The following is a 72,089-nucleotide window of genomic DNA, read 5'->3' on the forward strand; positions in this document are numbered from 1 at the left end:
AACTGCAATATTTCGCATTGCTATGCGCATAAAATGGCAACCGAAACGTAGTTATCGAGACTTATTTTTCCCTACCCGTATTTTCAACCTTGAGAGCCCGTCCAATTTAAATCTGATATCTAAATAGTTATACGGAATACTAACATTATTTTTGACTTCATTACCAAACGGTTGATGACTTACCTAGCCTCATACAAATGTGCTTATGTAGTTTTACGTAAAAAAATAAATTACAATTTTCGCCCATAAGATATTATAAAAACATATTATTTTTACGTCGTTATGAACGTACTGTTTTGCGGTATTGATGGTTTTCCTCTTTTTTTATTTCATCCAAAATTACGTAAGTACTATCTATAAAAAATAATTGAAAATGATCGTTTACCTTTAATTTAATTATATATAATGTAATACATACTTAGTTAAGCTCAACTTGATATCCGCAATGGTCGAGTAGTTAAAATATCCGCTTCTGATTCCAATTCGAATTCACATAATGTATTTTAGATATGTGTTTGGATCTAGTAGCAGGTTGGTCAAATGAGTAACAACCTCAGAGTAATAATATAAAGAGAGTGGCTATTGTTCAGCAAAATGAAGCCGTGTTTCTTGCGTATAATATACAATAGAACCTCTATTTTATTATTATCAACTTGACTATGAAACCTTATGCCATCATGTTGCTTCTTAGTACGCTACCCAATTTAAACACAACATAGTTAACCATATCCTCTACTAAAATAACTAAAAATAATTACCACTAACTTTATACGAGATTTAACACAAAAACAACACGTGCTCGCAGTTTTTAAATTAATGTAGTCATTTAAATCAATATTTACCGGCGACGTTAGCCGTAGAAATTCTATCTTACAACTCCAACGCATATTGCGCAGATAATCATGCCGAATGCTTTCTCACTTTCACTTCCTTGGTAACAACCATTTCTCATAAAAAATCTCTACAGAGAATTGTTTGAAGGAACCAATTAAAATGTTGTTTATAATTAGGTAAGCAAAAGTATAATTTTAGACTATATTTTTTATTCGATTCATTATATTATTGTCAAAAAACTAACATTCTTGAAAATATGTTTTAATATTTTAGGTATTTTGTGAGGTTACCTTGTTTTAAAAAAAATAAATAAATCTATGTCGTATACATATTTTCCATCGCTAACATGCCTGTGTACATGTATAAAAAATCATCAAAGAAGAATACTTAAATTATTTACCTCAAATTCAAAGTGCTTTGGGATTTTAATGGTTGTGTTTTCTTTCTGAATTAAAAGCAAAATGTTATACAGAAAACGCCGAGTCAATAAAAACACACGAATAGACATCATGCAAATTTTTTTATCTTAAAAAGGCATGCCATATAGAGTACATAAATGTTTAAATAAACATTTGTTAGAGTCGTAAAACCCTTAAATAAAACGCCGCGTAGCAAAGTATAAAACCACACCCACGGACCTTAACTTTTTTTATGTCTTTTCCCGAAAAAAAAACGAGAAATCGCAATCACCCTGTTTGTACGTACATACCGCTCCGTATGTACCTACATACATATTCAGTCAAGACATTTTATCTTGCGAGGAAACCAGTGATTTTCAAATCAGTTCGTATTATTTTTCTTTGCTTCCTTTATTTATAAATATTTTATCTTTATTTATATCTACAAAATGTACAATATTATTCCATCTATTAAATTCCCAAAAACTACATGCTCTTATAAAAAAATATTCAGGTAGTGTTTATTTTTATTGACTGACTAGGGTGATTTTTTAAACTTGTATTAATTAAAATAAAACACAAAATAGTCGTCAAACTGTTAAATTCTCTGATGTGTAAATTATATCAAAAAGTTTTTTTCTGTATGATTTATAATTAAATCAGTTAATTCCACAACTATATTATATAACTATAATTAATGAAATAAGTACTCCCTATAGATATAGACATTTTTCAGCGATGCATTATGTATTCTGTCTTTTAAATTCTATTTTATTGTTTATTTCGTATTTTTTTTAATTATTTTGTTTTTCTATCTTATTTCTTTTCTATAAAATTTTTTTTTGCTTTATTTTTTCTCTCTACCTTGTTTTTTCTCTAGTTGTTTTGTATTCTAAATTTCATGTTGTGAACGTCTTGAATTAATAATTTGCTATGTACTCAACGTGTCTCTTTTTAAATAAGTAAATAAATCAATAATAAATAAATAATAACAACTGTTTAACGCATTCGCTGCTAACTATATGAGATTTTAATTGCCCCCTTTAAAATGCACGTTAATTACATCGATCGGCCGCCTGGCAATTACGCGCATGCGCGTTTTCAGCGTCCAAAGTATTAATCTGCAAACCGGCTAACTCCATTTGGGCAAATTGTTCAGGGAGAAGAAAAACTTAAATAATTTAACTATCGAGCAGAATTTAACAATTTCAAAAATACACTTTTTAAAAATAAGCTGCACTATAAATTAATATACAATTTTAGCTTCCCTTTTATATATAAAGAAAATTTATATAAAGACCGGAGTAGTTCCATATACGATATTGGAAATTTTTCACCTTCAATTGGCTGTTTTGTGTGAAGAACGATAACGCATTTATTTAAAGGTTTAAGAGTTTGAAATTTTGTGTGAACATAGAAAACATACTTTATATTAAAATGTCATCAAAATCTCATTGTTGGTCAAAAAGGCAGTTAGCTGGTTTGAAGATTAAGCAGTCGATAAGGTGTTTTAATGTGTCTCATTATAATAAAACCGTAATACTAAATATTTACGTATTACCGAGTCACATCTGACTTATAACCAACACTCGATGGGGACAAAATATATTACGACCTGTTATTTACATAAATTATGTTACTGACTGACAAAACTACCTTATAGCATTGATTATGTGTCTTCTGTAAAACTGTAATTTGTCACATCGGAGGTTTTGACACCTCAACGACGATATTTTGTTATTTTTTTTTTATAAATTCAGCATTTAGTTAATGAAAATTCATAATAATTTACTTTATCACTGAATTATTAATATACATTCAAATGACTGATTGAAAGTTTCTAGTATGTAGACATTGCACAACTTTATCCGATTTATAAAGCTATTTAGGGTAATTTTGTACTAACTGATTCTTCTCTATCTGTCTAGATTCTAGATAATAAATGAAATTCATCAATTAGAAAAATAATTCAATTTTTTTCGTGGATTACCAATCATTTAGAATGTTGGGCCCCTTTTTAATGACATGACATAATACTTTGGTAAACTTTTATACAGATTAAATTTAAGTCCAAGCAAACAAGGATTCGGTATTCCACCGAAGCTCTCAATAATAATTAGAAGCTTAATGACAACCCCATCTAAATAGCGCCCTCTTGTAAAAAGTTTTGTCAACCGCGACGTAGAGCATTTCCGGTGCCCTCAGCTTTTATATCCGCTGATTACTGAGATGCCGACGCCAGCGACGCTAACGTACCGGGGCGGCGGTTTTCCAAAGTTCGTTCCAACACCGAAACGATAGTCTGTAGTTATAATACGAAATGCTCTGCATATTAATATTGTTTATACATTTTTGATATGCCAAAATGTAAGTTCATGGCAACCATATAGACACAGTTTTGAATATCATATTGGAGGAATTGTTACTAGGAGGCAAAAATAACAAAGAATAAAAAATGGTCAAAAACCCCTCTAAAAGGTCTATAATATATGACTTCAAATGACTCATTGGGCAGAAAATTTGGGCCGAATGAGTTAAAAAATAAGGGAACATAGTTTTCAAAAAACCAATCAGAAATTAATCTCGAATTCTTTTGATAAAACATTTTTAATTCGTGAATTCTCGAATCTCGAGAAACGAAAAATTCGACAAATCAAAAGCTCTGCTTATTGTCATAATATTCTCGACCAAGTATTTTCTATCCAGAATTATACAACATTGTTTATATACTGATATCGCATATATTTGGAAATTGATAATATAAATGTACTCAAAACCAATAAATCACACTTATACATATCCCTAAGAAATTAAAACTAGGGTAACGGTTTACAAAATGGTTATACACATATTTCACTTTTAATTTAACAATTTTCATTATACTTTTTATACTTCCGGTGAATGCAATAAATTAATGCGTAAGTTAATAAAATTCGCCTCGTTTGTTATCTCATTACTGAGGATAGTGATTTTTATGACCAGCTCATATTCTTCTCATGATTATGATTAAGTTATTCATGGACTCAGCTGAATGAATTACTGACACCCTTGAAGGTGTGACTCACTCATGATTTGATTAGTTTAACTTGTGGGTGTACTTTTTATTTTATTATGTACGCTTACATAATGACCAATCTCTTAAAGCTCACCCTCTGTATGAGTAATATGAAGAAAGTTTTTAAAGATCCACCGTAAACAAGTATGTGACTTAAATGAGTTGTTACCATTAGCTTTTCAACGATGGATATGTTGAAAACTTAGGTAGACTTTAATGTGTTCAAAAGTAAGTGCTTTATTCCTAACGGAGGACTTCCTGATGTAGTCAATAAAAAGTGGATTATTTATTACGAGTGGGCAAGTGCAGAAAAGTAAATACTATGTATACACAAAAAGGCATGACGCTGCATAGAATTGTCAGCGTCGGTAAGGGTCGTCTCCGAATATCGAGATAGATTGTATTTTACCAATATTGAGCTTTCCAAACATGACGACGTATTATATTTATAAACTCCGTCGCCGGAGTATGACGCTCCAAAAGAATAATATTATATATTTTTAAAAATGTTTTTTACTACACAAAAATATTTTACTGCATTACTTTTATTTACTTTATCAAGCTAAAGGCATGAATTTAACATACAAAAAACTTCGAAATAAATAATCAATATAAAATAAAAATGTGTCTGCTTTAATAGTCATAATGAAAGTGGACTTATTTCTATACTTACCATATATTTTTAATAAGTAATCAATAAATAAACAATTTTGTAAAATTTGATACATTCAGTCAATCAAATATTTTAGATAAATATAACACCTCTTTGGTAAATAAATATTATTACTAATTTATTGATGCACGTAACGTCCGTTAACTATATATTACTATTATGGAATTAATTAATCTGTAATAAATGATAAAATAAAACTTCTCTACCAATCTACATAAATCAAATTGCAAATAATGTATATTCAGATTATACACAAATAGATCGAGAACTGAAAAATCTTTGAATAGAGTACAAAGCAAACTATTCAGTTATCCATGAATATTTTATCAAAATTATGGCACATTTTTTGAATATTTTCCTTAATGTCGTGAACAAAATATTCTGAAAAGGCTAGCGGTTTTGGTTATCCTTTGGGGGAGGCGAACCATAAAAAACTGAGTGACCAAGTGGAGGACTTTACTAGAGGTAGTCTTTAATTAGAAACAGAAAACTGTGAGCGGTAGAAAGTTTTAGTCTCTCAAAATACTCGTATCACTACATTTCAGATAACTAACTATCATGATCTATAAAAGAACGCATGAGAAAAGAGATCCATATATATTAAGACATTTATATATCGTATATACAAGATAATAATATAACAATCGTAATGTTATTTTAGAATAATTGATTGTACGCAACTTTTTTTTCCTGGTTTTTAAATAAATGTTCAATACTTATTCCAAAATACAGTATGAATCCTGGTCACCATCATTTTTTATAAAAAAACTTCTATTATCCAGTCTGATAACTTATTAGCTTCATGCCTTAATTCAAACAAAGATTGACTAATAACATATTTTGAAGGTATAATAATTAACATGTGTTAAACTTGGTAAACTCCGATGGGTGGGTCATGACTGTAGCCATGTACCAAGGATGGATAGTGCTCAATCGTTGAGGGAAATCCTGGATACCATACCAGACGGTCAGAGGTTGGACGGTGTCAACAAAGATGCTAGTTCGGCTATGACTGACACGTAAAGGATACTTGCTTAAAAATCGGGTGAATTGGAGGAAGTTTCTGGAAAAGACTAGAAACCTCACTGGACTATAAGACGATAATAAAGATTATGAATTTACAAGAAACTCGATTTGAACATGTGATGGCTCACGGTTTCAGAAGTGAATATTTTAATTCATATAAGTATCTTCCAGTAAAATATGTATAATAAATACTATATCATCATCATCAGCCGGGGTCAATCCACTGCTAGATGAAGGCCTCCCCAAGCTTCTTCCAACTCTCTCGATCCTGTGTCGTTCACTGCCACGTATTTCCGCCGAACTTTACCAGTTCGTCAATCCGACAGCGGCTTTTAGGGTGACTCTGTGGCCGTTTTGTGCCCCTTGGGTACCACTGAATGACGGCATTTGTCCAGCGGCCGTCCTTTCGGCGAGCAATGTGCCCCGCCCATCTCCATTTCAGCTGTTTGGCAACGTCTATTACATCGCGTACTCCTGTCTGAGTACTATATATATATTAGAAATTGAGTACTATATATGTATAGAAATACTATATATTAATACATTAATGACAATGAATAACTATAAAATATGTTGTGAATAATATATCTTACAAGTGAAAGTGTACCATTATTATTAAGTTTATTTCAATATTATATTAATATTCACCACTATGGGGTTAGGACGCCAACACAAATTTAATGTCTAGCGAGACCACCAGCCGGCTCCGATAATATCTCTTAATCATCGTATAAATAAATGCAAATGATATTAAGTGAATGCAAAAATAGATAGGATCAGACCGTTTCAAGATTTTTCTTAGAATTGAAAAGTACCATTCGTTTTATTTCAAAAATTCTATTTCGAGACGTTTTCTGTGAAGAAAACCTTTTTTACAGAAGACATTAATTACCATGTGGGCGGTCAGTTGAAATTTATGGATCAGATACTTACAAAAACATTGCGCATTTATTTAGCAGTAATAAGTATTCTCTGAAATGCTAGTCTATTTTAAGGCGTTATTTGTTCACATGTTACTGCTGTAACTATATACATACAATAATATCATCATTATCAACTGTTATAAAGTAATTTTTGTAATTGTGATTTCTGATTAAGGAAATTACAATTACAAAAATTACTTTGTAACATCGGGCCACACGTTGGGCGCCAATGTTATAAAAATCCAGTCTTGAATGCTGTGAATTTCGTTATCAGGTACTTTGAAGAATTTACCTACTTATATAATGTTTGAGACTTTCTCGATTGTTCTTTAATGTAATAGATTCTTGGATTTCCACCGAATGTAGGTACCTCTTCTTTATATATCACATCTCTTGATAATGGCCTCTCCAATGAGCCCAAAACATTGAGGAAAGAAGGAAGAAGTATACGCGGTCAAAATCCAAGAATATATTACGTTACCTACTTATTTCATCCATTCAGTGGCCTTAAATTTAATTTTCGGATGATTTTCGGACATTACTGGATAACCACATAATTTTTTTTCAGCGATTTACAACACAAACTCTATGAGAAAGATACGTATATTTTCTATCACATGAGTATGTCCATTTACACACGACAAATGTGTCACGCATGGAAATACTGGCATATGGCTAAAGAGTATTGGCCGACCACGTACAATATGGGTGGATAATATCAAACGTGACCTCATTTCTCTTAGACAAGTAAATTCTTGCAGAGCAGATTCTTTAAAGAGCCACGACTCACACTGGGTTTTAGTACCAGACGAAGAAGAATATGCTGTTGTTGGAAAAATAAATTAACACTAGGTATATATAGAAGTTAGTTGTATTATTCCAAATCAGTGTACAAACTTTTGTGACGTAGATTCATTCATCTGATAGCTTTTCTAAATTCTTCTAAAAATTGTCTTTCTGATACGTAAAGGATGTTTTTCTCGTACACTCTCATATATATATATTATATTACATTACTTTCCAATTTTTAAAAACATTTCTCAGAGAAAATTTCAAGCGTTTCACAGAGATGCGCGTACTACTGTTTTGTAAATAGGTACTGTATCATGTAAATCATTTAACAAAAATACTAACAATTAAATAATTATATTTCACTATTCCAAATAAACATTAAATATCCGTCTTTGCTATTGAATATAATATTATATATATATATATATATATACATAAGTATAGTATGCCACTATTGGTGATGTATGGCTAACGCATATACATAATAATGGAACTAGCAGGAGATTAGTCCAACCACTGGTTGGATTTTAGAATGTCACTGTCAGGGCGTATGAGATCTCAGCATGATGATATATTAACAAAGGGGGACTTACCGTTGTACACGTACAATTCGGCAAACAATTTTCTGATGATTGAGTAACATTGATAAGAGGGTGTAAAAATATGTCTGAGTGAACATTTACATTGCTCGAAAATACACAGCTGGTGGTAATCACATACTGTAGACTGCAATACGTAGCATAATACTGCATGGAAATACAAAATTTCTACAGTTAGCTGTCACAACTAGGGTCCGGTCATACCCGTATATTACCTTACCGTGCCTCATCGCTTCTACGGCGTACCCGGTCTATAACAGCCTTATAATATAACTACATAATATAACTGGTGAGATGGTCAAATAAGATTCTTTCACGCAGTGTATCACTCACAAATACTTATTACATTAAGTAACACGCCTATAGAAATAACTATATTAATACAATACAGTGATTTATAACCAGGGTTCGGTGAGACTTTGCAAAGTTAGTGAAAAAGTAGGCATTTTACTGACACGAAATTAATACTAAAAATAGATAGTCCCACAATCTAACCAGTAAGCCAGACGAGTATAATTGAAAATATTTTCTTTTGTTTTAACCTTGTCAAATTTGATATTTATTAGCCAGGTAGAAGTTCTTGCAAAATGTTGCAAAATATTTGTTTTTTAAATAATTTTGTCTACCTTCGAACAAAAATGGTTGGAAATAACTGTCATAACATAAAAATATAATTAACTAACTAACTAACTAACTATTAATTTTTAAACGCATTTATAAAACTATCAGTATAATTTATATTGACGTTATTATAGTTAAATATTTATGATAAAAGATTATATTGATAATCTCTGTGATCCCAAATTTGACAAGAATTAGGCATTATATTATTCAAAAAATGGGCAAGATTAACACATTTGAAGATAATTCTAAAGATACTCATTATAAGCTATGTCCTTGAAAATTCAAGTGTGATAAACATCCTACGAATAATGATTGCTTTATAATAATTATTGACCTAAGAATAAGGTAGTGTTTTTTTGAAATACACCATTTCTTTTGGCATTCCCCAGTGGTTAAGCTACAACATACGGCCGTAGTCATAAATTGACAAACTATAATTGAAGTAGGGAGTAAAATGATGTTAACGCGCGTGTTTGAACATGTACTGTAGGTTTCCAGACGGTAAAGTTTGAAATAAGGAACATTTTGGTCTCACTCAATATGTAATTTTTTCAAATTAGTGTCTTCTGCCAGAACAGTGACGATATTATGTATTTTGTCCTTATAAATCGTGTATTAATTATGTCACATTGACCGATCACTGTTATTTCAAAATACAGTTGTGATTAATAAATTTATGAATAAATAAAACCAATAGAAACCTTTAGTAGATTTAATGTTGAATTTTATTTTTGTTGTGCCAATAACTTTCTTTCGTATTACTACGTTACATAGGAACGATTTTTATTGTTTTATCAAAAAGCCTTTTATATGGCCTCATTACTCCTGTGAATATTTCAAACTTCATAAAAAAATGTAGTTTCCAGTGAAGTTTTTGTGCCCCTTCTAAGTAGATAGGCAGTTAGTTTCTTCCGTTTTGTCAAGTTTTTTGTTTACGTATACGCAAAAACAAACAGAAAACTCATTTAGCGGAGGTCATTTTGTAAACTTTCGTCCTCCCGTTTGTTTACAGAACTAGCGTTCCAGTACTCTGAATAAATCAATAAATATTTTAAGAGCTTTCCTCTTCTTGTAACTTTTGGCGAACAAAAAAAGCTCGGTTGAAATTGCTGGGTTTATGGTCAACCACGAAAATAATTTACTAGCTGAAGTAAAATAGATTGAGTCGTTATTGTTATTTGTTGTTTTTGCCATCATTGACATTCGTATTTTTTTAGTATAAATCTCTAGTTATCCAATCGTATAATATGTATACTAATAATTTACTACTACCTCCTAGATAAATAAAACCTGATAGTATTTCATTCTACTTTTCTACAATAATAATGGAGTATTCAAACAGTATGTCACTACCAACTTGGTGCCGCGGGCCTCTCTATAAATTAAATATTTCTAGATAAAATTGATTCAATGCGATAATACACGCTAAAAGATCATAATAATATATCCCTAGATTGTCACCCCCAAAGCTCCAATGAAGTTGTTTTCTGTTATTTTTTTAACAACTTTCAAAAAGATAATATGGATGAATTCAAATGGATTGAAGATCTAAGAGAAATTAATTCAATTCAATTCAATTCATTTATTTTTTTAACATATTTTGGACATTACAAATTATAAGTTTAAGACGTTCACAACATGACATTTATAAACAAAGATATATAAATATAACAGTATTACATAAAAAAAGAGATATATCAGTAGATGAATTAGATATGTACAAGGAAGTACACCGGATGAGTTAAGCAGACCCTATTTTAAGATTTTATAAAACAACATCCACCTAAACTCATTCTCACGTAGGTGGAATATATCAACACCCGAAGCAATTTCGTTTAACATAGTTATCACTCTCCCAATTGGCATTACCAGTGGCAGGTTGGTTCTGCACCTTGGGAGAATAAACAACTGGTGGTCTCTATTTCTAAGATAGTTATCAGGGACACACAGGTCAACACTGCCCAGAATGGCAGAGTTCTCATTTATACCTTGTATAAGTCGAAAAAAATACGTAGCTAAATAAATATTTCTTCTAAATTGCAGACTGCAGTATGTAAGCATGCCTAAGAGAAAGTCAGTTGGATAAAGCCACGGATAGTATCCATACAACCTCAAGTAAAGGAGTCTCACGAATTTCTTCTGTACCCTCTCCACCATAAGGCCATACTTCAACTGGTGCGATGCCCAAACAATAGATTAGGATCACTGTGTCTAGTTGTGTCTCGTGTGGGTAAGCAATCCATGCACTGATTAGCGTGGCATATCATGCTATTGATGACAGGTAGAAGCCAACGGCGTGGTCTCGTGTGGCGATGTTTATCACTCAACCGTTACTATGTTAAATCGCAGTTGAAAGTCAATTGATAAGTGAAAACCATATTTCAGAAAAGTTGATCAACTCCTAAGTTGAATTGAACTAAGCCCAGCTTCTTTCTAATTTTGTCGATTCAAGAGTAAAGCATCATTTGTGTCAACTGGTTTACTCAGAGTAACCAATGTGATAACAACTCGCCAATTTATACCATTTTGATTACGACTATCGATTCAACATAAATTTATATGAGGGAGCATTCCCTTTAATTTCTTGTTCAACATTTAACAAACAGTTGAACTTTTGTTGTTTTAATTTAATAAAACGCATTTTTTTTGTAGTACTTATTCCACTTTTAATCAATATATTAGGACCGATTTCGTCCGCCTCAGAGGAACATTTTCATCTTTATTAGTTATATGGGAATAAGTACTACAAAAATTGCGTTTTATAAAATTAAAACAACAATACAATGCAGTTCCACCATGAATTGACAGTTAACAAAATAAAAGAAAAAAACAGTTGAACGACAAAAATCGACACGTAAAAACGCTGCATTATGCAGCAATAGTGGATGGCTGAAGACAGATTTTAATTAATACCCGAGCGTTACAGCGTTATTATAATTAATAGTAGAACAACTTTTAAATTGCGCAGATTACGATTTTTTCTAATGCGCACGAATTACAAAGGGTGAATTTAATTCTTGTAACCATTATATTATTTCCAACTGCTCTTACATAAAGCATATTGCATCGTTTTCTCTCTCTCGGCATCGCTCTAACTTTTATAACTCAGAAATAAGTAGGTTGTGTTTGGTTTTGTATTTTTTTTATTTTAGGAACTAATCACAGTCGTTAGTGTTGAATTTTTTCTGTCATTGATAGATCGAATCAAATCGTGTTTATTATTGCCAATTGAATACCACTTTTAATTGTTTCACTACAAATTAAATTACGGACCGTTTTTCAGAGTTTTTTTAGACGATAAGAAATATGTACATTGTAGGTACTGTATATCTTCCAAAATAAGTTATATAGATAAAAATTACAAAACCGAAATAATTGTATTTTGTGAAAAAATAATTTAGCCATTTTTAATCGTTTTCTACCACATTCTATTTGACGTGGCAAGTTCCGTTGGTTGGTAGGTATATTAAAATTTTAGAATTCTAATAAACTTATCAATGTTAGCCATAGAAAACCGCGAATGAACCATACGTCTGAAGAAACATATTAGTTTTTTTTTAATCAGTGTGAATTTAATCCAATGCAAATAGCTTACAAGTATTATTATATGTATCTAAAAATACGTTCGTTAATACTACACAACTTACTCTCTACTCTGTGGAGACATATAAAATGTTAATTTACTTTAATGTTAGAATTCCGTGAAAGCGAGTTGGGTTGAAACAAAATTGTTTGTCTCTTATGAACATTTTTGTAAAACTAGAATAGACATTTGGAAATGTTGTTGAAGGTCACCATTTTATGGATGTGGTACACACAAGTTTGGATGTTGACGTTGGAGGAGTGAAGAACTGAGGATGATGTAGTTTGATTATTTATTTGCGGTTTGACAGAAGTCCAGTGCTACAATAGTAAAAGATAATAACGAGGTAATTATAATAATATAGTGACGGTTCTCTAGCAAGATACAATGTGGAATGATTTTACTAAGTGAGAAGATTGAGTGAGAATATCGAGTGAGATATTTTTTTGATCGTTCTAGCCTTTTTATTTAACCCAACACAGTTAAAATAAAATCACAAGTCTCTCAGGCTTTTAGTGAGAAAAACATTTAATATGTTGTTATTGAGGTGAAAAGGTCCTCACTTGCAAGATGTAATTTGACTGTGTGAATTTTGTATTCAAAAGATCATGATATATAATGAACAACTTATTTTTTGACTTTCTTATCGAGTCACTGTTATTTAAAACTGCTGACGGCCTGTGAATTGTTAAATAAATAAATAACAATTAAATAAATGATATTAATTTGAAAACTAGGTCACATGGATCCGTTGACAGCCACAGACATATACTAATACAAATGTTATTATTATTACGTATAACTAATTCAGTACTGTACCATTAGATATGTTCGGTTAGGTTAGGTTAGGTTAGGTTAGGTTAGGTTAGGTTTTTTATCTAGTATCCTCAGTTTTAATGTAGATATTAACCAAAAACCTATTTATAAAAGTCTTAAAAACATTCGTAACTCAACGAAAGATTGGCTATTGACCTATTCCAGAAAAACATTGAAAAAATAATATTAAGTAAACAATATTTTTTTGTTATTTTCAATCTCATAGTCTATTGTAATTCTAAAGTAGATTATCTAACATTGTTGATACGTACATAACGATATTGGAACAAAGGGAAAATTTCCATTACGTAATGTTATTTTTCTCTTTCGCATAAATCCTAATCAAACAATGGGACCGTTTCTGTTGATTGATTTATTTTGTGGGACGCAACAAACAGTGAGTCTTATTTGACCAAAAAATGTATCACTTATAAAAAAATGTTCTCGAAACACGTGCGGCAAAATTTTTGCCTCGGCCAATCTGTGTAACACGAATCATTCTAATCAATTTAGAGTTAAATATTTGAATTGACAAGTTGAAACTGCGAAGGGCTGGCTGTAGGTTGGGTGAAATTTATAATAGTTTACAAGTCACGTATTAGACAATTCTCAAATTAGGTATCTGTTACTGTTTCTAGTTTTGGAGTTTGCCATTACACGCTCCCAGGCCTTGTCTCGGTAGAGGTATTGGTAATTGAATTGTTTCACAACTGAACGGCAATACTAGTAGCGAAATTGGAGGCGCCTCAGGGAAAACTGGGTAAATTCTACACGAAGCATGTTTTCATAACTCGTTACTGTTTTTTATGTTTAATAAAGGTCTACCACACATTCCTAGACTTATTATAATATTCATCTCAAAAAATATAACTACAATGAAATTATTATAATAGTTCTAATAACGTACGAACACAAAAAATAACAATAATTAATAAAGAAAACAATTTACATAATATTAACTCGAAAGTTCTATGTAAGTAAATTCAAAATTAATATTCAACTAGTTGGAAATCACATTAATTTCTTTTATTCAACGAATATTTTAAAATGTAACATTCTTTATATTGAACATTGACATAATTTGAAAACATGTCAGATATATACCTACTTGATTTTTTTTTCAAATACAACGCCCAACGGGACTAGAACCTGTTACAACTGGATTCTCGCTAATATGCTTTACCAATAATTAAGCTACGGGCATCCTATCTAATTACGACGAAATTGGCTAATAGTTTTTATATGAAATGCTTATCAAATAGCGTTAAATTTGGCTATTGACATAATATATTATACAATTTTACATGTACCTACTTACTAAAAAATAAAATCTACAATGCTACAATCGAAAATCTATAACTGGATTCGCGCCAATATGCCTTACCAATAATTAAGCCATGGACATCTTATCTAATCACGACGAAATTCGCTAATAGTTTTTATATGAAATGCTTATCAAATTGCGTTAAATTTGGCTATTGACATACTATATTATACAATTTTACATACACTAAAAAATTAAATCTACAATGCACACGTGTCGTGTGTTCAGTTTAATTTTTTAAAACATTATTTTGAATTCGGTGACGGATGAAAAAAATAAATGAATATAACGTTGCTGTCATTCATTCATTACGCACTGAAAAATAGGTATTAATTAAATTATACGTGCATATTATAGGTATTATGTTGTGGTGTAGTTTTAAAAAATTGCTGGACATTTTGCAGAGACAAAACGTTTGTAGCTTTGACAATGGTGTGATAACCGAAATAGCTGTCGAGTAATACACCAATATGTACAATTAATTAATATAATTAATTATATTATAACATTATAAAATATAATTTTGCTCAATAAATGCTCAATTAATGTTAAAATTTATTTTATCCAATATTAGGAAGCAATATATAAGCCACAGATCAAAATAATATAAATTCGAAAATTAGCAACTGGCTTTATCAGTCATGAGCAAATATAAATTTAGCTTACGGTTAGTTTTATATAGAATAACCGGTTAGTGTAATAATTATTTTGGTAGGCTGGCAGAGACTAATTGCTAATTAGATGTCAGTAAAACTCCATGGGTCTATATATTATTATAGCAAACAACACCACTGGGTGCCTATTTACAATTATTTTACCAAAGTTTGTATATATCTGCAGATGACATGTACTTTTTGATATACGATGTAAACTAAATAACAATATATTCGTTCAATTTTCTATGTGTTTACAATACTTACTTATTACTAAACCTCTTCTTTTGGAATAGTACAAAACTCTCATCAATTAGAAATTCTTACTTACTTAGGAACACATTTTATTGATACGTATATAAAATGATTTCGAGATTTTTTTTAAAATTCTTGATTTATAACACACCAGAGGTATATTTTTCCATTGGTATGCGATGTTTTTAAACTTTTTCATCTTGCGGCACCCTTTCTGTCTATTTTTTAAGGCGTCCTAAAAAAATCAATCAGCCTGCTCTTTTCCGTGTAGTTTTTTCAAAACTTGGAATTAAACTAAGACACCTAGTAATACACCTAAACTAAGTGCCGCTACATACTAGATGACAGTCTCAAATTTTACCTCAACTCCTTAGGTAACTACTTCTACACGTAAAGATTTCTATATTCTGACATACACATTTACAGATTGTCAGCGATATTTTTTTTAAATCCATAGAATCTACTGTAAACAAATTGATTATATGCATTCATTCCTTAATTTGTAGCTATACCACAAAACAGATAATAAATAGAATACCGATAGGCTTTATTCAATACGCCGCATGTTGATGTAGTGTTTTGAATGTGTGAGTGTCCTACGAAAAATGAAGCACGCATTATGCACGTGCAATAGTGTGTGTAATATACCAACGTTAAATGAGATTAAATGCATAAACCGAGAGCAGTTTTCAGTATTCGACGTAAAACGTATTCTTGACACATGTGTAAGTTTAATCCGGATTCTTCTTTACTCGAGTCGGTAACCTGCTATCGCCTTACCCGTTATGTATTTCAGTTCTCATTATTTCTGAGTTTTCTGGGCTACACAGATAGTACTTGACCTCCTAGTCACACGAAATTTAACAGCAGCTACCATATAATATCGACTCTAGAAAGGAAAAAAGGCACAACTCTCATTTTCTCAAAATAGGTTTTATTGGATAATAACGTTATACATGACTAAACGCACGTTGTGTCCAAAGGGTGTAAGCTGCAAATCTCGATTTATTATCTATATTTAGCTGACAATTTAAAAAAAAAAAAGGATGTGAAGTGGGGAAAACGACTTGACCATCATTTTTATTAGGTTTTCTTTAATTAACTCAATAAATAATATCATATTAGGTATATCAAAACTAAATTATTAATTATTATGCACTTCAAGGCTATGTATATTTTGTATTTTAACTTTGACCGAAAACCAACACAAAAACGTTTTTGTCCCTCCTGTAAAATTTTATGTCTGTGGATTACTTTTTTCTTTCTACAGCCGATATATTCTTTTTAACACTACAACAGACCATAAGGCCCATTGACAGTAGTATAGTTAGTAATAGAAGTCAAACAATAACAAACACTCAGGTTTTGAGAAAATCACATAAATATATTGTGACCTCATCGGTAATCGAACCCGGAACCCCCGGGTGAAAATACAGCACCTTTCTCACTCGTCTATGAAGGAATTTCTCTCAGATTGTGAATTCATAGGCAAGTCGTATATCTTTGGACGCTTTTACCTTTGGACGTCACTAACTATTACAATACGCAACCTAAAAATCCCACAAAAATACGTATGCATTCTATTTTTATGACCTGTTTATCTACTCGAGTTCAAATATCTACCTATTCTATATTAATAAATATTTTAATCACCTTTTAAAAGTTTACCAATGTATAATAGTTTATAAATACAGTGTGATTTTATATTGTTCATTCGTTTTTTGGCACCTTTCACCTATTTTAATAATTAGCGTGTCCAAAGGTACATGCATGGATTGTACCTATCGACGAAAGCCTCATTTTCAGAAAAAAAAATTATGTTAAACTAAAGAGTAGGATGATGTTTTAATTAATTAAAAATATGAAATTTAGAAACAACTGATTGGGAAACATAGATACAAAAGCATTTTTCTTCTATCATGTTTCGCTGTCGAGAAAAAAAGTCATGAATGATAAAAAAAAATAATGTCCAAAGGTACATGACTTTCCCCTACATAGTTCTAAATATGAGTTTCCTAAAAGTATTTTCGAAATCAGAATAATTTTATATTGTGAGTAGAAGCATTGTAAATAGAAAACTGGTGCAAAAATGGGGTATATTATTAATTGTAATTGTTTATTAGTGGGTTAGCTAGAATTATTCTACTCAGGAATTATTATTCAAATATTCTGCAACGCCCCAGGACATCATGATACACAGTTTTAATACCACTGAAGCTGTGGGTGATTGAAATTCATTTCAGTAATTTCAATAACAACCAAAATTAGGTTATTTTTAATAGAATTATGTATGTCAATTTTTTAAATGCAAGAATTAAAAAAAAATATTGTATTAGAATTCTGATATTATTTAATATCCATAATTTGAAAACATCTCATGCATAATATGCATGAGATGTCGGATGTCGTATTTTTCTCGACAAAATGATTTTTTCTAGTGTGTATATTATACACACTAGAAAAAATCATTTTGTCGAGAAAAATACGACATCCGACGGGACTTGAACCTGTATCTGCTGGATTCGCGCAAGTATGTTTTTCTAGTTAAACTACGGGCATCTTAGTTAATTACGACAATTTTAACTAGTAGTTGTTACATGAAATGCTTATCAAATTGCGTTATAATTTTGGTTATCGGTTTTAGTGTATTGAATTAAATATTTTTTTCTACAAAATGATTTTTTCTAGTGTGTTACAGAATGTTACATTAAATATTATTTAATATCGTCAACAAAATATTGATTACATATTATAATATATGAAAATCGATCGATATAATATGCAAGCTTTTCAGTGTTCTTGTTTCCATATTACATTATGTGCTTACTGATAGTACTTACGGGTTATTTGTGTTCAACTTAAGAATATTTTCCCAATATAACTTTTGTACACTTTTCAGTATTAGAAGAGGTTTTTTTTCTTCTTCGCAATTTCGGACACACCTGCCGGAAAACTCCCGAGAGAAAATTTCGACTAGACAAAGAACCCTGGAGATGAAAACTTTCACAATTTTCACCTAGTATCTACCCAACAGAAAATAGTACTTACATAACATTACATGTACAACAAACGATCACACTAACTCACGTTTAAAATTATTAAAGTTATATTATACAATAATAGCATTATAGCATATAGATTGTTTATTGACGTGTAAATAAATATTACTTATGGATTTATCATTTAATATGTATTTATGTACTTACTAAAAATTGTTTGAAAAAAATCAATGCTATAATATAATAATCTACCTACTGATATGCATTAGATTGAATCCTATTGGAGACTAAACCTGAACCGACTTTTGGTAGACTTATAACTAGGAGTTAGCAGAAATTTAGTTATAACCAATTTTAAACTGTATTTTTCTGGTTTGGTTAATAAATTAGTTGTCAGAATTTTCACAAAGATTACCTACTGAAAATAAGTAAACCAAATTTCGAGACGGCAAGCTTCTACCTCCTTTCATATGCTGCTATCGGCTAATTTGTATTGATGGTGTGGACAACCTAACGAAATGGATGGGCAGTTGATTATATTCTCTACACTGTTTGATTTTTAACTCATTACACTGTACTTTGTAATGTATTTATGCCCGTCCTATTACAATCTATTGAAAAGCGCAGCTACCATTGTTCCCTGTAAGGTGTATGCGTGTGCGCGCGCATACCTACCAAAAGGTGTCCGCACACATGTTTTCATCCCCCGCACAGTCCTCATATAAAAATATTGTAAAAGTTGTAAAGTTACCTTTGCCAGATTTTAGGTTTGCTCGAATGCACGAAACCATCACATGCACAATTCTTCGACTCGCTTCTCGGAAAGCGAAGGTCAAGTCCGACTAACGCGAGCACGCAAGTGAAATTTTACATCAAGCGGGATCACTATATCCGTCCTGTTCTATCGCGTGCCAAAGTATACGAAAAGAAGATACGTATTTTAGTGTTTATCAATGACCACCTATGTGCCGAGTCCTCAACATTTCTTAGTCTTTGACATATTTCAACTTGTAAGAAACATTGTCAGTACATTTTCATAGTAGTCCTTAATGTGAAAACATCACAGTTCTTACAATATTTTTTAAACAGTAAAAAAAATATCGTTGTTAGTGTTATTGTTATATAAAATAACTGAAATTAACAAATACCTTAAAAATATAAGTTTTAATGAAAAATTGTATATGTGTGTTTATGGGGGGGGGGTTAGCGAACCGGGTAACCACCCGTCACTGACGGGTGACACCAACCCTAATTACGCCACTACTCAGATGCGTTGATGATCCACTCACACACAATAAAAAAATAGCGGGAACATTAGCAGCCACTACAGAATATCGGGTCTAGGACGATTTGGCACCGGGACAACTGGACGCCACGGATTTCGAAAATAAATTGACGTTAGGTACTTATAGGTACTTTAAAAAAAATATTTAATATTATTATTTATATTTAAATGATTATATTATGATTTAATAGTTGGTGAGAATATAAATATGCAGACGTAAATAATGATTTAACCGTGCATATGTTTAAGTTCCAACGAAAAAAGAGTTTTTTATTTAATATAAAGCCTTAGGCATGGTAATTCTCAATCCGGAATAAAGAATACATTATGTTAAGAGTCAAATGTATTAAAACTACTAAGTAATAGATAGAAACTGATTAAAATACCTCGTCTACGTTCTGTATACGTGTATACGACAGTGCGGCGTCCAATTGTCCGGAGTCCAGTCGTCCCATTCCCAGAATATCTATCTCAATTTTATTTTCGTGGTTCTATATTATTATGTGTAGCTGTAAAATAACTCAAATGATTAAAATTATAGCAGTGAAAAAAAATAAAGATACTTTTTTACATCCCTAATGTATGTAGTATGTAAGTTGTATTAATGTAAATTATTTTTTTCGGAGCAGACAAAACATATCACAAAAAATTAGTCGGCATCTCGTCAAGTAAATACGACAATTATAAAATTATACACAAGTCATTTATTTAATAAAACTTGCTTTGGATCAATTACTATAGACTCGGCCCTTTTAACTCTAAAGCAATTAAGTAATTGAAGCCATTCTGTGAAGAGCAGACCTCGATCCAAGTCATCTTTCAATTTGACGGATCGCTTGACTTGGAATTCGTCCAAGTCGGAAATGAAGTCAAGCATAAACTAACATCTTCTATTAGAAACGTTTGAAAAATGTATCACAAAAGAATATTAAAGGCCAGATAGAAAATTATATAGTAAAGTTATCCAATCACAAATGGATGATATAGTTTTATGACATCAATATTATATCTTTTTGAACAACTTAACCAATTTCATTAACTAAACGACCGAAATATTCGTAGGTACATATTGTAGACGCAAATCATATTATTCATTTATAAAAAAGTCTGTTTTAGAATCAAAGCTTTTCTAGATAGATTTCAATATGAAATTTATGTGCTCTTGAGCTTTTTTCACTCAAATTAAATAATATTTTCATCTACCGTGGATTAGTTGATAGTACGCTTATCTGCTAATCCTTGGACCAAAATTTTGTCTCCTGTTTCTAGGTTTAATTCTCATATTACTTTTTGTGTTTATGTTTAGTAATTAAAACAACATTATAAAAATATAATATAATATATCATAATACTAATGAGAATCGGTCTCGTCTACTTAGATCGTTACTAATATATTTGGATTCTAATGGATTTAAGTTTTGTACTATTCCATTTGAGTCGTTTTTCTTCTTGTTTCATATGATCTATTATTAGGTTTTGATGATTTATATGCTTATTGGGTGTATTATTAGTGATAAGGTAGGGCTTTTTTACAAATACTACAAAGTTTAAATATTCATAATAATTTGTTTGTTTTAATTTGTATTGTGATTCTTGACTTAATAGGTAGATCAGCCTGAATTTATCTACTGCTGGATGAAGGCCTCTTCAAGCTGCTTCCACTCTTCTCGGTCCTGTGCATTGCGTTGCCACGTAATTCCGCAGAATTTTATCATTTCACCGATCCAGCAGCCTCTAGGTCTACTTTTTAAAAAAAAAGAAGTTAATAATAACCATGTCCTTGCTTTTTCATACAAGGTGGTTGTTAGTAATTTTGAACAATCACAAACACCCAGGCTTTGAGAAAAACGCATAAATATTGTGTCCTCACTGGGAATCGAACCCAGAACTCTCTGCGGAAGGCCAGCGCTTTACCCACTGCACCACGAGAGCCGCCTACCTTGCGGACATTGTATACCTCTTGGATACCACTTGATGATTAAATTTGTCCAACGATTGTCTCTTCTTTGAGAAATGTGTCCAGCCCATCTCTATTTGAGGCTTTTGATGAACTCTATCACATCGCAAACCCTTTTCTGTTTCCTTATTCACTCATTCCTCTTTTTGTCCTTTATGACCAGCATGTACCTCTCCATACCACGTTGTGCTACTCTAAGTTTATGGATCTCTATTTTACTTAGGATCCATGTTTCACACGTTCACAATTTGTTATATAAGTTAGAGTTAACTGTATTCATCGTGTGTGTATTTATTTGCCTTTTGGTGAATGCACATAATTACTGAACATGCCGAAAGACAAAACCCGGGTCTCAAAAAAACGACTCAAATGGAATAGTACAAAACTTAAATCCATTAGAGTTTAAATTCAAATGCCATCAAGTACATTCGGTCGATAGTATTAATATATTTGAATAAATAATATTCATATTTTTTTTAATTACAATATATTCTAATCAATGGTATCCATTATTACTTCTCTCTTTATTACGTTTATTACATTGAATAATATATTTAAATATATTAACACTTAAAATACACATACAGTAATTTTCTTTTCTACATATTTACACTATACTTCACAAACTAACTGTATCTACATTAATTAGGCACCATTTAATGAAACCTTTCATTTTTAATTAATGTCATAAACTACATTTTTAAATACCCATAGACATACTATATAATTAACAGTCTCATACCGTAACTGACACTAAGAACAAACGCTGTTCTAAATTTGTCTTTCAAATGACATACGAGATCTGTCTGAAACAATGAAATGTCAGTAGTCACCGGGTTTCATTTTATTCTAGACTAGATTAATAGGCACTTAAGTCAGTAGACCAGCTCGATATCTATTACCTGCCCTATTGAAAGGTAAGTGGTTGAAACAAAATCTATCACAATCTTGATAAAAGAATCAAAAAAATATACATATACTTTACGCCTAATAAAATAGCTATTATAGATAATTAAAACTATCGACCGATTATAGGTACATACTTGGTACATTATTCGATTTGAGTAATTTTAAAAAAACTTAGCCTGTAAGTTCGTAATATGTTTAGCTGATATACTTACCTTCTTAAAACCTGACATTATAGTAATGCGCTTCATGCTTTCAGCTAGACCAGTGGTCGGCAAACTCATTAGTCAACAGAGCCAAATATCAACAATTCAACGATTGAGATTTCTTTTGTGGGCCAAATTTTTTAAACGAAAATTATATACCTATATAGGTACCTAGGGGCGGCAAGTTATATGAAAGTATGGTGAAGCAGGCAAGTATGGTGAGGCAGGCTAGTAATCAATTTTCGGTAAAATTTCCACGTTAACATTATATTATATGGGTACGTTATAATGACCGAAGTAAATCCTCCGTGATGCCTTGCATTTTTTTTATCTCAGACTATTTCTCGTAAGTTGTCGGCTATTGTTGGCCTGCTTCATTCAGTTGTATGAGAAAGCCGATTCCTTGTCCCTCTATTTAATACCTCTATGATAGGTACACTGTTTATTAACTTAATAAACTTTAGTTAATGATTTAAGTCTTAATTAAATTATTGGTACACTTGAATAAAACTTGATATCATACTTAATAATGATCTTATTTATTGATAAAAATTTAATTGTAAGGAAGGTGTCCATAAAATTAAATCATGACAATGACTGACAAACACTCAATGTGAATTATGGCCTTGCATCTCCTTGTAAAGTTTGAGTACGTCAGGTTTGTATGTAGATGTTTTTAATTTTAGGTCTTATTGATGATTCCAGGTGTTCATCAATAAGACGACTTCTCAATTTACTCTTGATTTCCTCTCTTACAAATCTCTTTACTAACCACAAAACATGCAATATTAACATTATTGGAAGATTTTATTCAGTAATTAAATACAGAACTTAATTTTTCTTGACTCTTCTAAAGTTCCTCAACTGCTTTCTTCTTTGCATCACCGATAAGATATTTAGTGTTAAATGACGCGTGTTTAGTTGTAAAGTGTCCCTCCAAATTTGACTTCTTTTTATGCGCCAATTTCATGATATTCGACGAATAATACAGGTCGGTAGGCCCTTTATTTTCGTCATCCGATTTTCTTTGCTTCTTCTTTGTAGCTATGTCAAATATGGCAGAGGGCATTTGTGGCACAGCCGCGGTTTGCCGACCACTGAGCTAGACAATATAGAATATAATACCATATCATTGTTTTTTTACTTAATGGGTAGTTGAATGTGATATTTCTCATTAACTAATTTCGTTAAATCCCCAACGCGCTACCTAGTTCCATTGTCTACAATATGTTAATATGCTTACTTACATACTAAATTTATATCTATAATATAAGCTATTTAATACGGGTTTTTAAAAACATTTTTAAATATTCAAAATATTAAAAAAAATATGTTTATATCTGATTCTTAATAATTCATAATAAGGTTTCTAACTTCTATTGTTACATTAAATTTATGTATAAGCAGTAATTAACTTTACTGTATTCGTAGTCATTATGTATTTTCCATTGGTGAGTGCGCATAGTTCCCGAAAAAGTCAATAGGCGAAACCCTAGTCCCAAAAAAAATCGCAAATTCTAATTTGTTTATTTTGTATATACTTAGTGAATTTTTTAAATCATTAATTTAAGACGCTCACAACATCCCATTCAAAAACACAGAAATAGGTTCAGTATTAGAAAAACAGTATTAAGAGTGAATACAAAAGTTATAAAATAGACACATGGAAGTACACCAAATGTGCTAAGTATACCATATTTTATTAATCTAACACCCACTTATAATTCTTATCCTCACATATAAATAAAATGAAATAATACAAAAGTCAAATCAATTAGAACTATATAGATGTTTAATTTTCAGGGATTGACATAAATTTCGAGCATATAATCATGCGAACGATATTTAGTCCAAACTGCAAGGATGGCATGTAGTAACACGCCTACAATCATGACGACTTAAAATTATTTGATTTACCTGATGTCATCAGATTTATCAAAAACACACGTCTAGAATGGTCCGGTCATGTAACACGTATCGATAACGAAGCGCCGACAAAGTGCTGTCACGTTTAGTGAAATAAAAGTAAAACGTAATGCGGAAAACCCACGACTTCCGTGGCTTGATGACATACAGAAAAATAGAAATAATCAAAAGTAAAATGAAAGTGGATGACCGCGCAGAATATAAAAGTTTTCTTGAGGCAGTCAAGGTCCTAGACCAGGCTTAAGTGCTACAAAATAAAAATATATTTTACAATGCTTTTAAATCTTTTAAAAATGTTTAAAATACAATTCAAAGTAATTTTATATTAAATTTATCAGTTTAAAAGCTCGTGTTAATTATAAACATAAAAGAATATAATATACGTTACGAAACTTCATTTTGAACATAAGAAAGCTTTTATTTTATAAGTACTATTTTATTAGGTATCGTGGGCTGAGTATTTTATATTATAAAGTTCTTAAAATTCACTTACATTTATTTTTTAATATCATTTTCGACTCAATCTACGTGAGAATACAATCTATTTAGTATTTATATACTATTTTAAAATAAAGTCGTTCATACATCTATTATTCTTCTACGACATTTTTTAAGACAGCCCTGAATGAAATTAAAATAATATTACGTAACACGTTCTGAGAAATAAATTACCAAAGAAATGAAAAACGAATTATTGGAGGCACGTAGTTATTTGATATTAATTTAATTGACTTTGAAATTTGAAGTTATTATTAAATCACTAGACGAATTTGATTTCTTTGCAGAACATATTAATTATTTACCTTAATAAAGGCATTTATTGAATGTGTATAATAATTGTTGAAATGCTTTAAAATATCAAAGTACCTACGTGTTTTTTTCTGTAATGGTAATAAATGGTAATTTTTGTTGGAAAGACTTTGCTATTGAAACAAACGAAACCGATCCTTATTACTATTAAGCTATGTGTGTGATTAGTTACCGCCAGACCATGAACGCGTCAAGACAACCCCTAATTTAACCCTAGCATCATCAAAAAAGTAATTAAATTATTAATAACGGTTCGCAGAATGCCACGTCAATCACTATAATTCATAAACAATCATAAACGCATTACCCAACCATCTATTCAATAAAATACAGATTAACCGTAAGAGTGATAGTACTAGTGTGTGAGTACGGGAACAAGGAGCCAGCCCAGTACGCCCGCCTTATCAACATTAAAGGTTAGTGTCTGGAATTTATCAAGACGCTAAAATAAAAGATGTCAAGAAGACTTGAAGCTTTCGAGATGTGCCTGCATACACACATCCTTAAAATTCCTTGGATTCAGTGACGTCCTTAGACGAAATGCCGCCCCTAGGCAGCGCCAAAATGCCATCCCATTTTTTTAAATACTATGTATGTTTTATCATCCTCTCATAACTCCAATATCTAATAAATGTGTTGTATGGAGACATTACTAACAAAATATAATATAGCTACCACCAAAACATACCAAATTAAATGTAGATTTAAAAATCGAATAAATAAGATAATTATGTTAGACACTTGCCCAAATCACCAGAGTCTGAGGTCCTAATTAGTTGATACTTCTGACACATTTGGTTTGTACCATTTAGCAATACACATATTTATTATTTTCACACCATTTTTACTATGCTATTATTATACAACATATAAACAAAATAATTTTAGCTATCTATATATTATATACCAAATGATTCTCTTCAATTTGCCGCCCTTCGAGTAACTGCCGCCCCCAAGCGACGCTCAATCTGCCTACCCCCACGGGACGTCACTGCTTGGACTGACCGGGTGACAAGTGTTAACGTTCTCAAATGAATGGGAAAGGACGGAGAAGTCCTGCATAGTATCAAAACCAGGAAACTACAGTACCTCCTCCAAATTATGAGAGGACAAAAGTACAGCATATCCCAACTTTTCATCCAAGGAAAGATCAGCGGTAAGCGTAGCAGAATGCGATGCTGCATTTTGAGGCTTAATAACCTCCGTAATTGGTACGAGTACAACTATACCAAACTGCTCCGAGAAGCAGATAGTATAGCAAAGATGACGGCCGACCTTCACTGGGGGATGGCATGATAATAACGAAGAGTCTATAGCTTTCACATCTGAAGAAAATGTCCGTTAGTTGATTTCAAATCATCCTCCACGGCGGCCAAACCAATATGTGACAGTTTCTCATGAATATTTTGCACCTACTCATGTATTTCACCATATTATAGTATACGATCGATCATCTCTTTGCGATAAGAAAGCTTACGGCAAAGTGTGCTACGGTGAAATCTAATACGTACAATTTACATGTAACTCTTTGAGATATGGTTTTTATGAATAGGATGTCTAATAAACATTGACGTCCTCAAACGGTTTGGGATTGACCGAAAAGCTTTCTGTAGTACGTACTATAAAACAAGAGTATCTCATCGGTATAAAATACAATAGCTTATTTATTATTCAATAAATATCAACTATTTTATTATGTACGGTTAAGAAGAAGACATCGCATTTCATGGTGTAGTAATGAATCTAGGGTATTAATACAGCTAAAACTGCAGCAGACAGATTTGTTCCTTCCAGGAGTCAATAAAATCTAAATTCCTTTAATACTATTTGACCTCAAATAAGGGATGGTATAAGACTGAAATAAATACGATTTTAGATGAAAATTGCCGCTTATTTTTGATATAAGTAATTATATTTTTTTGTAGTGCAGATAATTAATTATAAAAAAAACTATGTCTTACTTATACGACATAATAAATCGTTTGCTCGGTCTACTAGTGCAATATAATATTATTATCTAAGAGGAGTTTATATCATTTGTAAAGAAAATGTTCCGGAAGTAAGGCTTCCACCATTTTTGCCAGTTTCCGGATATTGCGGCGCTCGATCTCTTTCCAGAATACCGGTCGCCATTGTACTTAACCCGTTTTCCAAAGAGAATTCTCAGATCAAGCTCTGGTAAAGAAAATAATTAATTGTCGCAATGTTGGCATCGCTGCCCTTGGTCAAAGTTTATAAATTAATCACAAAGTGACTTAATATTTTTATGGTGTTATTATTTTCTGAATGTACATAAGTAAATAAATTGAAAAAAGGATCAAAGCAAAATAGGATTGAGCATTTTTATGAACCTTCACATTATTTCGTATTCTTGGACCTATATTTTGAATCTACACACATACATTGTAAATCCTGCCTCGCTAGTCTTATAGGAGTTGTCTGCAATTTAATATTAACAATATTAAGTTATATTTTATGATTTTTTCATTCACTGACACAATAATAACTTAAAATATAATTAAATAATAGAAGAATTTAATACCTATAAAATATATTTCAAGGATTTATTTAATCTAAATGAATAATAAATGAGTTCTAACAATTTTATTAATCAGTTTGCCTTTTTAAGTGATCCTCAAAAATTCCCTCTGTCTTCAATGGGTTTAAACTGCTTTGCTGAACCAAATGCGATCTTCATCAATGGCACTGAAATTGACCGGGTCAACAACTACGTCTATCTTACCCAACAATTATGACGACAATACATTTGGACATATCTTCAAATGTGACCTCTGATTGTGTCTTAAGCGTAAAGTGTTCAACCAATGTATGCTACCAACGCTCACGTATTCATGTGAAACATTGGCTCGTAATGTAAGACAAATCCAAAAATTACGAGTAGCGCAAGGTGGCATATACAGGTGCATGTTGGCACAAAAAAAAATACCAATGGATAATCAATTAAACAAGAGTACGCGACGTGATAGAGGTAAATATACAGATGAAATGGCAATAAGCTGGAGATGTCGCTGGGCGAGTGGACAACCGCTGGACAAATGCCGTCATATTACAGCGGCACACAAGGGACATTAAACGCAAACGGGGACGCCCTAACGCTCTTTTCACACTATACGGTTTATGCACGGTTTTTTTTTCTGTTACAAGCTCAGTTTGTGGCTGAATTGTGCTGTTTGGTTATAATGAATGACGATTTAAAACCGTCTAATGTGAAAGTGTGCATTAGGTCACGTACAACACTGAGTCATCGGTTACTGTCCAGGCGCCAAGAATACAGTGGAAATGGACAGCTGCTATACACCACCGTTTCGGTTTTTAACCGTCGCCGTGTAATGTGAAAAGGGCCATGCTCTTCTTCACTCAAGTAAAAGAATGTCGCTGTTAGATTTTTTGCCGTACGGTCAAAACCCTATAATGTGAAAGGAGCGTAAAACCCGCTGGATAGACGAACATGTTCGGTGGATGTACGTGGCAGCAAAGAACTAGAGACCGAGAAGAGTATAGGGAACTAGGGGAGGCTGATGATGATGAATTCATATTAATATTGATTATTTCTTGATATCCATCACATATAATAATATATATTGTTTTCATGACACATGCTTCCTATGTGAGCAAAACACGTGTCGTAGAAATGTGTAATAAATGAATAACAAGTTATAACCCATTTCATAAACAATAATTAATTGAAAATTTCCTATACAACACATAACAAATAAAAATATTCTTCCTTGAGATTACGTCAATCATAAGTCGGGTCTCCTTTCCAAAATAATTAAATTATAAATTTTATTACGCAACTTGTGAATAAAATGACTTACCTAGTTGGTTACACAATATTTTACCCGCCTCAAAAAAGCCTTGATGTCGATTTTTAGTATTTTATATAAGATGGTTTTTTCATTCGTTTTATTTTATAATTAAACTAGCTGGAGTAGACGGCTTCACAAGAGGTCGCTTCATTATTCGATATAATATATTAATTATCGTATTTAATAATATAATGATAATAACTAATTAACTATTATTTTTATTCAATTTAATTCACAAGATTTAGGAATGTAACCGTCTAATGGTCTAATTATTTAACATAGGTACTGTCATTTCCCTCCATTTTCGAAAGTGAAAAGTACGCTTTCACTTTTATTTTTGTGTGGTTTTTCGTCTGGATTCGGGATGTGGAGGTGGACACACCGGAATTGTGATGGAAGCGGCTAGGTTTATTTAAGTTAATATTATATAACATTTACATTTTTAATAATTTACTTTACGGAGGACGAAATGTGCGTGTTTACTGATTGGCTGTTTGCAACGTAATACCCGCCATCTTGTGTTTCGCTTTCAACGAGAGCGTTGTCGAAAAACGGCGACGTTGCAAATATTTTTCAACGGTCGTAATCTACGGCATTGCCGGCTCTATTATATTTATTTTCGTAATCAGCCCTTACTATTTGTTGGATTTGATACCGACTCGGGCCACTCCAGATACACAGAGACATCCCCAAATAGGGACCATTCGGGGGTGTAACAGTACATAATTTTTAAAACACTTTAAAGAGAAAATATAATATTATAACCAATAGACAAAATCTTTTTAAAAAAAGTAAGACACTGCATAGGAATCGAACCTGCATCTCTCGAGTATCGCGCCCACGCACATAGTCCACTATACTAAAGGAGTCATACTTAATTACGACAAATTTTAACTATTGGCCTCTTAACACTCACTGAATCGCTTCCCAAATTGAGCTACTATTTGGCGATCGGCTTTTGAATTTTAAATCAAAGTAGGTATTACTTTAATAATTACTAACCGATGTCAGGGATCACTCCAAGATTTTTTATCTGTAATATAAGTACTTGAACTTGCTAATAATTTTTAATTATTTATTTTTTTTTATTCAACGCATAATTCACATGACTTAAAAATGTAACATTCTAATTATTGAACATACATAATTTTGAAAACACTTCTGAGAAAATATATCATGTGTATGGGCACGATACCCGAGAGATTCGATTGGTGTCTTACATTTTTCAAAAATATTTTTTCTATTGGTTATAATATATTTTCTCAGAAGTGTTGTATGTATGTTCAATAATAATTACATCCATCAATATTAAAATATTGGTAAGTATCTAGGCATACAATAATTTGTCAAATTAAAAATATCTGTGACAGTTACGTCGAATTAAAATTGAATCCATAATATGCAAACATTATCTTGATCTGTCATGTAAATTGAAAATTGGAATTGACAGGAAAAGTTATTTGAATACACAAACTTTGTATTTTTTATATTATGCAAATGTCACTGCTGCTAAGTAGAAATGAAATCAAACAAACATTTTTTGACTTATAAAATATAATAGTATATAGATAAGTAGATTACGAGATTAACAATTATATCATGTAACCATTATAAATACTATACACATATTATTTTTTTTCTTTCGTTTTTGTGTTCTTCACTTTTAAGAAGCGCGACTCTTGGACTTGGTCGTACTGTCATATGACGTCTCAAGTTTCAGAGTATGTTATACCTACCAAAAACGTTGCAATTTAATAAGGGTTAATAAATTATAGCCATGTAATATGATGCAATACCTACAGAATTATTCTAACTTGATAAACAAAAGTGTGGTCCAGCAGACGGCCATAGTACTATGGATCCACGCCCGGATATCACACATAATATGCCAATAAACTAATTAATATGATATCACTAAAACGTATAAAAGGGCCACGCACCTCTATTGTCTATTATTTTTATTTTTTGAAGTTATGCTTCTATTTTGGGAAAACAGGCAAACATTTTTGGCGTGTGACGAAGTTGCGCGCGCCGATGTAACACATAATTTATTATTTTGACTATATACATCAAGGGTACATGCGCATGCGCATAGTATCATTTAGTTAGTCGTTCAATACAACCAATTAAAGAGCACGCGTTGTAAACATAACCGATATTGTCATAATAAATATTATATATTTTTATAAACAAATTTCTGGAGACTAACATTCTACACTGTTAATTTATATGCATAAACATATATAATTTTGAAAAACACTTTCTGAGAGAATATATTATAACCAATAGAAAAAATCTTTTTTTGAAAAAAGTAAGTCACCCCGACGGGGAATCGAACCCCGTATCTCCCTATCCGTCGCATTTAACCAATATGCTACGGCGTGACATACTAATTGCGACAAATTTTAACTATTGGTCAATTTTAATACCTACTCATCAGCGTTCTTCCAAATCAAGCTACTTTGGCAATCGATTTTTGTTTCTTAAATCAAAGTAGGTAACTATTACTATTACTTCGATTACTAACCGACGTCGTGGAATTTTTCCAATATTTTTTAGATGTAACTTCTTGCACTTGCTTATAATTTATAATTAACTATTTCTTTTATTCAACGAATAATTCACAAGATTTAAGAATATATCATTCTGATTATTGAACATATATAATTTTGAAAAACACTTTCTAATAGAGTATATTATAACCAATAGAAAAAATCTTTTTTTGAAAAAAGTAAACTTTATTTATATTGGAGTGTATATTTATTTTTCATTGTAAAGATTGTGTATCAAAATTTGAAGATATATTTTTTGTAAGTATTATTTATGAGTAAAATTATATATCAATAAATAAATAATTTTGTGAATGTTGAGTTGGTAAATAATTCAAAAAATATATTAAAATATGATTTTTTATTAATTCATCATGGGCACTTCTGAATCGATTATAACCGCTGTATGGCAAAGATGATTTTTGGGCCAATACAATAATTATATTTACAATTATCATGTGCTATATGAGACACAGATGAATCGCTTACTTTTTTATCAACCTAATCCACTGTAATATTAATAGACTCAGGTAAATTTTTATTTTGTTTTGTTACGCCAAAGAAGTATAACTTATAACGTGCGTATATACGTATTGTGTAATGCGCATATCTTGTCCTCTGTATATTATGTACTTGCATTTCCGTTGAATAAACTTTTATTTTCTGACTTTCGTGAAAACTTTACTGTTCCCCGATCATCTTCTCGCCATCTAGTCTAAACACATCCTTGAAGGTAAATCACCTGACAATTACTTTCAATACGACGTTCTATAAACGTAACAGCTGTGAATACGACTCAGTAGTCGCACAGTAGTCTAGTCTTTGGTGAGGAGATAAAGGAAGTTGAACACTATCATACCACCTCAGGTTCTTTTCAACACACGTCACCTGATTCCTTTGCCTTCTTTCTTGAAGTATATAACAATACCATCGTCTAGACTAGTGTTCTTCAACTGGTAACATTACAAATGACATGTCATTCATAATCATATATTATGTATTATGAAACAGAAATATTCTTTTTTATTTTCGAAATTTGAGTAAACTGTCATGAAGGCGGCTATTGAAACTTTTTTCAAAACGTCTCAAATATTTACATGGTCCACTCGTTGGGAAGATATATCAAGAGATAGTGATACAACCTTTTTTTGATAAAAACTCTCCAGTTGCTGGCAATATTAGCAAATACAATAGCTAACCACTCTTTACTGGTTTCGTAGCGGCCTGTCCCTTCTTCATATTGTAAAGAAATAGTTCCAGGACTCAGTAAGGAAATGATGGACAATTAAATTTAAATATAAAACAATAATGTGTGTACATACTACAATAATGGTAGGGTATTTTATAATATGTACGTATAAAATAATATAAATATAATAACATCATTGCTTGATAATATAATATTATTATGATAATAATATTCCAAGTTCTATCGTGGTGCAGTGCGTAATGCGCTGGCCTTTCATCTGGGAGCTCCGAGTTCGATCCCGATGAGATTACAATATATTTATGTGATTTTTTCAGAGACTGGGTTTTTGTGATTGATTCACTTATATTACTAAATACACCATTATTAAACTACACTATCGTCATTGGACCACTAAACCTGTTGTAGTTTTAAAAAAAAATATATATATATACATAGGTATAATATTTATATAATATATTATATTAGTTTCTTGTCTTCTTATGACACCAGGAGATATCCAAAATGGGCACGTATTCCGGGTGCCGCAAAAGAGTGCGGAACTTCGTACCCTTGTGGCACAGCCTCAAGGGTTCCGTCGCCGTGGCCGGCCCTCCATCACCCTGCAGCGGTGCTACCAAAGCATCCTACGTGCTGCAGGTCTGACATGGCGGGAGGCGCAGGAGTTTGCGATGGACCGAGGGAAGTGGCGCCAACTTGTGCTTGCCCTATGCCCCAATGTTGGGACGTGACAGGGATGAATAAGAAGAAGAAGAATATGTCTTAACTAGATAAAATGGTTATTAAAATCTCTTTCCGCCTATGATGCGCACATTTTACCACTAAGCTACTGGCATCCTTAAAGAGAGCAAGAAAATTAGTATTATTTGATCATATAGATATTTCCGTATTATACGCATAATTTTTGCATTAAAACTGTATATTTTTGTAAATTGTTAATAATAATATAGAGTTCATTGTACGTTACTGCGGTATATTACACTTTCAAATGACTTGGCACAGTACTCAGGTCGAGCGTGTATGTATGTTTTCCCATTAAGACTAAGCTTTCCGTGACCTCAAAAACGCTCCAAAGACTTACTGTCATCGGAATCTTAACATTAAAGGAGAAAACATCCCCCTCGTTTAAATTGAAAACAGCGTTTCGCAATGAAAATGGAACTTTGGTGATTTAGTGAAATGAAATAAAGTGAATTATTTTTGTTTGCAATGATGCCGAAATTTCGCTTTAACATTAGTGTTTCTCAAATTATACATTCAGTTTTATCTATCAGGGTTTCATAGAAACACATTTCTATTATTCAACTGACATATATTATATTATATTCTAATTGGAACATAAATCTGTTTAAGAAATTTGAACTATCATTAGATCACAATAAAGGCTAATAGTTCAATTAATTCGTGGGGTTGCTGCCAAAAGTTGGTAAGTCGATAATTTAAGTATTTAGAGTTAACAACGAATATAACATGTCTATGAACATACATATGTATGCTAGAAAAAAAGGAAAGGCCATCCAATATATAAAACATGCACATAAACCACAAAGAAATTAGCATTAAGCCTAATTTTATAGGACAAGTCAAACTATCAAATTACAATTACTCCATAGCATGATTTCGAGACTTATCAACCTTTGGCAGTAACTCACGATAGTATTATTATTTTATTATTATTACCTATTACTATTAGTATTATTTAAGATGTATTGAATAAAATCTTGTTAGTCTGTTGTTAGGGCACTTACCGGACAAGCGAAATATCAGTATTTGAATTTTATCAATCAAAAAATCCTTAAGTTTGTCATTTTAAGTCATTGAAATACCAAACTAAGCAAAAAAAATTAAATCTTATCGACCCAAGTTAACAATCAAGTACATTTTCAAATTATTATTGTGTTTTATCTACGTAAAACTATGTGAAATAAGAAATATACATACGTAATATAAACAATTATCATATAAAAGACGGATAAATATGTCGTAGCCCATTTAATCAAGATAATCTTTTATGTGTTTAATCTTAGTGGAAGTACGTTATACCTATTAATTAAAATTAAACACTATATGTCATAATAATAAAATTATTCTACTTAGTTAAATAACAATCAGGACAGTTTTCGTCAGGTTTGAATGAATACTGTCACGAGGAGTCCGCAAGTGATCAAATCTAACAAAAAATATGTCCAGATTCAATGTGCAATTTTACATAATAATATGTAATGGTATATACTTTTTAAGATGGCACCTAAAATGACACGAAAAAAATATTTGAAAACCTAGCGGTTTACAGAAAACGATTATTTTTATAATGATATACATAGATGTTGACACGTGTGATTTTATTTTTGATGTATGTGATTTATTATTATTTATTATATGATGATATGATATATGATTTGATGCAAAATTGGCTAATAGAAATATGTAAGTATATTGTTCTAGTTTTAAAATAAAATATGACCGAAAAAAGAAACTTACGACTCCAACTAAAACATAAATTCTTCCTAATATTGAATTGTGGTCTTATCAGTGTTTGTTATTTGACGCCTTACTGTTTATAATGTCCATTTAAAATAAACAAAACCGGTCCTGATTAATATTTAACTAAGTAGAATTAGTACCTATTACATAAAATTGTGTTTTATTTTAATTAATTAACAATAAGATATGTTATATTGTAAATTAATAAAAAAAAATTAAAACAAACTATATTACGTATATACATAAATTTAGAAATACACATTACACAATATGATATAATTAAATTTATAGTAAAATAAAGTCACATATTATTATATAATATGATTAATAGTGTTATAAATTTTAAGCAAGCTAAAAGGATTTAAATGGCAACTAATTTTACTTTTCAGATCCAGATAAGTACCTAATTGTTCATCAATAATTATTATTCTGGTTAGTTATTTCGTTTGGTAGGCCTAATATTAAGGAATAATAATTGAAAGTCAGAAAACTCTTTAGCTGCATATTTAATATAAAAATATATTAATCTTTCGAATTACAATTTTTGTTTTACTTAAAATAACACATTATTTAAATGTTAATAATATCTACACTTAAGTCATCATAGTATTGTTTTCATTTACCGAATTAGAAAACCTCTCTGCTGTGAAAAAAGAAAAATGTGTCGTGAATAATGAATGCTCTTTTCTTTACTTTCTTCGTGCTAGTGAGTAAGCAGATCAGGTTTCTTATCTTGCTTCATAATCCAACCCTCCATCTTCTTAAATTTCCACGCGCCTTTTACAAAATATAGCGCTCACTTATATTTTATTCTCATAACAATCACGCAATACCTCCGTCGCTTGACAACCGCCATGTTGAAATCCTGACGAATTTTCGTCAGGAAAAAATGAACGGCGCACGAAACAACGCTTCAAGCTGCATTTGACATACTCTCACAAAGTGAATAAAGTTTACCGAAAGGGTACTTTAGCGCGAGATTCAGAAGGAACCAACCAAGGCGATCAGGTGTGTATTGAAATTAGAAATGTCTCAGGAATTTTTGAATAATATTGGATTATCCTTTGCTCGAGGATAAGACAGATACCTACATTATAAAATGATTTATTAAAGGATTGTATTCTTGTCTGATTGCAGTACGTTGTATAGCAATGCTAAAATATTTTATTTTATTCACGACTGAATATACAAAAGATTTAAAATCATAACATACTTCTAATGTACATATTTTAAAACATCGTCAGAAACTTCATAATCAAATCAAATCAAATCAAATTTATTTATTTACATATAATGAACATAACAAATTATAAATTCAAAGTGTCAATATTTTTTTTTTTAAATAAAAATACAAAGAAGTGTGAGTTAATAATACAATAAGTAATAAAACAAGAAATAAAATATGAAAAGAAATAAAGTAAATAACAAAAATAACAAAATAAAAGTAAATGGAAGCACACAGAGTGAACTTTGATAGACCCTATCTTAAAAACTTATAAAACAACGTCCACCTAAATTCACCCTCACGTAAGTAGAATATATCAATATCCGAAGCGATTTCATTAAACATGGTTATTGCCCTCCCAATTGGCATTACTAATGGCAGGTTAGTTCTGCATCGTAGGAGAACAAACAACGGATGTCCTGGATTCCTAAGGTAATTATTAGAGACACACAAGCCAACACCACCAAGAATGGCAGAGTTCACATTTACGCCATGTATAAGTCTGAAAAAATATGTAGGTAAATAAAGATCGCTTCTAAATTTTAAGCTACAGTATGTAAGCATCCCTAAGAGACCCTTACTTACATATTAATTGCAAAAAAAACGAAATCCGGACGTTCAACTTTGCAAATTAATCTACAGTCTACTAATACATGTAAAAATTATCATAACTACGTTTCTTGAATGTTTTTCAAAATCAAAAATAACATATAAGTTTTTCCAGCCGTAGGATCAAACCCACTACCTACCACCCACGGATTCCCAGACGAGCGTTTTCACCGTGGGTGTATTTATAATCGATGAAAAATAAAATGTCTTTGATGAATCTAACTGAATGAAGAAAATTGAGAATTTCTTATTAAATAATCATCGCCATTGGATAAACTGAAATATTATCTCTACTTCTCGAGATTGAATCTCTTGAACATTATCAGATTAAGAATATTGTATACTTGTTACTGATACTCTATACGGATTTCTTAAGAAATATCAAATGGAGAAAATACTATTTCTCTATTATATGTAGGTACCTACTGTGTTTTAGAATATTACCAAGTGTGCTATGTCAAAAGAGCGCTACGATATTTTTTTGAGTTATTTATAAAGTAATATTTCATAAATATCGCTTTCAGCATCCAAGTGCGTATCATTGATAAAACTATAACTATTTTTGTCAGTGTAATTAATTAAAAATATAAAATATATTTCAAATTGCTATCATGTAAGATTAATAACAAATGGCCACCATCGCACATGGGTACTGAGAGTGATGAAAGGGCGGATGAACTGTCAAAGGATGCTGGTCATTCAGGGGTACCATATCAGTGGATACCAGAAAACCTGGACTGGAATGAGGCTATAAAGAAAATGGGCCAAAGTATGTGGATAGATTTTCACCATAAGGCATCATTAGAAAAGGGAAAATGGAGTAAGTCTATTCTACCATCACCACGAGAGGTGCCCTGGTTTGTAGAGTCTCCTTTGACGAGGAATGAGCATAAGTTAATACTGAGGCTAAGAACAGGGCACACAATGGGCAAAAGATTTGATGTCCTCATGGGAAGAAACGAATCGCAACTCTGCGATGAATGTCATGTTTTAGAGGACATTGTACATATAGCACTACAATGCCCTAAATATGAACTTCATAGAGTACAGCTGTGAATTACGGATATCTTTGAGAAAGTCGACGAATTGAAGGGTGTCCTGGCGGTGGGTAAGACGGAAGAGCTAGGCAAAATTGTAAAATTATTTAACAGAATAGGAGTGAGGACCTGATCGACGGATCCCCTTCTAGAAGAAAAGAGGCGATATGACAGCGAGTCGCAGTGAAAACCTCGGTAAAATCACAAAAAAAAAACAAATGGCCACTACCGTCTTTTTGGCATAGCAATCTCGATGTATTCTTATTTTAAATTTACACCAACATTAGCACCGCCATTCTAAAATGTACGAAACATCAAGTATGGAGTCAAGTCCAAATCTAATTATAAAGTTACACGTAATCGAACGGAGTGTTCTAATGGCGGCTACATAGCCTGAAAGATCTTTCAACAAACCAAACATTAAAGTGTAGAATTAACAAAAAAGTTTGTTGCTTTCAAAGCACGTAAACCTTGTGCAAGTTAATAGGAAGTACTCACTTGCATTATTATTACATCTACTGGAGTTACAAAATGAACAATTGGCACTATACTTACTGACATAACCAATTAAAAATCCCGGTATCCCGAGATTGAAATTGCGTAAATCCTGGGATTACTTTACAAAAGATATTCGTCTTAAATAACGTAATGTCTGTTTTGTAATTTTAAGAAATATGGTCGATATCATTAAATTATTCTTACTAAAATAAATGATACCATCACTAAATATAGGCAGACTTTAGAAACGCATGTAGCATCTGTCGTAATAGTCAATCATTTATATTGCACATATAATTCAAAATGTATGCAACATAAAAAAACCTATTTTTTTATTAGAAAATCAAATAAAATTCGACACTATATCTGTCTACAATAACATCTGGCTATCATAACTTGCGTTTTTCAATTCCGGCATTATTTAGTATATCATTAGCCGATTTCAGCTGCTTAACGGTATGCGGAAGCTAATTAACAAGAAGTTGTGATCGATAATTCTCGACAAATTATTGGAATCCTTTATAGTCGTTCTTTTTTTAAATTTCGAGATTCTTATTTTCGTTTTTCCCAAACGTTATTAAAAAATCGTTGTCAATAATAATTATCGAGAAATTACAAGCTATAATTAGTATTACTAAGTTATACTAATTATAGCCCACGATGGCCGCGCGGCTGTAGCGTTGGCATATTGCGTCGTTGGTCCCAGGCTCGAATCCTGGGTCTGGCAAGTACACATATTGTTTTTTTTTCAATTTGTGTATGAGTCAGAGTATGGACCTAATAGGTTGAGCAAGTGGCTGTCATCCATTTCTCGTAAAAAAAAAAAGCAAAATCTGTCAATACAATACCTCCGCTCTGTGGAGGCCCATATGATCCTATTAGGATTGGACATGGTCGGAAAAAAATTAATAACAAAGATAGGTTCTCAATCAATACAAAGTAAGTATCAATACATAAAATAAGTGTTAACAATTTTTAAAATAAAAATACAGATAAATTTGACTTAAATAAATAAAATAAGAAGATACATAAAATAAAGTAACAAAAATAAAATTAGATGGAAGCACACAGAGTGAACTGTCGATAGACCATATCTTAAAAACTTAAAAAACAACGTCCACCTAAATTCACTCTCATCTAAGTGGAATATATCAATATCCAAAGCGATTTCATTAAACATGGTTATTTCTCTCCCAATTGGCATTACTAATGGCAGGTTAGTTCTGCACCTTAGGAGAACAAACAACGGATGCCCTCGATTCCTAAGGTAGTCATCAGAGACACATAGTATCTAATATTATGTACAAAGTGATTTAATTTGCTATAGTTACATTGATTTTCTCATTATTTAGGGTAAACTGTTTTATTAGTAATTGATCTCTTTAACCATAATAATAGAGACGATAGCTTAAAGACTACTATAAAAACACATATTTATTTTAATTGCTTGAAATGTATTCGGTATAAAAACATATCATTAAAGCTTCCTTTGGAAAATTGTTTTTATTTTCATCAATCCCGGGTCTTCTGAATTCCAGAATCGCAATTGAAAACACTAATCCCGGTATTGCCATCCGTAACAGACACCTCATAAATCAGCGTTCACGCCTATTCATTTTTCATGACGTTCTAAATTTTCTCAAAAATTCAAACGAGCAGAAAATAAAAAGAACGTCAAACATAAATGCCCATACACTAGAGTTATTGTCGTGTAGATTTTACTGACAGTTATGAAGGTTAAATGTGTGGGCCGCTATAGTATGTAGCCATTGGCGTACTAAGCAACCAATCCGCTCCTGAGAGCAACGCGTACTGTAATAAAAGCGATCGATTATACAATTAGGAGGGAAAAATTAACCGAGCAGAGGCGGCGTTGCGGAGCGTAGAAAAGTGACGGGAATTCTCAGTGGCGTGCCTGCTACACAGTGTAACTTGTTAAGAAAATACTTTATGGAAATATTTCTCGTTTTACTGCCTTAATAAACAGCAGACTGGTTTATAACGTCGATTTTGTGGTAGCTAGTTTAAACTTGTCATGAATATTCTGCGTTCCCTACATTTTAGTATGATGGCATATAATGTTTATTGCTCGGATAATAACACTGTTTTATTATTGTTTATCACTATGCAATATTTCATATTATCAAACAAACTTGGGTCATAAATCTTTCAGGTAACGCGCAATAAAATATCACCCTAAATTTACCTTTACCTACCTCTGATATGAGAAGGACTGTATTAGATTTATTGCATTGTAAATGCTGTATTCGCAAGGGAATGGTCAAATGTCCAAAACTAGCCAAAGTGAATTATATTCACTATTTTGTTTTGACATTTAATGTTTATCGAATGGGAAATAGCGCAATGTTGGTTTGCTGTATTGATTTGGCGACAAATTATGAAAATACACAAAGAATAAGGTTTGGTGAAATTAATTTTTTGTTTATTATTTACAAACTAGAAGTACCAGGTCTCGCTAGGTCTTGCAGACAGCTTGGCGTCCTAACGACATGGTAGTGTAGTTTAATAATATAATTGTGAAATAAATCTAAAAAATATATTGGCGTGAACTTTCACTCACCTCAAACAGTTTGATATTTCGCTGATATGTCACTTTAACGATTTGCAAGTCATTACTGATAATGTAAATTAGGGATCGTATGCGTAGTCATTTAGCTATTCGGGATTTCAGCCTTTATCATGTCGTTCAATACCACCATAGGCTGCTGGGTCTTGTTACTAGTAGATGGTAACCGTTTATTGTAAATAATATTTATTTTATCATATTTAATAGTGCATAATAAACAATACTATAGACTAACCACCTCATATATGCATATAATAGGATATAATATATATTATGTAACTGAAGCTAAAAAAAATAGTAGTTAAATTAATGATTAAAATATAATCTGTAACATACAATTATCGCCCGCATCTGTGAAAAACCGCAAGCGTATCACAATTTTAGATTTTCTTAATCAGTTAATTCTTGTACAGAATCAAAAATATTCACTGTCGAAAAGTGAAAAAGTATCTCAAAACAGCTGACAAAGATAATGGCTATTATTATATAATGCGCCGATATATGTATTAATTTTTGTGGTTGCTGATTCAACCACATTAAAAACGTGACAGACTCGTCATCTAGTTTAATACTAAATAATTACAAGGTAAAAAGAACTTTTTAAATACCATGTTTTTAATTCTGTTGAATCATATAAACTTGAAAATTCTATGTATTAATAAATACTTTTGTTGTACTTGATAGAAAAACAGAATAAATATAGAATACTGAAATGTCATTTTGACATTTCATATTGATTTCATTTATTTATTTCTGAATAAATAAATAAATAAATTTCCATGGTAACGCACGTATATATTAATAATTTAGTTGCTACGACTCACTTAGCAACCAATAATAGTATTTTACTTTTAACGGATTTATTCCAAAATAACTTTCCATACTAAAGAGAATTAACTGAAAATGAATTCAATTCTGCTTAAAGATGGCTAAAAGTATTAAAAGAATGCTTTGTCATCGTGTTCTGATATATTCTAAAAGTTTCAATTGTCTTTCTAGTCGGTAAGTTAGTTAAAAATCGATAGCAAGATTTGGACAAACAAGAAAAAATTTGTACTGGACAAACAAAAATACGAGCTAATAAAAGCGTGGTAAAATCTCTAGACTTCAAAGTTTTAACCGAAACTCTTTGCTTCGGATATATTTGCAGCGGTGATAAATACGATTTATCACAACGCATCGTACAGGGAAAGATAAAAGGCAGCAGAATGCTTTTTTGGCTACAAAACTTGATAAATTGGTTTAACGTTCGGGGTGTTAGAGAATTAATGCGACTGTCACGCGATGAGAAGATGTACCTACTGCAATTTGGTCATCGACCTTTTGTAAAGACAGGATTGCAAGAAAACTTTAAATTTGAAAAGGGTACTATATTACTTATATATATGTATTATGTATGCTTTAAAAAAAAAATATAATTATTGGGCATAAACATACCATGAAACCGTCTCAGGAATACATGTATATCTATATTATAAATAATTACAAGATAAAAATAACTTTTTATATACAACGTTTTTAAATTTTCTGTTGAATCATATAAACTTGACTTGAATAGCTTAAACGATCAAAAAATATGTACTTGATAGAAATAATACTGAAATTTCATATTGATTTCAATAGTAACGCACGTATATATTAATAATTTAGTTGCTAGGACCCCAGACCCCCAGCAACCAACCATAATGGTGTCGAAATAACTTTTCATACAAAACATAATTAACTGAAAATGAATTCAATTCTACTTAAAGATGGCTAAAAGTATTAAGAAAATGCATTGGCATCGTGTTCTGGTATATTTTAAAAGTTTAAAATGTCTATCTAGTCGGGAAGTTAGTTAAAAATTGATTGCAAGATTTTTACCGGACAAATAAGAATACGAACTAAGAAAAACGTTGTAAACTACTATGTTTTCAACCCGGCATATGACAGATGTTTCATCAAATCTCATTCGGCCCAACATTGTTTCTAAAAAATCTTGTTTTTATGTTTCTAATGTTGTTTTTCTCAATAAATGATGTTGAATTCGTAGATATTGGAATAATTGCATACAAAATTACTTTATGAAATGAGTAATAGTCAAAATGAGTTAGTTCCAGTAATACTAGAAAATCAAGGAAAGATCAACGTTAAAACGTAGCTTGATTGATATGAGTGCAGCTCCAGTGAACTATTCCAGGTAGCAGACGATAAGATAAAGATCGCTCTGATAGTAGTCGACTCCCAACAAGGAATGATACAAGAAGATGATATTGTGCTTAAAAGCTATTTTGAATGATTCATAATATATAATTTAAAAAGCTACCTTATCGCAAATGTAATATAAGTTTATTCAAAGATATTTCTAATAGATACTAGTTGAGCCAAATATGGCGGCCGTCATTCCTTATTTCCCCACCTACCTCATACCCTTATTTATTATTGTTACAAGACCAGACGACGAGCAATTACGGGTCATCAATCGACCGTGATTGAATAACAGTCAGTTACCTCATGACAACGTGTGCATGTTCGCCTGTTAACGCTAAACCATAGTTTATTGATTAATTCAATTTATACAAACTGATTCAGAACTTGTTCGTGAGCCACGGCCGGGCCAGCTTGATATAGTGTGACCGTCATCCAAGCGATACTTCTGAATATCTGGCAAGCCGTGATACCGGCTCTCATCATTCATACAACCTATCATCATAATTCATCAACCTCATATATTATCATCCATCAATGGTGTACCGTCAAGTGCCGCGCACCAGGTATCCCAACAAACAATACCGCGCTAGTGATCGAGCAATCAGACCACGGAGCCAACATCAACATCATAAAAGGTCAATATCTGGCATCCTGTTTACCCCCCTCCCCCTCTAGATGCGGAATCCACAAGCATCCTTCAAAAGTACAATCCACTGCTAAAAGCGCCACCAGATACAAATGTTGCTAAGGCTATTACAAGTTACCCATACATTTTGTGACATGAGACATGAATAAATCTTGTAATAATTGAATTTAAAAAGGTGAAAAATCTTTCTTAATTATAACAAACTTAATAGAGAAACATTATTTTTACTCTAAATATTTGCATAACGTTATTAAATTATAACGAAAAACGCCATATTCAAAAGATATTCGTATGATGTATTGCTAATATAATCTAAACTTCCCTTATGTAGATATAAAGTAGAAACCATCCCTTAGGAATTTGTAGCTATTTTGCATAGTAAGTAATTACAGTGTGCATTTATTATACTGGGACAATTTAATGGATGAGCTTTATTAGAAAAAGCAACATAATAATATATTATAATATGAACCAACCAGTAGAAGTGATTCGCCACTATTATTATTACTGTAGGTAATATTCCGGGCTATTTAATGGCATTATTTTTTCATAGTACACTTACGTACTTTGAATATAGTTTCAAAGTAAATATCAGTTTGTTTTCTTGCCCATTATAAAGGAAAACAAAACCCACTTTCTGGTTATTTATGACTTACAAACAACTGCGATAAAATTATGTGGCAGTGAAAACTTACATGAACTTATATCGTTTTACATTTCCTTGTTTGCCTATAACATTAAGTATATGAAAATAATCACAATCTACTTTTTACATTGGGAATTTTCTTGTTCTACAATGATACAACCAAAAGATGATAAAATATAATATTACCAAGACGAGAATGAAGAATAGTTTCCGTTCTGAAACAGAGGTTCATAGTCTACAGAGTCATTTCCCAAAATTTGGGTCGATTACCATATTGCGATTTTTTTAACAACTGCAATATTTTGAAAATAATAACATGGTAAGTTTTTCAAATTAAAATTCAATTTTATTTATTTTACATATAATGAAGTTCACGACATGACATAAAAATGACATAATTAATTTAAGTACATGGAAGCACACACAGTGTACTTGGTTGTTTGACCCTATCTTAAAAACTTACAAAAAAACGTCCACCTAAATTCACCCTCACGTAAGTGGAATATATCCATATCCGAAGTGATCTGATTAAACATAGTTATTGCCCTCCCAATTGGCATTACTAATGGCAGGTTAGTTCTGCACCTTGGAATTATCATAGACACACAAGCCAATACCACAAGAGTTTCCACTTACGCCGCGTATAAGTCGGAAAAAATATGTAGCTAAATAAAGATCTCATCTTATTCTCTTCAGTATTTAAGCATGTACAGTCTACGGTATGTACTAGTATCATTTTAGAATCCTTTTGAGTCACTGTGCGTCAAAAGTAATAGCTTCTTGATATTCAAAATTCACTAAAACCTATAATAGCAACAGCAACTCCCTACATACTATATTTATCTATGACTATCTGGCAATATCATCGTATGTATATTTTATGAATAAATGAAGTCTAGAGATAGTGCTAGTCTCCATTTCTTGATGATATTTAAGCCACGGAGCAAGTCATAGAGTACTGAAATTTATATAATATTATTTTCTTTGGAAAAGGTTCAGCCTGTCCTGCGGAACTGGAAGCTTGTTGAGTAGTTATGAGATTTTGTTTGACAACACACCACGAAATTACCAATGACAGTAGTGGTACAATCACAGATATATCCAGACTTAGAAAATCATAATATATTATGACCTCACTAGGAACTGAACCCATCACCAGTGTCTCGCATATTGCAATAATTAATCATCTACATGTGCGAAAGCGTCTAAAAGTGAGTGTTATAATATAATATTTCACTCGATTTATGTACTATTTTTAATGGACCATTTTTTGTATTTAACGAATAATTCACCAGATTTTGAGAATGTAACATTCCATATATTGAACATACATAACTTGAAAATACCTCAGATATTGAAGCGCCTAGTTTCAAATCCCCCTAAAATGGTTTTTGAAAAATTTTGAGTTATGTATGTATTTAGATGGATATTTTTGTTGCATATAATATGATGGCCAAAGATTGAACTTTAAAAAACGCCAAAAACCGTCAATACGTATGATCAAAAATTAGAGTAAATTTCAAAACCCGCTAAAATGGTTGGGTGTGCTTTTCAAATACCCCTAAAATGGAAAGACAAAATACTCTTTAGATTGTAACGAATTCAAAAAATAAATACATAACGTCGGTCTATCTTGTAAACCTCGTAAATCCCGTTTTGGTCAAAAATGAGATTTTGAGCGAATACGTTAGAATGGTTGAATATCTACGAATGTGTTAAACTCTTATATCCATATCTCGTTTAATAATTTCAAAAATCAATCCACAAAAACCTCGTAAATCGCGTCCATACAACAATAAAATTTGCAAACCTCGTAAATACCGTAATCCCGCCATTTCGTATGGAGAACTGCCACAGTGTCTTGAGTATTACATTACCTTCGTCTTGTTTCGTTATACAACTATACTTTGGGTATCATATTACGAGAGGAATTAATTTATATTGATACAATATAGATTAAATATTAAGGTAAGCGTTTTATTTATAATGATTTCCCATAATATGCACACAATGTTACATTTACAATAGAACGTTTTTTTCAGGATAGAATTTCATGACATGCATATTTAATGATGTTTGGTTGTTTTCAATGGTTTTTAGTTTATTAGCACATACAATTAGAAAAGAAAACAAATCAAATTACATTCAAGTACCCACTTACTACGTGAATGCAAAATTTACAAAGTTTAATCTGTTTTCAGATGTCATGGGCTCAAAAAATTATGGGCATGCTACAAATAAAAAATAACACAATTGAAACAACTGCTGCTAAGGAAGGAAATAATATAGAAATAATCCCAAGGGAATATTATGAGACCATACATATTATTCCATTATCATCGCCATATGAGGTCATTTCTAGCGATGACAATGTTTTAATGAATGATTCACAACACGAAGCTTCTTACAATATAAGTGTGAGACCCCAACTAGCAAAATTATCAGGAAATAATATAATCGAGACTATTGACAGATCTTCAAACTATGAAAATCTCGTGAAAAAGCCATTATTTAGTTCCTTATTCCAATACTGATGATTCGTTACAGGAAATCAGTACGGACACTTAAAGGAAAAGGAGGAAAAAAATGAATGCAAGGCAGATAAGTCCGAGTGGAAAAGTGAAAAAAAGAAGGCAAATATAGAAAGAGGTGAGCAATATTTCGGAAGGAAAAAAACAGAACATGCATGGGAGCATGTTCTGTTAAGCATCAAAAAAGTTTTTGCCATCTCTATCGGAAACAGATAGAAGAGAACTAATCCTATATAGCGATGGTTGTACATATCAAAATTGAAATTCGACGATGGAAAATTCACTATTGAATATTGCAATTATGAATGATATTAGGATATTAGAAAAAGGACACACCCAAATGCCAGTTGATTCAATGCATTCTACCATTGAAAGGTATCTGAAAAAAAAACAGGATATAAATGTTCCTGCGGAATAAATGCCGTAATGCTCGAAAGAAACCAGAGCCATATTATAGTGAATATCTATATCACAACGATTTCAACAAATTTGACTTTAAATTTATAAAAAGTTGGTAATCCGGTTGTCACTGATATAAGGGCATCATTATATGAACCAAATGGCACTATACAGTATAAATTAAGATTTTCAGATGTTTGGAGTGTATTGCCTCCAATGACATTAATATGGACCAAGCATCTGGGAATAAAAATGACACTCACTTTTTTGTCGGGTCTGCCGAATGGCATAATCTGTTCTAACGCCATTACAATAAAGGTGATATTGCTATAAATTCCTGATGCTTTTTGTCGGGTCTGCCGAACGGTTTGGTTCAAACGGGTTCGCTCAAATAAACATTGACACTAGAAACACTGTTCTAACGCCATTACAATAAAGGTGATATTGCTATCAATTCCGATGCGTGATATCGCATAATGGAAATTGCGTGACGTCTACCTATACATGTGCGAATGTCGCTGTGCGTGAATTTACTTGCTAGCTACTGTATTGAGTGCGTTGTCCATTAATAATGTCATTGATTGCCTCACAGAAAGGACAAGGACGTCACACCTAAAAAGTTTGCTGACCTTTCACCTCTACATGCCAGTCGTCTTAAAATCAAACCAAGGAAACATCATGATCTGCAAGAACTGAAGACTGTTTTGTCGAAAAATTTTCACGATTACTACGATAATCTACCACATTAAAAAAAAATAACATGTTCATTTATTATTTTTTTTAAATATACCTATATAAGTAAAATTGTTAATAAGTTTAAACATTACATTTGATATTTTTGTAAACTATACAATGTGTCTTAATTTGCAATTGTCTTAAACAGTACTCGTTTTTATGACTGAAAACCTTCTAAATCCATCAAAAGGCAAAATACACTAAGTATGAAAACCTCATAAATCCAAAAAAGGCTATTTTTAATAAGTATAATGAAAATTTATTAAAAATAATTACTGAATACAGTTGCTGATTTAAAAAGTAACCAAATGGATTTTTGAAATTTCGAAATTCCATTTAAAACCAAAATTAGACAGTTTTTATTGTCTCCTGAACAATTAGTTGATTTGGATTTACGAGGTTTACAAGATAGACCGACGATAAAGTAAACAGATTTAATGGATAACATGAGTTTTTCTAATTTTTCTCAAAACTACCTATAATCGTTTTTCTTATTTTTTTCAGAACTACCTAAAATCGTTTTAGGGGCTTTTGAAACTAGGGGCTTCAATTATACCCACTAGAAAAAATCCCGTCGAGCATTTTATTTTTTTCAAATAAGATTTTTTTCTATTGGGTATATCTGAGGTGTTTTCCAGTTATGTATGTCCTTTTTACTATTTATATACGTGTTCCATTTGAATGAAGTAGACGTTAAATTTTATTCTAATTTTTAAAGTCTTGTTATAAAATATTTAAAATTAATATAGGCACATGTCTCGGTGATTTTTTCTATATATCTGAGGTGTTTTCAAGTTATTTATCTTCTATGTACTATTTATATAGGTACGTGTTGCATTTGAATGAGGTAGATATTAATGTTAAATTTTATACTCATTTTTGTTATAAAATATTTAAAATTAATACAGGCAAAATATGTCTCTGAATTTAGCTATGGTGCGTATTTTATGTGGAGCTTAATTTTCAGAACAAAATTATATGTCAGCAATAATTTTATTGGTAAATATGTTTACGCTGAGCCCCCTTAATATTTTTGATAACGTATTTTAGGCTTAGACCGTTCGAATTGGGCCTATCCTGCCGTAAAGTTTTCAATAAATCGTTTTGCGTAAACTTTTTCAATTATTCTCCATAATACACTACGCGAACTAACTACGCTCTCCCAAAAGAGTAATCTCACAATATTTATGGTAACTGCTATTGCGGGACAAACACTGTTTGTCTTACTTACATAAACTTTCGGTTTATAGGATTCTGCTCATTTTGTTTGGCCCGGGAACATTGACTGCCAATAATATGTTACACCAAATTAACGATGGAATGAGTTTTATACAAGTCTTAATATTCGTATCTCATCAATTTAATAATACCGAGAATTCTAACGCAAATAAGCGCAAGTGACAAATTACAAGCTTACAAGAGAGCACTATAAAATAAAAATAAATCTTCATATTATGGGTATCAGTGGTGAAGGGTGGAGTTAGGCTGTTAAGATCCACCATAAATAGTGCACAATAAAGTTTATCAGTCATACGTTTTTGTTTTCATTGAAATAAGATTACAATTATTTACAGATTGTGTTGAGTAGTTTTTAAAATTCAATTAAACCCTGCGAAAACAATGCCATAATAGATAGTAGTAAAAAAAATACTCGTATATCTATAAATATCCAAAATTATTCAATTAAGTCATACATAACTTTGGATATTTCAAAAACATTTATCTATTGTAGTTTGGATTAGGCAGGGCTTATTGAATTTAAAAAATGAACCAACGATATGTAATATGTATTATTAATCCAACGAGAACTAATAAGTATGAATGAAAAAGTGTGCACAATTTAGTCGTATCGCCCAAAGTATACCAAAACTATTATGGTTTGGTTTCTTTTTCTTCTTCTTTCACCCTGTCACGTCCCAACATTGGGGCATAGGGCAAGCACAAGTTGGCGCCACTTCCCTCGGTCCATCGCTAACTCCTGTGCCTCCCGCCATGTCAGACCTGCAGCACGTAGGTCGCTTTTGTAGCATCGCTGCAGGGTGAGGGAGGGCCGGCCACGGCGACGGAACCCTTGAGGCTGTGCCACAAGGGTACGAAGTGCTGCACTTTTTGGCGGCATCCGGAATACATGTCCCAGCCACGTGAATCGTCTCTTCGTGATAACTTCAATCACCGAAGGCTGTTGTGTCTGCTCACGAACTCGGATATTTGTAACGCGGTCGTACCAATGTACCCCTAAGATTCTGCGGAGACATCGATTCTCAAAGCTCAAAAGCCGAGACTCTTGAAGCTTAGTAAGATGCCATGTCTCACAGCCATACAGGAGCACAGGTAGCACGCACGCGTTAAACAAACGACATTTGGTCCTCACAGAATACAGCCTTGACCTCCATGCGACTCCAAGTTGGTTGAACGCAGAGCCCGCCACACCCATGCGGATTCCAAGCTCACTAGAAATACCACCATCATCGGCAACCGTGGCACCCAAGTACTTGAATCTGGACACCAGCTCGACGGGCAGACCAGAAACCCGCAGAGGAGTGTCGGCGTCGATGCAAGCAGCACTGCACATGGATTTGGTCTTAGCGGCATTCAGATGAAGACCCACACGCATCGAGTTCGCGGCTAGCCTGTTCACGGTCACCTCCAACCTCTCGATCGTCGAGTCAAACACGACTGCGTCGTCTGCATACTCCAAGTCGCACAGTCTTTCTTCGCATAGATCGCTTGTGTCATCATGATGTAGGCGTATCCCACTGTCGGGGCAAACCGTCTTACGCATTATGAAATCCATCATGATGATAAAAAGAAAGGGCGCAAGTACACATCCTTGCTTGACTCCTGACGTGATTTCAAAGAGGTCAGAGGATGTTCCGGCTGCTCTCACGCGACACTCTGTATTGGTGTAGAGAGCACTTATCACGGCGACCAGTTTCCGTGGGACACCATATCCTAGCAGAATTTGCCACAGAGATTCACGATGAGGACTGTCAAATGCCTTTTCATAGTCCACGAAGCAGCAGGCGACAGGTATATTCATCTCTTGGTACTGTTGCAGAAGGCTTCGGAGAGTTGAAATATGCTCTGAGCAGGACTTCTCCGGGACAAATCCACTCTGCTGCGCACGCAAAACGTCCAGCATGGGACTTCTAATCCTGTACAGGAGAATCTGCGCCAACACCTTCCCGGGAACGCTGAGGAGAGTGATTCCTCTGTAATTATTACAGTCTTGTGGGTTACCCTTTTTGTGCAGAGTAACAACGGTACCATCCCTCCAGGCTTTAGGGCACTGCTCCCTTTCCCACACCTCGTGCAGAAGGTCACACAAGGACGGCAATACAGCACTCAGTCCGCAGAGCAGAAATTCTGCATGGATGCCATCATCTCCAGGAGCTTTCCTGCGCTTCAATCTTTTGACAGCCTCTTTAACTTCAGCAGTTGTCGGAGGATCTTCGCAGAATCCCGATGCAGTAGTGATTCTGAGGGCGGTGATCTCCGACGGAATATCGAAGGGATGCAATGGAGGTGGGCGATTCAGGACATCACTGAAATGTTGGCGCCATAGCTCCTGGACCTTTGCAGGTTCGGTGACTGTCACTCCGTCAGAGTTGCGTAATGCAGTGACCACTGGACGTTTTTTACCGCAAATTGCTCTGGTGATGCGGAAGAGAGCACTTGGATTATTCTTGCAGGCAGCAGATTCCGCATCCCGAATGAGGTCATCCAGGCGTCGGCGCTTATCGCGGCGGGCAGAACGCTTTACCACGCGGTCCATTGTCTGGTATTCCGCGCTGCGCTGTGGGTCGTATGTACCATTGTCTCGCAATTCTTTCAGGAGCTTCCTCTTCTCAATCATCTCCCATGTGCATGTGCAGTGTTTAATTGATTTTTAAAAACTAACAAACACCATCTGTAAATTGTAGTGCTAGTTCAATAAAAACAAATACTTGTGACTAAGAAAGTTTAATTTGCACTATTTATGGCGGATCTTAACAGCCTACCTCCACCCTTCGCAAGTAATAAGTATCAACCCACAATAAGAAAAAACTCTATCAAGAAATAATTTTTGCTGACGCATTTGTATAATACCTACTGAAGATGATATAAATAATCTAATACTAGGCAACTCTTCTTGGTATTTTTTTCATAGCTGAGGATCATGACAACCCTAAAATTCATTTATCTTTTGAGCGACTAAGTGTCTCTACCCATCTCGGTCTTCTGCCTCTCTCAAGGCAGTGTGAAGGCTGCCCCCAGTGAACTCCTTCACTTGTTCGCTCTTTCATTACATCGCCTTCTACGGACGCTATCCAAAACAATTACTGGTCTCTCCAGGTTATCGGATACATGCCAAATATCGAGTACATAACTGCAGAATGCGTCTCATACATATAATTGTCAAGAGCCGTTCTTAAATATAGACTACCAAAAACATTCCTTAGACTTTTTTTGCCTTTTTTTATTGGTTTACCATCTTCGATATATTTATTGAAAATTGCAAAATTTAAAAAAAAAATTTGACAATTTTACCAATAAGTACATAATTATAAAACACTTTTAGAGAAATATAACCATTAGAAAATTAAATAAAAAAAACGACAACCAACGGGTTCAAAACCACATATATTAGGATACGCACTCATCTGTAATTACCACCAAGTTATGTGTGGCCTATCTAATTTTAATTAAATTAACTACTTAGTGATTTTTACAATTACCACTAAAGCGGTTTCTATTTTTTTTTTGTTTTGCAGTCGGCTTTTGTATTTTGAATCGAAGTATTAATAATTACCTTAATTACTAACCGGTGTCAGGATCTCTCCAAAGTTTATGTTACAACGTACTTGCAATGTAGAGTACCTATACGTTTTATAGCTTTGCACTTTTTACTACACTGATACGCCTGTTTGCCTTATTACCTCGCATAAAATTAGATCAAATGATATTCACTTGTATTAATATTATATGTTGTAATAAACAAATATTTTATTTTAAAAATATGTTTTTAGAATATATTACATCATTTTCATCTTAAAGCCGAAGCGCAAAGTTATGACGCCTATACTCTACCCTCTGTATGTTGTTCCTACTCTATTATATTGTTACATTCTTAAATCTTGTGAACTATCCGTTGGATAAAAAAGTATTTTACCTATTTTATTTATTTCCATTGATTTTCTTCGCACCTGTCCTGATTCAGTTTTCTCCCTGATTAGCAATGGGGAAAACATCAAGAGTATTGACTTTAAATACGTAGAGGTGTCGTATATCACGAAAGATGGGAGAGCTGTCTATGTTAACATGAATGATTAGAACAAGATTCAACTCAATACTCACAAATTAATCCTATTCAATTCTTGCATTCGGACGGTGCAGCTATATGGTAGTGAATCATGGCGCATTTTAAAAGCTTAGAGCAACCGTATAATGAGCTTTGAGAACATATGTTTGCGGCGGATACTGTGTATGTGGTAGTATAACTTTAGAAGTAATGAAGTGATGATTTAGCAGACCATGCAGCCTGTCATCACACTGACGGTGAAAAGGTGACGTTTGAGCTTACTCAGCTACGTACCTACTACAAAGCTTTCGAAAAAATTTCAACCTGGCTTGCCTGTTCTTCAATTTAACTGTATTTCAGCGCCTACAAAATTCTGATGTTACCTGGAGGGCAATTTTTGAACGATGCAGTCTCATTAAATATGATAACTTGCTTGAAACACGAAATAGCTTCAACAGTAAGCAGATGGCTTCGAACGGTGTCCAATAATTCAACAGAAATATTGGATGGAAATTTGCATTATATTTTTGTCTATGCTCACGTGCTATCCATGGCAGCTCAAGTTAACTGTTAAACAAGAAAATAACCTAAAATATGGTAATGACATTATCATATTGTATCAGTTACTGTTATAAATAATGTAGTAGCATTAATAAAACGACTTTTCTTAAAAAGACATACGAGTTAATTTATTCTTAAAGAAACTACTTACGTCGCTTATTTACCTTATAATATGTAACTAATATTGATATTACAATGGTTAATACAAAAACAGAAACAGAACTCCCGATGTATTTTACAAACCTAATTAATATTAATAAAAATATGTATGTACATACCTACTTATATTATAAAATAACAATAAATACCTTAATAATAATTTAAATACAAAATAACAGCCTTACGAGGCTACTTTACGATCTGTGTTCAGTATTTGATCTGTCAAAATTGAAATAATAAATAATTACAAGATAAAAAGAACTTTTTATATACAACGTTTTTAAATTTTCTGTTGAATTAATATTCTCAATATGCTCAAACTTGTACTTGATATGAAGTAAATATAAAACAAACAAATATAGAATACTGAAATGTCATTTTGATATTTCATTTAGATTTCCATAGTAACGCACGTATATATTAATAATTTAGTTGCTAAGACCACCCCCTTAGCAACCAATAATAGTCTTTTACTTTTTACGGATTTTTCTGAAATAACTTTCCATGCAAAACAGAATTAACTGAAAATTAATTCAATTCTGCTTAAATATGGCTAAAAATATTAAAAGAATGCATTGGCATCGTGTTCTGATATATTCTAAAAGTTTCAAATGTCTAGCTAGTCGGGAAGCTAGTTAAAAATCGATTGCAAGATTTGTACCGGACAAACAAGAATACGAGCTAATAAAAACGTTGTAAAATGATAAATAAAATAACCGCCAGCCACAGCGACAAACTGGCGCCACTACCGGGGAAGCATGTGAAACTCAAAGCATCCGCGACTTTTAGATGCGTTTACATAAATCGAAGCAGGAATAAAATTTCTCATACAAAATCGAAGCGGACCGCTTTAATAGCTTCGATACTGCTTCGTTCAAAAATTGCCCTCTTGTGAAGATACAAAAAGACTGGCGAATGATAGAGATTCTTGGAGCCACTGTGTCGTATCCGTTTGCTCTAACTGAAGAGCGGGTATAGTTGAAGAAGATTTGTTTCCGGTATTAAATTGCCTGTTTTTTTATTATAAGATATTTTGGATATTGGCATTGCAACTGGACTACAACGATGGGGAGTACAATAAACTTGTTTTAGTGCATTACTTTACAGTAAGTCTTTAATATTTTGACTGGCCTTGAACTGAGAAATAGAAATAATAATATTGTATAAGTTGAATTAAAAAATAGCGGATATAAACTCTTTATAGTTTTAAAAGTTCAAGAAGATATTGTAATGTATTAAAAGAAGCTCTCCTCAGAGAAATCATAAAATAATATGTTGAAAGTAAATATTTTTGCCGTTAAAACAACGAAACACAATTTTCATAAATTAAAATATATCTTCTATAAATAAAGTGGGTACGTATTTTTTTTACTTTAATTGTGAAACAAACATACAAAAACTATTGCCATGTATTTTCATTTCAGGGATTATGGGATTTAAAATCCTGTAATAGATATTGTGTTTAACAACTTATGTTTTTATTTTCCACTTAAAATTCTCTTTGAATATAGTTTCAAAATGTTCTATCACACATTTCCAAGAGATTAGATAGACTCTACTACACAATATTCTTCTTGTTTTAGTGCTGTTTTTTGTAAAAATGTGTGTCGAGTAGACTTTTATTAGAGTGAAATGTTTTGCTCGTTTTTAGTTGTTTTTCTGTTATAAAGTATTGTAATTTTGAAGTTTTCATACTCTATCTTTTGATTATAAATAGTATGTACTAAACTAAACAACTAAACCCATCCAATATCATTCAGAGTAATATTATATATTATATATTAAAAGAATGCATTGGCATCGTGTTCTGATATATTCTAAAAGTTTCAAATGTCTAGCTAGTCGGGAAGCTAGTTAAAAATCGATTGCAAGATTTGTACCGGACAAACAAGAATACGAGCTAATAAAAACGTTGTAAAATGATAAATAAAATAACCGCCAGCCACAGCGACAAACTGGCGCCACTACCGGGGAAGCATGTGAAACTCAAAGCATCCGCGACTTTTAGATGCGTTTACATAAATCGAAGCAGGAATAAAATTTCTCATACAAAATCGAAGCGGACCGCTTTAATAGCTTCGATACTGCTTCGTTCAAAAATTGCCCTCTTGTGAAGATACAAAAAGACTGGCGAATGATAGAGATTCTTGGAGCCACTGTGTCGTATCCGTTTGCTCTAACTGAAGAGCGGGTATAGTTGAAGAAGATTTGTTTCCGGTATTAAATTGCCTGTTTTTTTATTATAAGATATTTTGGATATTGGCATTGCAACTGGACTACAACGATGGGGAGTACAATAAACTTGTTTTAGTGCATTACTTTACAGTAAGTCTTTAATATTTTGACTGGCCTTGAACTGAGAAATAGAAATAATAATATTGTATAAGTTGAATTAAAAAATAGCGGATATAAACTCTTTATAGTTTTAAAAGTTCAAGAAGATATTATAATTATAATAGTATACAGAATAGCACATATTATATTAAAATACTCTAAAACAACGTCTACCTTAATTGACGATAGTTAAGTGTAATATGTTGATATCGATATCCATGGTGTTGATATCCAAAGAAAGTTTGTTAAACATACTATACAGTTATTGTTTTCAAAATCACTGATGGTAAATTAATTTTGCATTTTATAATAAGAAACAACCAATTGAATTCTAGAGTATATGTTTTATAACTTTGCACTTTTTACTACACTGATACGCCTCTTTGCCTAATTACCTCGCATCAAATTAGATCAAATGATATTCACTTGAATTAATATATAATATATAGTAATAAATAGATAATATATTATGTAAAAGAAATAAATTAGAATATATTACACCATTTTCATCCTAGAGCCGGAGTGCAAAGTTATGAAGCATATTATGGGTAACTCTACATAGAAAATCAAATACATGTTTTATATATTTGAGTAAATTGCAAAAACCTTTACCTTTTGTTCAGTGATGTATTTTGTATTAAAATATATATTTTTATGAAAAAAAAACATGTTGTACCTAAGTACAAAAAAAAATATATATTCTTTCACCTACCTGTACATGATTCAGTTATCGAGGACATACGCGTCAATACTAATAAATGAAATATTTTGCGTTACTGTGAGCAATAAAATAACCTCAATAATAAAATACGACATGAGATACAGTATCAGTTGCATTTTAGCAAAAATTAAACTACCGCAAACATTAATTGTAAAATTCGTAGAAGTCATTTAGGGTTATGTTATGTGTCGCAAAATGTTTAATCGTTTTTATTACTAATCCGGATTATATTTCAAAATAAAATGGTGCATTTTCCATTGGTCTCGTATTAATTTTTTCCATTAGGACGTGCGATTCGGCGTAAAATTGATGACGGGCAGTTTCACTTTATTGCCGGCAGAGCTTTTTTTGGTCGCGTTTATTTTAATATGTTTATAAATGCCTATGTATGTGCACGTGTATTATTTTATACGTGGGGTGGATTTATTTTTGGGAGCTTTTAGCGGCGGACATTGCGGTTTTTATAATTACTCGCGGCGGATTCTGGCCGAGCTTTTTTGACGTCTGAATTTAGATGCATAATAAAAATACACATAAATCATATCAAAAAAAATTTTTTGTCATTTTAATTACTCAGCCCATTTACATATTATATAATGCAAATAGCTCTGTTATATCTACAAAAAAATGCTATATTATTCAGTAATATGAAGTACCTAATACTGAACTAAACTTTCTTTATATTCTTTATTTTATATTTCATTTATTTTATTACAAAAATATTCTTTGATCAAGACAAGTATTTTTTTAGAATTATTAATAATTATGTCCTTGCTTTTTCGAACAAGGTGGTTGTTAGCAATTTTAAACAATCACAAACACCCAGGCTTTGAGAAAAATACATAAACATTGTATCCTCACTGTGAATCGAACCCAGAACTCTAGGGTGGAAGGCCAGCGCCTTACGCACTGCACCACAAGAGCCACCTCAAGACATTTATTACGATAATATTATTTTTATTTGACATACATTAATTATTGCGATTGAAACAATGTTAGATAAATCAGATAACTGTAGGTAGTGTAACGTGGTATAAAAGGTAAGTGTTGGGCATAAAGCTAAATGACTAAAAAATAGACCAATTGATAAAGAAACAGACAAGAGTACACCGTGTGTCGCCAACCTACTCATGTATTTTTGTACGACCATAAACTAATCCTAAAACCAGCAGAATCATTTAATATTCCACAGTCAATCGAAATGCGTTGTAGATAAAAACTAGAGAATAGTGACAGGACCTAGAGGAGATCGTCATCCAGCATCCAGCTGTAGATTGACCGCGGCATAATAGTGAAATTAGTTATGATAAATAATTCTAATATACATCGATACAATATCGATATTGGATTAATAATAATTTTCATTTAATGTAAATTATAATTAACTATTTCTTTTATTCAATGAATAATTCGCAAGATTTGAAAATATATGATTCTGATTATTGAACATATATAATTTTGAAAAACATTTTCTGAGAGAGTATATTATAACCAATAGAAAAAATCTTTGGTACTGTTCGGTTAAACCGGACACAGCGGAAAACGCATTTTTAAAATTGCCGATAAACTGGATTGCGTCAATAAACATTTAAACCGATAGCACCCAACAGAGGCTTGCAAAGGATAGATAAAACTAAAGAAGACTACTCCAGAATGCTACTTATCTTCCTCACTCATGTAGGTTACGACGAGGAAGAAAACGAAGAAGAACACGCATTAATTTTTGGTCATGTAAAATTATTATCGTCACAGTATTTACAATAGGTCAGTTACGAATAATTATATTTGAATCAATCACCGATACTTTCTATCTTAAGAAAATCATATTTACATATATGAAAACCTATCCGGGAATCGATCCTTGTAATATTGATGTAAGAAGCCAGTTTCTTACACATTGTACTATATAAGACCTACCGTGAAATAATACTTCAGCTTATATTATTACTAGAAGCTATGTTTTATTAATTTTAATTAACTATTTTTTTTATTCAACGAATAATTCACAAGATTTAATAATGTAACTTTCTAATTATTGAACATACATAATTTTTAAAACACTTCTGAAAAAAATATATGATGACCAATAGAAAAAATCTTTTTGAAAAAAGTAAGACATCCCGCAAGAATCGAACCTGCACCTCTCGGGTATCGCGCCCATGTACATAGAACACCATGCTAATTTTTCTATTGGTTATAATATATTTTCACAAAAGTGTTTTCAAAATTATGTATGTTTATTAATTTCGATTGAAGTATGTTAGTGGTTTCTTAGTGCTTCGTTATTATTATTTTATCAAGTTCATTTCCATCTCTTATGTAATTTTAATTGAGTATTTTATTACCACGTTTTTATTAGCTCATATTCTTGTTTGTCCAGTACACATTTTTTCTTGTGTGTCCAGTCCTTGCAACTAAATTATTAATATATACGTGCGTCACTATGGAAATCAATATGAAATGTCGAAATGGGGTACATGTAAGTTGTACGTAAGCAGTTCATCGTGGGACACTTATTCTTGCGCCGCAGTACGTGAAACATGAGTTCGTATAACATTTTATCAAATGACGAGTTCTTCGTTGAACATTTCACCGTGGAATACATTTGTACGTATCTTACAAAATGCGGCGATAGTTTGCAAATAGTACTGTACCAATTAGATAAACCCTAACCTAACCTAACCTAACCTAACCTAACCTAACCTAACCTAGTAAAGACATCTCAATTCACCACATGTTGTAGCAAACGTACAAATATACTCCACGGTGAAATGTTCAACGAAGAACTCGTCATTTGATTAAATTTTACATGAACTCGTGTTTCACGTACTGCGGCGCACGAATAAGTGTCCTACGGTGAACTGCTTACGTACAAATTTCCAGATACGGTCAAAATGACATTTCAGTATTCTATATTTATTCAGTATTTCTATCAAGTACAAAAAAAAGTATTTATGAATACATAGAATTGTCAAGTTTATATGATTCAACAGAAAATTTAAAAACGTGGTATATAAAAAGTTATTTTCATCTTGTAATTATTTAAAATAAAAAAGATAGACAGAAACAATTGGCAGATGAAACAATTACGTATAAATATTTATGATGTGGTTTTAAATTGTTTTTTTTTTAATTAAATTCTATTAAGGTACAGTAAGTGCTATTCAAAATACAATGTAGCAGAGTTCTAACGATCCGTCGAGACGGGTTAATAATTCCTTAACTTATTAGCTTTAAAAACGATGATGTCTTAGCGTGGTCTTAAAATGCCAAGCGCCGTTTTGGGAAATTAGCTTCGAATAGGCTATTAATATTTCAAAACTGCATCAAAACTACTCCACATGGAAGATTGGATATTATAACAGCAATCTTCATCACACTTCATTCTTAATGAGTGCTTTCTTGCGAGTCTATAAAGTTATGAACGCCAATAATGAAAACTTCATCGAATAACCTTGTTTAATACTCTTGTTTAGTGTAAATAAAACTGGATTTCGCGGTCAAAATACTACATTAAGAATTAAGTATTTCTCAGAATACCACTTGTAATTGGAGGGCAGTAAATTTGTCCGTTAATTTGTCTCAGACACTACGTGACAAGTGGCTATTTCAAAAAATACTCCATTGATTTAACAATATCTTAGAAAAACAAAATTAAGCTTCTAAGAATACTTTGATCGTATTAAATATCAAGTTCAGTTTTATCCTCTTATTTCAAATCTGTATAAAATAAAATTTAAGCACTTACCAAGAATAAGTAAACTTATGTTATTAATTTATCTCATGATTTTCTAATAAAAGGGAGAGCTTTTTCTTTTTCTCTGGCCAATTAACTGTCAAAATCCTCTATTATCTGTGACAAATATGTTAAAAATTTGTCTAAAACTGATTTAAATTTGATCTCATTTTATTTTCTTTCTATACTGTTTTATCACTGATTTCGATATAATATGTCATTATTTCGTATTTTGGCTATCTTGAAATTGTAATTTGTAATATTAATATTATCGACCGAAGGTACTTGATGGAATTTGAATTTAAATTCTAATGGATTTAAGTTTTGTACTATTACATTTGAGTCGTTTTTTGCGACCCGGATTTCGCCTTTCGGCATGTTCAGGCACTGTGTACAATCGCCAAAAGGCAAAAGGCCTTCACTTGATAGGTAGGTAATGGAAGTGTTACCTACTTTATTGTATTGATTTGTTATATAGGTTAGAGTTAATAGTATTCGTGGTCAGTGTTTATTTGCCTTTTAGTGATTGTACACAGTGCCTGAAAATGCCGAAAGGCGAAACCCGGGTCGCAAAAAACGACTCGACTGGAATAGTATAAAACTTAAATTAAATCGATTAGAATTGATTTTTGTAATGTTTACTCATGTAAATAAATAAATGAGTTTGAATTTGCAGGAAAAATATATATTATTTTGCACCTATATTGAGTATAGGTTTCACAGGGTAAATGTGTCTAACACAAAATATTATAATTAATTAGGTATGATATCATTCCACCAAAGCTCTGAATTCGCATATTGATTTAAAAACAAAAAAAATGTGAATTATAAGCAGATAACGCATCTCAAATCTGTGACCCAGTGATCACGGATGCAGGATGCTAGCCTCAACATTGGTGTGTTGATCGCTATTTTACTTTTAACCAAAATCAAAACGTTTCTTATACACAACGAAAATGTATATGTATCTTCCAAGCATACTTTCATCTTTCAACTTTTCCAAAAACCGACATGTCAAACAAATACATCTGTGTTTTCAGGTTTGGTCAAAAAATCTTGAGAACTAGAAAATAAGAAACTGTTTTCAAGTACATATAGATACTATGAATGAAATATACGGAGTAATAAATACCATTGTCCATCAAATGAAAAAAAATATCTTTTAAAAGAGAAGGAAATTATTATTTTGGCCCAGTTGAATTTTATTAACAAATTAACAAATATTTAATACTTTGGACGCGGAAGACGCACACGGCGCGTAATGACCAGGCGGCCGATCGATGTAATTAACGTGCATTTTAAAGGGGGCAATTAAAATCTCATTATCTATTCAGCAGCGAATGCGTTAATGAAATTTTCTCAAATTTCAAAGTGGTGTAGGTATCAATTTTTTCTTAATTAAAATACAATTTTGTATTATGATACACAAGATTAAATAATACAATGTTCTTTATTGGATGTATCTATTGATATCAAATAACACAATAAATGCCTAAATCCCCCATCAATAATCCTAAAATTCACAGAATTGGGAAGAAAAATATTATACCTAACTCATGTGTAGTTGTAACTTTTAAATTTTGAAATAAACCAAAAAAATGAGAAAGTGAAATAGAAATAGTGAATGAAAGTACCGTTGTTTTTTGACTCAGCGGGACTCGAAGGATAGAGGGTAGGTAGCCGCCAGTCGGGAAGCATCCTTCAAAACCGCCTAACTAACATACTACTTCACCGCCTTTCTTTTTTTCGCGCCAAAGTTTTGTTATTTCAACCCATACCCATGTTTTATATCTCAAGTGAAAAATTAAATACACGAAATATTTAATTTCTCTGAATCCGTTGTTACAAAAAAATTATAAGTGTAAATAAACCCCGCAACATAAACCCTTACATACCACTATGTAATTTAGAATAGCCTCATACATATGACATAAAAACTTACGACAAATAGATGACTTCGGTTATTTAACAAAAATAACAAAAGTTTGCCATTCAAGGGAAAGATCAATGAGAAGCGTAGCAGAGGACGGCGCCGCATTTCGTGGCTTAAGAATCTCCGTGATTGGTACGAGTGCAGCTCCACTGAACAGTTCCGGGTAGCAGACGACAAAGATAAGATCGCCTTGATGGTGGCCGACCTCCACTAGGGGATGGCACAATAAGAAGAAGAAGAACAAAAGTTTCCATCTTCTATAATATGCAACATCTTTTAAGATTACTTATGTAATGATTATTTTCGTACACTATGTAGTATTTACCCGAACGCCAGCGATATGTTGAATACTAAAACTCGGATTTAATGAATATTCAACAAAATAGTACACAAAACCCACTTAAAAGTTTTCATTGAGTGTTTTATTATCTTTTCCCTTTTTTATAGTTTCGAAAAATCCTCAATCTTATAGGTACGCATCCGTGATTGCTAGCAGCGAAAAAAGACGCTCGGAAAATGCCAAAGAAAAAATTTATCATCCCTTCCTTCGGTGCTAACTTTTCTCCAATGATCCGCTCGCGTGATAACGACTGCTTCTTCGTTTCCTCGAGCCTATTATTTTTTTCTCATGCCATAGAATTGATAGATACATATACATTATACGCCCATCTATATAGATTAATATTCCCGCAGTGCTCTCTGGCTGAATCTCGCATGCCATACTGACCAATGGATAGAGGTAGTTTTAAGTGGAAATATAATGTAATACAGTCGATATTTTTATATCAGTATACTGTAGATTTATATTTTCGATTTTGGTTTTTGAAGCTTTGCAAAGTTTGTAACCGTGGTTTTATATTAATTTATTTTATATCCAAACTATAGGTAGGCTGTACCTCAAAACCAGTATAATATATTAACCATATATTATCTTACCGAGACAATTTACCTTTTGATCATAGAAGAAATATTAAAAATCCAAAACCATTTTTTTTTTTTGACCATGTCCGATCCTAATAGGATCATATGGGCCTCCACAGAGTAGAGGTTTTGTATTAACAGATTTTGTTTTTTTACGAGAAATGGATGTCAGCCACTTGCTCAACCTATTAGGTCCATACACTGACTCACACACAAACTGAAAAACAATATGTGTACTTGCCAGACCCAGGATTCGAACCTGAGACCCACAGCGTGATAGTCCAACGCTTATGCCGCGCGGTTCGCCATAACCATAATGGCGTAATATTATCAACATCAAAGGCTTGAAAAATCCTAAAGTGTGTTTTGCAGAGACCGCTATTTTACAACGTTTTTCTTAACTCGTATTCTTATTTGTCCGGTGGTTGTTTGTCCGGTACAAATCTTGCAATCAATTTTTAACTAACTTCCCGACTAGCTAGACATTTGAAACTTTTAGAATATATCAGAACAGGATGCCAATGCATTATTTTAATACTTTTAGCCATCTTTAAGTAGAATTGAATTCATTTTCAGTTAATTCGGTTTTATGTGAAAAGTTATTTCGGAAGAAATCCGTAATCCAATCCACTATTATAGGTTACTAAGGGTCTGGGGTCCTAGCAACTAAATTATTAATATATACATACGTTACTATGGAAATCAATATGAGTGTCAAAATGACATTTCAGTATTATTTCTATCAAATACAATTTTTTTTTTGATCGTTTAAGCTAGTCAAGTCAAGTCAAGTTTATATGATTCAACAGAAAATTTAAAAACATTGTATATAAAAAGTTATTTTTATCTTGTAATTATTTGGACTTAAATACAACAGCTTTTGGGTACAGATATATTATAAATATATACACATTATTTTCTATCAAAATAATATATATATTTACAAGCTGAATACTAAACTTTTTGAAATATCTATTAATAATTAAGGTTGACAATTCGTGGATTTCAATCAATTTCTTTATCCCGACATTTCTACATTGAAAATGATGTAATCCTAGAATTTGATAAAATAGCATACTTTCGTTAAATCAAAAAATAAATATATGTTTACTAAAGTGATAGCTTAAAAAATATATTAAAATATATTTAAAATATGAAAATTACAAAATCAATCTCTTGTTCACATCGATCTCACCAGTACATCATTACCCGCGATTATAATCTCACGTTATCATCCTTATTATTAATTGTATTCAGTGTATTTTTGTAACAATCAATAAACTCTCCTCCAAACAACCAAGCAACAGCGACCATTATCTCCATCTCATCATCAACTTCCAAAGTGGTGACCTAATGATCATTTTCAACATTAATTGATTTATACCTATAAATACTGTGGTATAATATTAGTGAAACAATCACAAATATGCTCAGGCTTTAATACAACCACATTAAATCACTCGTGACTGGGGATTCCAATCCCGGGATCCCGAACTATTTTCGATACCTACAAATCCCGGGATTGGTAAACATAATCCCGAAACTTTCGGGATTGATTGTTTTAGTACTGTTCGGTTATCAGGAATACGGCGGAAAACACATTTTGAAAATAGCCGATAAACTGGATTATTTGTTAGGTTAACCTAACCAAACCTAACCCAACCTAACCTTACCTAACCTAACCTAACCCAACCTAACCTAAACTAACCCAAACTAACAAATAATCCAGTATATCGGGTTATCAATTTTTAAGGGAAAAAAATAAAAACGTAAATATAACAAAAAAACAGTTTTAATAACATATATATCTACATTATAAATAAACTGAGTTTGAATGAAGTTTGATTTATTACCTACCCATGTGTTGCCAATTCATTTTATTTTTTCACGTAAATTAATAAAATTGAGAAAGATTGGGAAAAAAACAATGTTTCGCACTTTTAACAAAGTGATTCCACCTCACATACGTTTTACGACAGTTTCATATTTGGCTGACTAATTAGATTTATAAAGCGGCTATAAACCATAATTTGCTTTACTATTTTTTATCTCGCTAACCCATTCATTAAGTCTTAACTATCAGAAACGGGAATCTCATATAATAAATGTAAACACTTAACACAATATTGATTCTACGAAATTTTATAAATGAAAATTGTTTAGTTTGTAAATAGTTTAACATAAATAATTAAAAATTTCACATAATGTGTACGATTCTGTTAACATCCGTGATATGAATTTGAGAAAAAGAATAAATAAATGAGAAACATTTAGTTAGACGTTTCTACCAGAAAATGCTATTTTGGAGACCCACTGGTCACAGGGAGAAACACCAAATAATAAATAACCATTTTTGCTGCCTTACGCAATCGTCACATCAGAAAAAACTAAAAAAACTCACACTTCATGCTTTGGTATTACTCCGGACATGTTATTCAGAATAATGTTTTAATTAGGTACTTAAATATTTATTTTTTTATGTTGTATTTATTGTTAACACAATATTATGTTATTTTTTACTTTAATTGAACTGGTATTTATATTTGTTATCTTTTCATAAATAAATAAAACTATTTTACTCTCACATTATTATTTATATTACAATGTTATTTACTCCATTAAACCTATGTATTCCCAAGATTGAACGTACACAATATTAACAGTAAATGTCTTAAATGCCTAGTATAAATTTAATTACACTTGATTTATTTTTGACCGATTTTATCAATGTTTTTTGTATATATATAAATTCTATAACTATCGAAAAAATGCCAATCCCGGGATCCCGGGATCGTCAAATTGTAATCCCGGAATCCCGGAATCAAAAATTTGGCTCGGTATTGGATTCCCTACTCGTGACATCATCGGAAATCGACCCCGAGCCCGGGTTCTAAGCCCGTGCCGTATTAACGACAAGAACTGCTTGCCGTTAGAATACCGAATATTATAAAATATACTTTTTTATACCTAATTTACCTTCTGCGTCGAGTACAATAATATAGTATAATGTTAATTTGATATAAATTTTTGACTTTTATTATAAAAAAATTAATAAAACATTTAATATACAATTGGTTGTATATACGCTCAAAAACTTTCAAACATCACTCATCATAATTGAAGAATACTTAAGTATAAACTTATTTATTGAGCATGTATATATTATTATGTGTGTATGTGTAGCTTGACAGTATGAATCATAGAGCAATATTAATAAAATATACATGTTTCCTTCACTGTCATTATTTTTAAAAGACAACTTTTTTGATGTTATCATCTTCTAATTACATATTGATAGTACGCCTATCTCTATTCTACGTTTGATATTCGAGGAATTTATATGCTTTTTCTTCAAATAAGACGATTTCGTAATCTTTTGGCATATTTCCACGAAATACTCTTTTTACTAACAGAATTAATTTCAATTACTACGGCATTCACATTCTTTCAGAATATCAATTCAAATTATTTTATAGGCTCTTAATAATATTTCTCTGGATTTTTTTTGATTGCATCTAATACTATTTGATAAAAAAATAATTGATGAAAATATTTCATTAGACCTTCTTCCTTTATAAGCAATTTACATTTATACATAATAACTCCAGGTTATTATATTATATACCTACAAGAAAGTTGACCAGATAATTATTTAGATATATGCATATAATTACTTTAACCACATCATGCGGCCTCCTGAGAGATATTAAATCTGCATTTTATCATCAAGGGAAGATTTCCTGTTAGCAAGACCATGTCAAAAAAGGTTCTGACTCAATAATCTCAGAGACTGAGTTTATACATATCACCATTACATCCCTACAGCGACAGAGAACTAAAATAAGGGCAAAATTATCACCAACGTCCTATAATAAATATAATACAAAAATACATTAATATGAAATAACTTATAAACCATATAATAATTATGATAAATTATTTAAAATACAAAATCCGATCGCCAATAGTAACTCGATTTGGAAAGCGCTTCAGAGTATTGTAAGAGAAATTAATTAAAATTTGTCGCAATTGTATAATATGATACTTATAGCATTGTGGTAAATGTGCGTGGGCGCGAAACCCGAGAGACGCAGGTTCGATTCGTGCTGTAAGTCGTATTTTTTCAAAAAAGATTTTTTTCTATTGGTTATATATTTTCTCAAAAGTGTTTTCAAAATTATTAATCTTATATAATTATAAATATTATAATATCCATTTATCATAATATTATATAATAGTGCGAGAATGCTCGCAGAACCAAACTGACAAGGAGTGCATTTGTGTACCTGAATACTATGACATGCTATTGCGTCTTACGCGTAAAGTGTTCAACTAATGTGTGCTACTAGTTTTCACGTATGCTTGTGAAATATGGACTTTTAATGTAAGAGAAATCCAAAAATTGCAAGCAGCGCAACGTGACATAGAAAGGTGCATGTTGGCATATCGCGTAAAGACCAATCGATAAGGAAGCAGACAAACGTATGCAATATGATATAGTTCGCTAAGTAGATGAAATGGTACATATTGCTCGGCGAGTGGACAACCGCTGGAAAAAAACCGTCATACATTGGTATCCAAGAGGCACTAACGACCACAGGGATGCCCTAAAACCAGCCAACCAAACCTTCATCCAGCAATGAGTCGACCCCGTCTAATGATGATGATGTGATAATAATTTTTAATTGTCTGATTGTCTTTAAAAAGTTAAATCTTGATATCAATGCATTCTGTTAAAATTTGGAGATTTCTTTTGCTCCAATCTTGATTCTTCACACGACGTTCTTCCAACAAAACTATCTTGCTACTAAAAAATAAAAGCACTCTGGACATCTCATGTGTCTAGGCATCTACCTATGCATTTAAGTTATTTTGATATCGTAAGAACACGTATTGATTTAATGGACAAAGATATAAATCATCATCAGCCTGAATCTATCCACTGCTGGATGAAGGCCTCTTCAAGCTTCTTCCACTTCTCTTGGTCCTGTGCATTGCGTTGCCACGTACTTCCGCAGAACATTATCATTTCATCGATCCAGCGGCCTCTAGGTCTACCTTGTGGACGTTTTGTACTTCTTGGATACCACTGGATGACTAGATTTGTCCAACGATTGTCTCTTCTTCGAGTTATGTGTCCAGCCCATCTCCATTTAAGGCTTTTAATAAACTCTATTACATCGCAAACTCTTGTCTGCTTCCTTATCCACTCATTCCTCTTTTTGTCCTTTCGCGTTATGCCCAGCATGCACCTCTCCATACCACGTTGTGCTACTCTTTTTCTGGATCTCTCTTTTACTTAGGGACCATGTTTCACATGCGTGCGAAACATGGACCCTAAAGATATAAATATTAGCTTAGAAACTTTAAACATTCTGATTCCACATAATATAAAGTCGTTTTTTGAAATCTTGCCTTTAAAGAATGCGCCGAGCTTTTTTGTTGCTTCAATTTATTAATTTTAAATGTTAGTATTATTCAATGTGCTGAATTAATCAATTATTGAACGTTTAAATATAATCCACGCTTCTTATAAACAAAAAAAAAATAAGTAACACGGCGACTCAGAGTAGTTTCCGAAATATTAATAATTTCCAGACTTTCACAGAATTATTTTTTATTATAAACGAGCTTTAGCCCTGTAATCTGGCCCATTAAACGAAACAAGACTTCATTTAATGTAGATTTATTGTCTTGATTGCTTTTTCTTAAATGCTTATTCTTCAGTGTATGCGTACCTATTTATATAATAAGACATAAAAGTATGCATTAGTAGCACCGCAGGCGAGGATTTTGTAATAAGGGGGCGTTACGTAGGTTTCGACAGAATTTCCAAATACTAGTAAGGTATAACATACAAACTAATATAAACGATGAAGGTTAAAGTACGAATTTATAAACCGCAGTCATAAAAACTTCTAAACATTCTAACTTCACTTCTAAACAAATAGACAATTACGTAGGAATCGTAAGAAATACTATTCGCAACACGTATATATTTATTTTACTCTACAACTTCCAATGCTTTACAATATACTAATATCTTGTTTGTATGTCAAAAAAGTTGTCTCTTTGCATTCCAAATAAAATTTATCATCTGAATAGACTGAAATTTGGGATCCTTAAAAAATGTGAAAACCTTTCAAAATGATTGAACTCGAGAATTTATTTACATAATCGTCCCTACGCTTAGGGACCTAGATGTATATTTTTGTAGATAAGTAAATTTACATGACTGGATTTTATGTTTACTCAACCATAAAGAACGATAATATACGTTTAAGCCTTAAACCTAAAACCAGACAGTATATTTCACGTAAACGTGCCTTTCATAATATATTATAATAGAATATTTAAACACTTTTGATAATATCAGATGTTTATAATATTTATTTTTTGATTGTCCAACATTCAAATCTTTTAAAATATCAATATTTGTATTAAATCCTACCTTATTTTCGTGAAATATACAGCAAATTACTTAGCAATTGCTAAGTTTATCTCTTGGACAGCTCTCCATCAGTTCAATAATACTTCAACTTTCACAGTACAGTATCAAGATATTTGTCTGCACAATAATTAAAAGTTTTAATTAACTCACATCACTCAGTTAACTATGACAGTTTTAAAACAATCAATTCGTTTAAAGTACAATCGAAATCAATCAATCGAGTTACATACAAAATAATTATTGTAAACCTCGGTGTCAGACGCAGGCAGTAGACAGTTTGGCAGTTGCCAATTCAAACTTTGAGTGGTGGCAAGTTCGCCAAACTTTCTCTCAAGACAATTCCAAGCAGTGAAAAGTCACATCGAGAAACAGTATCCAAAACACAGTATTATACAACACACGATGTAGTTTTCAAAAACACGAATAATGAAACAAAACACTAAAAGTCCTCTACGGATTATAATCGTAATAACCCGAGACAGAGGAACTTGCGTTGCTATGTTTGAATAGCAATCGATAGAGGTGATGTTTCTAAATGGTGCAACTTTTGAACTCGGCGATTATGTCGGTTCGTTTTGGGGTATATCACTTCACATGTAGGTGTGTGGAGACAAGTTCGGATTGTAGACGGGCGACGCGACAAGGACGTGCGAACGAGGAGGCCGTAAGTCGGCAACTGAGGGAAACGCAATCGCGCAGAAGCGTCGGGACGCCCGCCCCCTTGCGCCGCCGCCCTCGGAAACCACCCCGCTTGCTCTACCTAGCTCTCTACCCCTGTTTGCAATTACAGTTTGATTGTGATGAAAAAGAATTGCCCCCTTCATTTGCCGATAGTAATATCTATGGGTAATCAAAAAGGATTCGCAGGAAGTTTTACGCAAATGTCGCTTTTTTCAGCGTCGAGCTGCTCTCTTAACGCGAATATATACATAAAGAGTACGAAATATTACGTCAGTATTCTAAGAAGACAGTTTGTTTTTTTTACATAAAAACATATTTTTCGTTCGATTCTAAAAACTGCCTTTTTTCATGTCGTTCAGACGCGTCAGAGGGTTTAATCATATTCTCGGAATAAGCAACCCTTGCACAGAAAACTATCAATATTTATTTCAAAAAGATTCCTTCTTGCGGCTATATATTTCTCTCTGTAGTATTTTCAATAAAAGAATGTTACA

General features: G+C 32.1%; 1 protein-coding gene across 1 annotated transcript; it reads right to left on the minus strand.

Annotated features, from left to right (window-relative positions):
* Window positions 1–9,889: 9,889 nt before the first annotated feature.
* LOC147078709 (uncharacterized) lies at window positions 9,890–52,673 on the minus strand. The gene is made up of 2 exons (XM_085960502.1): window positions 52,085–52,673; window positions 9,890–9,954 (listed from the first exon to the last, which is right to left on the minus strand). Exons 1-2 carry the CDS (start codon window positions 52,671–52,673, stop codon window positions 9,890–9,892), a joined length of 654 nt encoding a protein of 217 aa, XP_085816628.1.
* Window positions 52,674–72,089: the final 19,416 nt, after the last annotated feature.

This window comes from Rhyacophila brunnea, unplaced genomic scaffold (genome assembly GCF_057557595.1).
Source record: "Rhyacophila brunnea isolate RB1 unplaced genomic scaffold, BYU_Rbru_1.0 scaffold_11, whole genome shotgun sequence".
Taxonomy (NCBI): Eukaryota; Metazoa; Arthropoda; class Insecta; order Trichoptera; family Rhyacophilidae; genus Rhyacophila; species Rhyacophila brunnea.

Coding starts and splice junctions, on each gene's coding strand:
- LOC147078709 (XM_085960502.1), bottom strand. CDS start 52,673: ATGATTGAGAAGAGGAAGCTCCTGAAAGAATTGCGAGACAATGGTACA. Junction 9,955..52,084: donor CCCTAAAGCCTGGAGGGATG/GTACCGTTGTTA, acceptor TGATTTATTCAG/AGTACTGGAACGCTAGTTCT.